Source organism: Rhinoderma darwinii, chromosome 10 (genome assembly GCF_050947455.1).
Source record: "Rhinoderma darwinii isolate aRhiDar2 chromosome 10, aRhiDar2.hap1, whole genome shotgun sequence".
Classification (NCBI taxonomy): Eukaryota; Metazoa; Chordata; class Amphibia; order Anura; family Rhinodermatidae; genus Rhinoderma; species Rhinoderma darwinii.
In genome coordinates this window covers 106,192,199-106,264,287 of record NC_134696.1, presented here as the reverse complement: position 1 = coordinate 106,264,287, position 72,089 = coordinate 106,192,199, and the positions used below count along the sequence as shown (strand labels likewise).

At 50.1% G+C, this 72,089-nt stretch overlaps 2 protein-coding genes across 2 annotated transcripts in view; one reads left to right on the top strand and one right to left on the bottom strand.

Moving 5' to 3' along the window:
• The window catches only part of HSPG2 (heparan sulfate proteoglycan 2), a 198,494-nt gene extending 159,208 nt beyond the window's left edge, over positions 1 to 39,286 (top strand). The window contains exons 52-91 of the mRNA XM_075840580.1: positions 1,650 to 1,779; positions 2,602 to 2,753; positions 2,867 to 2,999; positions 3,511 to 3,662; positions 3,746 to 3,884; positions 3,962 to 4,110; positions 4,469 to 4,598; positions 4,673 to 4,827; positions 4,959 to 5,088; positions 6,019 to 6,173; positions 9,650 to 9,788; positions 9,874 to 10,017; positions 10,098 to 10,232; positions 10,496 to 10,677; positions 10,801 to 10,996; positions 11,077 to 11,256; positions 12,208 to 12,468; positions 12,608 to 12,770; positions 13,099 to 13,196; positions 13,325 to 13,591; positions 13,671 to 13,783; positions 13,942 to 14,089; positions 14,285 to 14,401; positions 25,246 to 25,330; positions 25,621 to 25,765; positions 25,962 to 26,061; positions 26,147 to 26,256; positions 29,933 to 30,041; positions 30,125 to 30,223; positions 30,517 to 30,738; positions 31,111 to 31,355; positions 31,483 to 31,654; positions 33,090 to 33,212; positions 34,060 to 34,113; positions 34,471 to 34,546; positions 34,643 to 34,721; positions 36,810 to 36,880; positions 36,972 to 37,055; positions 37,847 to 37,950; positions 38,799 to 39,286. Of these exons, the coding sequence (XP_075696695.1) occupies positions 1,650 to 1,779; positions 2,602 to 2,753; positions 2,867 to 2,999; positions 3,511 to 3,662; positions 3,746 to 3,884; positions 3,962 to 4,110; positions 4,469 to 4,598; positions 4,673 to 4,827; positions 4,959 to 5,088; positions 6,019 to 6,173; positions 9,650 to 9,788; positions 9,874 to 10,017; positions 10,098 to 10,232; positions 10,496 to 10,677; positions 10,801 to 10,996; positions 11,077 to 11,256; positions 12,208 to 12,468; positions 12,608 to 12,770; positions 13,099 to 13,196; positions 13,325 to 13,591; positions 13,671 to 13,783; positions 13,942 to 14,089; positions 14,285 to 14,401; positions 25,246 to 25,330; positions 25,621 to 25,765; positions 25,962 to 26,061; positions 26,147 to 26,256; positions 29,933 to 30,041; positions 30,125 to 30,223; positions 30,517 to 30,738; positions 31,111 to 31,355; positions 31,483 to 31,654; positions 33,090 to 33,212; positions 34,060 to 34,113; positions 34,471 to 34,546; positions 34,643 to 34,721; positions 36,810 to 36,880; positions 36,972 to 37,055; positions 37,847 to 37,950; positions 38,799 to 38,971 (5,619 nt within the window). The 3' untranslated portion in view covers positions 38,972 to 39,286. The remainder of the gene's footprint in view (positions 1 to 1,649; positions 1,780 to 2,601; positions 2,754 to 2,866; positions 3,000 to 3,510; positions 3,663 to 3,745; positions 3,885 to 3,961; positions 4,111 to 4,468; positions 4,599 to 4,672; positions 4,828 to 4,958; positions 5,089 to 6,018; positions 6,174 to 9,649; positions 9,789 to 9,873; positions 10,018 to 10,097; positions 10,233 to 10,495; positions 10,678 to 10,800; positions 10,997 to 11,076; positions 11,257 to 12,207; positions 12,469 to 12,607; positions 12,771 to 13,098; positions 13,197 to 13,324; positions 13,592 to 13,670; positions 13,784 to 13,941; positions 14,090 to 14,284; positions 14,402 to 25,245; positions 25,331 to 25,620; positions 25,766 to 25,961; positions 26,062 to 26,146; positions 26,257 to 29,932; positions 30,042 to 30,124; positions 30,224 to 30,516; positions 30,739 to 31,110; positions 31,356 to 31,482; positions 31,655 to 33,089; positions 33,213 to 34,059; positions 34,114 to 34,470; positions 34,547 to 34,642; positions 34,722 to 36,809; positions 36,881 to 36,971; positions 37,056 to 37,846; positions 37,951 to 38,798) is intronic.
• Positions 39,287 to 41,392: 2,106 nt separating this feature from the next.
• On the bottom strand, positions 41,393 to 69,439 carry LOC142661671 (low-density lipoprotein receptor class A domain-containing protein 2-like). The gene is made up of 5 exons (XM_075839090.1): positions 69,168 to 69,439; positions 43,918 to 44,388; positions 43,622 to 43,798; positions 42,763 to 42,909; positions 41,393 to 41,866 (listed from the first exon to the last, which is right to left on the bottom strand). Exons 1-5 carry the CDS (start codon positions 69,244 to 69,246, stop codon positions 41,616 to 41,618), a joined length of 1,125 nt encoding a protein of 374 aa, XP_075695205.1. The 5' UTR covers positions 69,247 to 69,439; the 3' UTR covers positions 41,393 to 41,615.
• Positions 69,440 to 72,089: the final 2,650 nt, after the last annotated feature.

Here is a 72,089-nt window from a genome sequence, read left to right as displayed (position 1 = left end):
TCACAATGTCCTCAGGTTCTGGGGTCGTGTTCTTCCTGGGAGCAGAATCCAGTCTATAACCGCTGTCACATGACTCCCCGGTGTCCGTCGTCTGTATATACCACATGACTCCCCGGTGTCCGTCGTCTGTATATAACACATGACTCCCCGGTGTCCGTCGTCGGTATATAACACATGACTGCCCGGTGTCCGTCGTCGGTATATAACACATGACTGCCCGGTGTCCGTCGTCAGTATATACCACATGACTCCCCGGTGTCCGTCGTCTGTATATACCACATGACTCCCCGGTGTCCGTCGTCTGTATATAACACATGACTGCCCGGTGTCCGTCGTCGGTATATAACACATGACTGCCCGGTGTCCGTCGTCAGTATATACCACATGACTCCCCGGTGTCCGTCGTCTGTATATACCACATGACTCCCCGGTGTCCGTCGTCTGTATATAACACATGACTGCCCGGTGTCCGTCGTCGGTATATAACACATGACTGCCCGGTGTCCGTCGTCAGTATATACCACATGACTCCCCGGTGTCCGTCGTCTGTATATAACACATGACTCCCCGGTGTCCGTCGTCTGTATATAACACATGACTCCCCGGTGTCCGTCGTCTGTATATAACACATGACTGCCCGGTGTCCGTCGTCTGTATATAACACATGACTGCCCGGTATCCGTCGTCTGTATATACCACATGACTCCCCGGTGTCCGTCGTCTGTATATAACACGACTGCCCGGTGTCCGTCGTCTGTATATACCACATGACTCCCTGGTGTCCGTCGTCTGTATATACCACATGACTCCCCGGTGTCCGTCGTCTGTATATAACACATGACTCCCCGGTGTCCGTCGTCTGTATATAACACATGACTCCCCGGTGTCCGTCGTCTGTATATAACACATGACTGCCCGGTATCCGTCGTCTGTATATACCACATGACTCCCCGGTGTCCGTCGTCTGTATATACCACATGACTCCCCGGTGTCCGTCGTCTGTATATACCACATGACTCCCCGGTGTCCGTCGTCTGTATATAACACGACTGCCCGGTGTCCGTCGTCTGTATATACCACATGACTCCCTGGTGTCCGTCGTCTGTATATACCACATGACTCCCCGGTGTCCGTCGTCTGTATATAACACATGACTCCCCGGTGTCCGTCGTCTGTATATAACACATGACTCCCCGGTGTCCGTCGTCTGCATATAACACATGACTGCCCGGTATCCGTCGTCTGTATATACCACATGACTCCCCGGTGTTCGTCGTCTGTATATAACACATGACTCCCCGCTTTCCGTCGTCTGTATATACCACATGACTCCCCGCTTTCCGTCGTCTGTATAGAACATGGTCCACGGAGCAGGGTCATTATTGCGCTTTGTGTTCTTGCTCTGGGAGCTCCGCTGTGGTCTGCTCACCCGGTGGACTTCAGGTCAGGGCTCGACTTCACCTTCGTGTCTGCCAAGAAATGGACTGGACGTCAACATGGGGAAGAAAAAGCTTTGTTTCCCTACTTTCCTCTGCTGGGATTGGTTCCTGACCACAAACGTGGCCGTGTCACCCGGGGGACCCCTGCAGACGTGTATCTAGCTGTGCTTATGATGGAGGTTTATGATGAGGGTCCCTGTTCCTTTGTAGGTCTACGGCTCCCGGCTGCGCATTCTACAAGCCTCCTCATCCGACTCTGGGGAATATATCTGCCGGGTCAGTAACGGCGCTGGAGCACAACAAGCATCAATTATTATCACAATCAACCGCGTCCCCATCCGTAAGTTGTGCGCAGGACTCCTCCCTGGACACCCGCTTCTGGTCATTCATGTGATTAGTTTTTCTGGCCTCCCCTCTTGATCCTCGGTCAGGACGCTGCTTCTTTCTCTGTCCTCTATTCCAGGTTATTGTATGGAGGTCGCCCCCGTACGTTGTATTCAGATCTCCTCCTCCGTTATTGTCCTGTCCTTTCTCTGACCCATGACATAGCAAAGAAAAACAGAGCGTTACCCATAGCATTAAATTATTCACGACTGGCTGAGGGGAGTGGCTCCTTGCGGCCCCTGCGCCCTTGCTTTGGTATTGCCCCGTCTCCCCAGTGTCGTACGTGGTTTCCTGACCTCGCTCGTCTTCCTTCGCTTATTCTCGTGGCTCTTTGAGGCTCAGTCTTGCCTGAAGTCTCTGAACAGTCTGGTCCTCAGGAGTGATCAGGCTTCTTCTGGGGCTCAACCCAAACCCAGAGGTCCCTGGCGGCGGAGATCAGATTTCCACAGATAATTCTCAGGGTCTTGTTGCGGGGAACAGAGGGGCCACAGGGGCCTTACACCCACAAAGGCTTCTTCTTACAGACGGTCATGGAGACTTTATTCTTTTCCCCCGCTCCTATCTCTTCTTTGCAGTCTCGCTCCTCCATAGTTATTTTTGTCCTGCTCCTTTATGTCTGTGCTTCTTCTCCGCGGGTCACTCCTCTGCCCTCTTCATTCTTGGCATCTGTGCCGCTGTACTTTCTGCCGCGCCTTCTCCTCCTGGCGCCGCTTCTCTCTGCCACACTGTCTGCATCTCGCTGTAAGGACGATTGTCGGCAATGTGTCTTCTCTCCCAGCTTCAGAAAACATTCCTGTGCTTAGGATTGAGTCGTCCTCAGGCTCGTTAGTTGAGGGGCAGACTCTGGAGCTGGACTGCCAAGTGGCCGGTTATCCTGGCGCAGAGGTCACTTGGCACAGGCCGGGAATACCTCTCTCACCAAATCACCAGGTAACCAGAGAGCAGATCAATGGTTCAATATGGAATTTCAAAGTGTTTATGACGTTTATTGGTACCAGTCGCTGCTATGAACCCTGCCAGTTACATGACATATCTGTTTGTAGGTGTCTGGTTCACGTCTGAGGATCCTCCAGGCCTCCGGCGGCGACTCTGGCGAGTACATCTGTCGTGTGAGCTCCGGCGCGGGCACACAGCAGGCATCAACCTTCATCACTGTAACCCGCATTTCTAGTGACCGTGAGTACCGGGCGCAGCGGGGAACATTGTGGAGCGTGCGGGGCTGAGCACCAAACACACTAATTCTAGAGGGGGCAACGTACACCCCTGCGTGGACGGCTTTAGATTTGAGCTGGACCTTGACTGTTTTGTAGTGAGTGATTTCATCGCTGTCCATTGAACACATTGAGTGCTCCAGACAGGACGTTCACTAACGATTTATTTTGCCAACTTCCCACTTGTCAGGCGCCATTTTCGAGCTATTTATTGCCGTCCTACGGCCCGCGATCCTTTGTAGTGAGATAAATAGCCCCGGTGGGATGCGTTCCTATAGACAGCAATTAAATCCATCCCTACAAGAAGCCGTCCGTCCCGCCCCGGCCTCATCAGCGTCACTGCGCATTTCTCATTTTCTTTCCATCTCGTCCTGGGTTTAGTGAAGACTTCTCTGTATTTCTCTCCAGCGTCTTCGTCTCACTATAATCTACGTGTAAGTTCAGTCTGAATTCTCTGCTTTCATTTCTTCCTGCAGCCTCCGGCTCGGTCCCGACTCTTAAGATTGAATCCTCCTCCAACTCTGTGGCTGAAGGACAAACCCTCGAACTGAACTGTGTGGTCTCTGGGTCCCAAATTGCTGCGGTCACCTGGCAGAGGAAGGGTCAGCCCCTCTCCCCCAATCACCAGGTGAAGAAACGGGCAGCCTATGGCATGGCTCCCCGGTGTGCACCCAATTACTGTGGCGTCATTAACCCCTCGTTTGTGCTTAGGTGCTGGGCTCTCGTCTGCGGATTGTCCAGGCATCTGTGGCGGACTCTGGGGAATACATCTGTCGAGTCAGCTCCGGAGCAGTCACCCGTCAGGCGACCATCACGGTCACTATTACTCATGGCATGGGCCCAGTTCACAGTAAGTTGGATAAAGATATTTCTGTAGAATAAGGTCAACTTTTCATCATCAAAACTGAAGTGTCATTGTCTTCTCAGCCGGTATCACCCCGACCATCCGCATCGAGTCCCCACATAATGCTGTTTCTGAAGGACAGACTGTTGTCCTGAACTGTGTGGTGGAAGGACAGACACATCGGGAGGTGTCCTGGTACCGACAGGGGCAGCCGCTCTCCGACAATCACCAGGTATCGTAAGACTGACACTATTCCCTCGTCGTCACTAAATTATCCTGATCAGGGGATCCAGACTACTGCTCAGAGGAGAGATGTTTAGAGGAGCCGAGTCTATAGTCAGGAGAGGGCATCTTGCGAACCTCCCTTCTATGAGTGTAGAGCCATTACAGTAGGCGCTCCTCCATTACATGGACAGTTCAATGGGCAAAATAAACACTGACCGCCACAAATGTTCCAGCAAAGACCTCAGAGGGTCAACTTATCATTGGGAGACCTTCCTGACCAAATGAGACAGCCCCTCGGGGGACCTCCATGTCAGGCATCCATGGTCCATCAGAGAGTAACGGAACTTTCTTCTGGTCGCTCGCAGGTTTCAGGCTCTCGGCTGCGCATCCTTAACGCCTCGCCTCAGGACTCGGGTGAATATATCTGCCAGGTGAGCGGCGTCTCCGGGGTCCAGGCGGCCTCAATCACCGTCTCCATTGAAGGTTCCAGACACAGTAAGTATATAGGGCTGTATATCTGTGATTGATCTTGAGGGCTGGAGTCCGCATCACCTGATGATTTATTTCAGACTCCGGAGTCTCAGGTTCTATTAGGATTGAACCTTCTTCACAGACTGTAGAAGACGGGCAGAATCTGGAGCTCCGCTGCTTGGTTGAGGGAGTCTCCGGCCATTCGGTGACCTGGCATCGGTCTCACGGGCGTCCACTAAGTTCTAATCACCAGGTACCGGGAGTGCTGGTCCTCTGTATGTCATGATTATGGCTTCTCCTTCACTACGTTACATACAGGGGTTCCCTCTACTGCCGGGTATAGGACGCTCGTCACTCTCTAATACGCTGGTTATTGTTTGTCAGGTTGCAGGACCACGAATGCAAATCATCAAAGCCACTGCTGCTGATTCTGGTGACTATGTCTGTCGTGTGAACACTGGCCTGGGTGTTCAGGAAGCCGTCATCTCTGTTACCGTACAGCGCTCGTCACAAGGTATATCATACAGAAGCTTTTATACCGACTCTAAGACCCGTCCATTCAATCCTCACTGGAGATCAGCATCGTTCATGGCACTTCACTGACACACTGTAACACAAGTCCTTGCACTAGTGACCAGAGTCCCTACACCGGTCGTTAACTCCGAGAAGTTCAGTGTGAGGACGGAAAAGTATTCCAGCGCTATGTCCAGGCTGCCGTTGGTGGACTGCGCTCCCTGCCCCCACGCTGTGCTTCTCTCAGCAGCTGTAAAGGCGTCAGATCCTCCTCCTCCTGCTGCTGCTGACTGGTGAACCCCGGACAGGCTGCAGGGAAGGCGAGGGCCATAGTACAGGCTGCAGGGAAGGCGAGGGCCATAGTACAGGCTGCAGGGAAGGCGAGGGCCATAGTACAGGCTGCAGGGAAGGCGAGGGCCATAGTACAGGCTGCAGGGAAGGCGAGGGCCATAGTACAGGCTGCAGGGAAGGCGAGGGCCATAGTACAGGCTGCTGCTTTATAGATTCTTTTCACGGAGTCTCTGACCTGTTTGGGGGATATATAAATGGTCAGTCAAGGCGTCACTGCCGCTGTTTGTATCATTAGAGTGTCAGCAGCTTCTCCGGGATAATGATACAATGTGTCCGGAATATGTGTCCAGTGTCTCTCACTTTGCATTTATTTTGTGTCAATGCAAAGTGAGAGACACTGGACTCATATTCCGGACACATTGTATCATTATCCTGGAGAAGCTGCTGACACTCTAATGATACAAACAGCGGCAGTGACGCCTTGACTGACCATTTATATATCCCCCAAACAGGTCAGAGACTCCGTGAAAAGAACCACAACTACACATGGGGAAAACGAACGAGAATTACTGACAGGGACTTAATGCTTTATCTATTCTGCACCTATAACCCCCATCCATCATTTATCTCTGCCCCTCAGTGCCTGCAAATGTCCCCCCACCAATCCTCATCGAGAAGTCTCCGGGCCCAGTATCCGAGGGTCAGACCGTGGATCTAAACTGCGTGGTCATTGGAAATCCAGATGCTGCCGTTACCTGGACGCGCCCGGGGGCAAGATTCTCCCCAAATCACCAGGTAGAAAGACGTCTCTGATTCATGCTGCAATCAGGAACTGACACGTAATATACAATCACCGAGTACAGATAATGTAGTAATGTTTCCTGCAGTCCTATGTAACACCACAGATAACACAGTGATAACTCTCTGAGTACAGATAATGTAGTAATGTTTCCTGCAGTCCTATGTAACACCACAGATAACACAGTGATAACTCTCTGAGTACAGATAATGTAGTAGATGTCACCTGCAGTCCTATGTAACACCACAGATAACACAGTGATATCTCTCTGATTACAGATAATGTAGCAGTGTTACCTGCAGTCCTATGTAACACCACAGATAACACAGTGATAACTCTCTGATTACAGATAATGTAGTAGATGTTACCTGCAGTCCTATGTAACACCACAGATAACACAGTGATAACTCTCTGAGTACAGATAATGTAGTAGATGTTACCTGCAGTCCTATGTAACACCACAGATAACACAGTGATAACTCTCTGAGTACAGATAATGTAGTAGGGTTACCTGCAGTCCTATGTAACACCACAGATAACACAGTGATAGCTCTCTGATTACAGATAATGTAGTAGATGTCACCTGCAGTCCTATGTAACACCACAGATAACACAGTGATAACTCTCTGATTACAGATAATGTAGCAGTGTTTCCTGCAGTCCTATGTAACACCACAGATAACACAGTGATATCGCTCTGAGTACAGATAATGTAGTAGGGTTACCTGCAGTCCTATGTAACACCACAGATCACACAGTGATAGCTCTCTGATTACAGATAATGTAGTAGTGTTACCTGCAGTCCTATGTAACACCACAGATAACACAGTGATAGCTCTCTGAGTACAGATAATGTAGTAATGTTACCTGCAGTCCTATGTAACACCACAGATAACACAGTGATAACTCTCTGAGTACAGATAATGTAGTAATGTTTCCTGCAGTCCTATGTAACACCACAGATAACACAGTGATAACTCTCTGAGTACAGATAATGTAGTAGTGTTACCTGCAGTCCTATGTAACACCACAGATAACACAGTGATAACTCTCTGAGTACAGATAATGTAGTAGATGTTACCTGCAGTCCTATGTAACACTACAGATAACACAGTGATACCTCTCTGATTACAGATAATGTAGTAGATGTTACCTGCAGTCCTATGTAACACCACAGATAACACAGTAATAACTCTCTGATTACAGATAATGTAGTAGTGTTACCTGCAGTCCTATGTAACACCACAGATAACACAGTGATAACTCTCTGAGTACAGATAATGTAGTAATGTTTCCTGCAGTCCTATGTAACACCACAGATAACACAGTGATAACTCTCTGAGTACAGATAATGTAGTAGATGTTACCTGCAGTCCTATGTAACAGCACAGATAACACAGTGATAACTCTCTGATTACAGATAATGTAGTAGATGTTACCTGCAGTCCTATGTAACACCACAGATAACACAGTGATAGCTCTCTGAGTATAGATAATGTAGTAGATGTCACCTGCAGTCCTATGTAACACCACAGATAACAATGTGATAACTCTCTGATTACAGATAATGTAGTAGTGTAGCCTGCAGTCCTATGTAACACACAGATAACACAGTGATAACTCTCTGAGTACAGATAATGTAGTAGATGTTACCTGCAGTCCTATGTAACACCACAGATAACACAGTGATAAATCTCTGATTACAGATAATGTAGTAGATGTTACCTGCAGTCCTATGTAACACCACAGATAACACAGTGATAGCTCTCTGAGTATAGATAATGTAGTAGATGTCGCCTGCAGTCCTATGTAACACCACAGATAACACAGTGATAACTCTCTGATTACAGATAATGTAGTAGTGTTACCTGCAGTCCTATGTAACACCACAGATAACACAGTGATAACTCTCTGATTACAGATAATGAAGTAGTGTTACCTGCAGTCCTATGTAACACCACAGATAACACAGTGATAACTCTCTGATTACAGATAATGTAGTAGTGTTACCTGCAGTCCTATGTAACACCACAGATAACACAGTGATAACTCTCTGGGTACAGATAATGTAGTAGTGTCACCTGCAGTCCTATGTAACACCACAGATCACACAGTGATAGCTCTCTGATTACAGATAATGTAGTAATGTTTCCTGCAGTCCTATGTAACACCACAGATCACACAGTGATAGCTCTCTGATTACAGATAATGTAGTAGTGTTACCTGCAGTCCTATGTAACACCACAGATAACACAGTGATAGCTCTCTGAGTACAGATAATGTAGTAATGTTACCTGCAGTCCTATGTAACACCACAGATAACACAGTGATAACTCTCTGAGTACAGATAATGTAGTAGATGTTTCCTGCAGTCCTATGTAACACCACAGATAACACAGTGATAACTCTCTGAGTACAGATAATGTAGTAGATGTTACCTGCAGTCCTATGTAACACCACAGATAACACAGTGATAGCTCTCTGAGTATAGATAAAGTAGTAGATGTCACATGCAGTCCTATGTAACACCACAGATAACAATGTGATAACTCTCTGATTACAGATAATGTAGTAGTGTTACCTGCAGTCCTATGTAACACCACAGATAACACGGTGATAACTCTCTGAGCACAGATAATGTAGTAGATGTTACCTGCAGTCCTATGTAACACCACAGATAACACAGTGATAACTCTCTGATTACAGATAATGTAGTAGTGTAGCCTGCAGTCCTATGTAACACACAGATAACACAGTGATAACTCTCTGAGTACAGATAATGTAGTAGATGTTACCTGCAGTCCTATGTAACAGCACAGATAACACAGTGATAACTCTCTGATTACAGATAATGTAGTAGATGTTACCTGCAGTCCTATGTAACACCACAGATAACACAGTGATAGCTCTCTGAGTATAGATAAAGTAGTAGATGTCACATGCAGTCCTATGTAACACCACAGATAACAATGTGATAACTCTCTGATTACAGATAATGTAGTAGTGTTACCTGCAGTCCTATGTAACACCACAGATAACACGGTGATAACTCTCTGAGCACAGATAATGTAGTAGATGTTACCTGCAGTCCTATGTAACACCACAGATAGCACAGTGATAACTCTCTGATTACAGATAATGTAGTAGATGTTACCTGCAGTCCTATGTAACACCACAGATAACACAGTGATATCTCTCTGAGTACAGATAATGTAGTAGTGTTACCTGCAGTCCTATGTAACACCACAGATAACACAGTGATAACTCTCTGAGTACAGATAATGTAGTAGATGTTACCTGCAGTCCTATGTAACACCACAGATAACACAGTGATAACTCTCTGAGTACAGATAATGTAGTAGTGTTACCTGCAGTCCTATGTAACACCTACTTTCCTGCCGTTGTTACCATCTCCCTACCATTCAGTTCACTGTCTCCTGGTTCCAGTCTGATCTTGTGATTTGTGTCTTAGATTTCTGGCTCCCGTCTCCGCGTCGTACACGCATCTAGTGCAGACTCTGGGGAGTACGTGTGTCGCTACAACACTCCGTCCGGCATACTGAAGGCCTCAATCATCATCAGCGTTGGCTCCGGAGCCCAGAATGTGTACCGTAAGTCACAATCTTACTGCTGCTTAGAGGCAGCAGGAGTCCTTGTTCTGTAGGGTTTATTTCAATACATGACTCTGCTTTATAGGTCTCGAGACCCCGGTCATCTCCATCAATCCACCCAGTGCCACTGTTCACCAGGGGGAAAATGCCACCTTTAAATGCCACGTTCACCAGGGAGCTCAGCCTGTACGCGTAACATGGAAAATGGGGCAAAATCAGCCTCTACAAGGTAATGGTGACATTGCGAGGACCTGCGGCTTCCGGACTGTTCATATCATCGTCATCTCTTCATTTTCTTTGTCTTTGCAGATAACGTCCACATCAGCTCCAATGGCTCCATTATTACCATAGTGGGGGCTCATCACAAGAACCAAGGCTCGTACCGCTGCATGGCCTCCAACGCCTACGGGGCAGTGGACAGTGCTGTAACCCTGGTGGTGGAAGGTGAGGAATCCAGCCGATCACAGGACAATATCAAATCTGGAGACTTCTGATCAACATAAATGGGATAGTTACGCCCGACTATAACGGGTGGCAGGGACTATCCATTAGTGGTCACAGGACTAAGATCTAAACTTACTGGATACGTGTGTGCGGTGCCCTGCTGAAACCGGAGCAGCCAGATGTTGTGTGGTCGCCCCCTACTGGTAGGGAAATACAGAAAACCATTTGGCCTCATTCACGTATTTCCATTTTCTGTATTGCAGGACGCCCCACAGTTTCTGTGATTCCTCAAGGACCAGTCAAGGTGAAAGTGGGAGAAACAATTTACCTGGAATGTTCAGGAATGGGGGACCCCCGGCCTGTAGTCAGCTGGCATCGTACTGGATCTAGACAGACTATTCGCCAGCAGAACCATGTTCCCCTGGACAGCCACGCAGTGCTACAGGTCAGTGCCTTATACTCAAACCATGAGCGGCCTTACAGTATCAGTCTGATTACACGCGCCGCTGTATTACGTAAGACCGCACGCGAGTCGTCCATTCAGAGGCCTCGGGACTTTGTGTTGTAGATTCCATCAGCCAAGCCGGATGATTCGGGATCTTACACCTGCGTTGGCCACAACCCGGCCGGTTCCACCCAGGTCCATGTGAACGTTCTTGTGGAAGAGCGAGTGCTGAGACCGAGCGCTCCCACAGCCACCGTAGAGCAGTCTGTGCACGTGGTTCTGGCCGGAGAGGCGGCTACACTGAGATGTTCTGCCACAGGTGACGCTCCTTCTTTATGCCTCCTCTCTCTGTATAACTAGGGAAATCCCTAAATCCCTGTATCTCCCCCTGTTCTGCAGGTAACCCAACTCCAGCCATCACATGGTCCAAGCTGCGAGCCCCATTACCATGGCAGCACCAGATCGTGAACAGTAGTCTGATCATCCCAAGAGTAGCCCAGCAGGACTCTGGACAATACATCTGCAACGCCTCCAACTCCGATGGACATTCTGAGGTCTTCATTACCCTGGATGTGGAAAGTAAGAAATAAGCGGCAGCGATGTCCTACTTGGTGCTGCTGCTTATCCGTGCTGCTGGGGGAGGGGCTCTGGGCTGAATCTGTCTCTTTCCTTCTTTGGCAGCTGACAATATATTCCCTTCTAACTTTACAATCTTCTCCTCCGCTATACGGCCATGATCCTGCAGAGGCTGCGCTACTTCCCTGACAAGCTGAAAGCTATTTCTATTGGCTGTGAACAGAGGCTCAGTGTGCAGAGTCCTGGCTGTGGGGAGAGGGACTGAGCATGCTCCACCACCAGCACTCCGCCCAGTAGGAGGATGTGTACATTGGTATCAAATTTGAACACTAGGTGGCGCCATACTAAGTAAATGTATTAACTCTACTGAGTTTAAATACAAAATTGTTCAAAATTTGGTGCTTTATTGAAATAATATTCTGTGTGGGGTAACCCCATTAATAGTGCGAGAAGAGGTTTCTGCTCCTCATGTCGCCTGCCTTGAGTTACGTCATTGAGGGCAGGGTTGCTAATGCCTCTACCCACATTGTATGAGGAGCTTCCGCATGAGCGCACCAGACTGCTAAGACTGTAGTGACATTTAGAAACGCGTCAGCAGATGATCGCAGAGAAGCCGGAGATCTGCTCCGTGCCCGACTATTGTCCCTGGGAGCCATGATGGACGTTTCATTAGAGATGAGACTTCTGAAAAGATAAACCGTCTAGTTCTCTAAATGTTTGACAGATTCGGGGCCCGGCCTGATCCACCTTCTTGGAGATCGCCGCTTAGATGTCCTGATCCTATGACTATTGATGACCTCTAACCCTCACATTTAGCAGCTGCATTGTGTGACTATTGCCGGTGGGTCGTTGTAGTAAATCCGGGGGTACGATGTTGATGTCGCAGCTCTCTCCCGGACTCCGTATAGACATTGTTGATTCAATGTTACAGGACACTTTTCTGTTTAACCTCAGATCCGCCGTACGCTACCACCCTCCCTGATGAACTGTCTGTCGGTGTCGGGGAAGCCATTCGTTTGCAGTGCTTGGCCCACGGTACTCCGCCACTGAAATTCCATTGGACTAAAGTTAACGGCTCTCTAGCAAATTCAGCCGAGGTGCGTGACGGCACCTTACACATCAATCAGGCCGCGACCACAGACGCCGGAACCTACCGATGTGCGGTCAGCAACAAAGTTGGAGAAAGTGTGGCCCTAACCCAGATCAGTGTTTTAGGTGGGTCCCTGCAGATTCAGAGGGGCCTGGACTGGTCTCTCTCTGTGAAGTTGATAACGTGGCTCGCTGCATTTATAAAATCCTTCACACCCCGGTCCAGTTATTAATTGTTGATTCTTATTGTTTTCCGGCTCTTCAGCTCCGTTTTCTGTTCGAGTCTCACCTCAAAAAGACACGAAGGCAGTCAGTGATACAGCAGAATTCACCTGCACGGTCCTCGGAGATCCCAGGGCAAGGATCCAGTGGATTAAGGAAGGAGGAGATCTCCCAACCAATCACAAAGTAGACGGGACGACGCTCCGGTAAGAAGGAATCCTGCTCCGATGTTTGTCCCGCTCTCATTTTCTTCCTCGCAGGCAGATCTAATATTTGTATGATGACGATGTGCGCTCCACGTATCCAGTCCCATAAATAGGGACCATGGTGGGGACGGCTGCCACCAGAGTCATGACTGCAGTTGTTATGGAGCCGCCATCATACCAGGGAGTTGGCAGTGCAGAATTTTATATAGTGGAAATGTTAGACCCCATATACAGGATTTATAGAGCGGCGCGCCCGTGCTTTCTGGGTGTGGGGAATGTAGCATTGGAAACGTGTGACCTGAGCTCTGACCCAATGTGTTTACAATAGGATTGCAAATTTGGAGCGCGGGAATGAAGGCGTCTACACGTGCAGGGCGCTCAGCAGGTTCGGTCAAGCCCAAGGTAGTGGAAAGCTGGTCGTACAAGGTTGGTATCTCGTGATCTGCAGCCTAAACTGAGACGTACAATCAGCCCAACATGATGACATGGAGTCGGCTCGTGTGGACTGGGCTGGGCCGGTGTTCAGTGTGTTAGAACGTTTCTTCTCCCCTCAGTACTGCCGAAAGTCAGGATAAACATCCGCACCTCCGTGCAGACCGTTCTGGCGGGGAACTCTGTGGAGTTTGAATGTCTGGCCATTGGAGATCCTCAAGCCAAGGTCACTTGGAGCAAGGTGGGAAGTCGGTTACCGAATGATGTTCTTCTAAGCGGTGGAATGCTGAGGATTGAGCAGGTGAAGCAGTCGGACGCCGGGCAGTACCGCTGTACTGTCACCAATGATGTGGGGGAGGTGCAGTCCCACGTCATTCTCCACGTGCAGTGTGAGTAGTAGTTGTTGCTTTATCGCTTCTTTGTTCTTCCCCCTCATTGTCTTCTAACAAGTTCTCATCCCCGCCACAGCCGTGCCGCAGATCGCTGCACAGCCTGAGATGAAGGAGATCACCACCGGATCCACTGCTGTGTTCCCGTGTCTGGCGTCTGGATTTCCAGTGCCAGAAATCACATGGACCAAGGTAATTGCGTCTGTATCAAGCTACGAATTTCCTCGTCACGTGCGATCATTGTCGGTTTCCTCCAGTGGTCACCTCTCCGTGTGACCCCCTTTTCTGTAGGATACGGCATGTAACTGTTGTGTTCACCTGCCGCACTGACTAGTTTACATTGTCACCAGCTGGAAGGCGACCTCCCTGGTGATGCTCAGATCGAGAACAACGTCCTGACGCTAAATTCTGTGAGGCCTGAAGACGCGGGGACGTACGTGTGCACCGCCGCCAATCGCCAGGGCAGAGTCACTGCTTTCTCCATGCTAAAAGTGCGAGGTGAGATATGAAGCGGATCTGAGAATCATCAGTGTAATAGATAGTCAACTCCAGTGTCGTTCTGCGGACCATGTATATGATGGAGGGGCCTGTAGATGGTTAGAAAATGTTACCCGATGCGGTTGCCAGTAACGTCCGCCGGCAGCGCTGTCAATCCTTCATCTTTCATGTTTGTTTCACTTCATATATTTCCAGAGAGAGTTGTGCCCTTCTTCACCGGCCACTCACAGTCTTACCTCGCCCTCCCAAGTATGAAAGATGCCCACAAGAAATTTGAAATAAAGATTACCTTCCGACCGGACAATGCTAATGGTAAGAGTCTGGGACCTTGTGGTTGCGTGGAGTCTGGGACCTTGTGGTTGCGTGGAGTCTGGGACCTTGTGGTTGCGTGGAGTCTGGGACCTTGTGGTTGCGTGGAGTCTGGGACCTTGTGGTTGCGTGGAGTCTGGGACCTTGTGGTTGCGTGTCTCGGGACTCCTTTTCTATTTATAACCCCCACTCCAATAATTTGCACATTTTCTTCTGTAATTGCCCCGTACAAGTCGTGAACGTCGTCTTTTCTGCTCTTACTGTAAAGATCCGGTATTAATCCTCCCTCTGATTCCCCATGACTGCTGTTCTGGTCTCTTCTGATCCGGTATTAATCCTCCCTCTGATTCCCCATGACTGCTGTTCTTGTCTCTTCTGATCCGGTGTTAATCCTCCCTCTGATTCCCCATGACTGCTGTTCTGGTCTCTTCTGATCCGGTATTAATCCTCCCTTTGATTCCCCATGACTGCTGTTCTGGTCTCTTCTGATCCGGTATTAATCCTCCCTTTGATTCCCCATGACTGCTGTTCTGGTCTCTTCTGATCCGGTATTAATCCTCCCTCTGATTCCCCATGACTGCTGTTCTGGTCTCTTCTGATCCGGTATTAATCCTCCCTCTGATTCCCCATGACTGCTGTTCTAGTCTCTTCTGATCCGGTATTAATCCTCCCTCTGATTCCCCATGACTGCTGTTCTGGTCTCTTCTGATCCGGTATTAATCCTCCCTCTGATTCCCCATGACTGCTGTTCTGGTCTCTTCTGATCCGGTATTAATCCTCCCTCTGATTCCCCATGACTGCTGTTCTGGTCTCTTCTGATCCGGTATTAATCCTCCCTCTGATTCCCCATGACTGCTGTTCTTGTCTCTTCTGATCCGGTATTAATCCTCCCTCTGATTCCCCATGACTGCTGTTCTTGTCTCTTCTGATCCGGTATTAATCCTCCCTCTGATTCCCCATGACTGCTGTTCTGGTTTCTTCTGATCCGGTGTTAATCCTCCCTCTGATTCCCCATGACTGCTGTTCTGGTCTCTTCTGATCCGGTATTAATCCTCCCTCTGATTCCCCATGACTGCTGTTCTGGTCTCTTCTGATCCGGTATTAATCCTCCCTCTGATTCCCCATGACTGCTGTTCTGGTCTCTTCTGATCCGGTATTAATCCTCCCTCTGATTCCCCATGACTGCTGTTCTTGTCTCTTCTGATCCGGTATTAATCCTCCCTCTGATTCCCCATGACTGCTGTTCTGGTCTCTTCTGATCCGGTATTAATCCTCCCTCTGATTCCCCATGACTGCTGTTCTGGTCTCTTCTGATCCGGTATTAATCCTCCCTCTGATTCCCCATTACTTCGGTTCTTGTCTCTTCTGATCCGGTATTAATCCTCCCTCTGATTCCCCATGACAGCTGTTCTGGTCTCTTCTGATCCGGTATTAATCCTCCCTCTGATTCCCCATGACTGCTGTTCTGGTCTCTTCTGATCCGGTATTAATCCTCCCTCTGATTCCCCATTACTTCGGTTCTTGTCTCTTCTGATCCGGTATTAATCCTCCCTCTGATTCCCCATGACTGCTGTTCTTGTCTCTTCTGATCCGGTGTTAATCCTCCCTCTGATTCCACATTACTGCTGTTCTGGTCTCTTCTGATCCAGTATTAATCCTCCCTCTGATTCCCCATGACTGCTGTTCTGGTCTCTTCTGATCCGGTGTTAATCCTCCCTCTGATTCCCCATGACTGCTGTTCTGGTCTCTTCTGATCCGGTGTTAATCCTCCCTCTGATTCCCCATGACTGCTGTTCTTGTCTCTTCTGATCCGGTATTAATCCTCCCTCTGATTCCCCATGACTGCTGTTCTGGTCTCTTCTGATCCGGTATTAATCCTCCCTCTGATTCCCCATGACTGCTGTTCTTGTCTCTTCTGATCCGGTATTAATCCTCCCTCTGATTCCCCATGACAGCTGTTCTGGTCTCTTCTGATCCAGTATTAATCCTCCCTCTGATTCCCCATGACTGCTGTTCTGGTCTCTTCTGATCCAGTATTAATCCTCCCTCTGATTCCCCATGACTGCTGTTCTTGTCTCTTCTGATCCGGTGTTAATCCTCCCTCTGATTCCCCATGACTGCTGTTCTTGTTTCTTCTGATCCGGTGTTAATCCTCCCTCTGATTCCCCATGACTGCTGTTCTTGTCTCTTCTGATCCGGTATTAATCCTCCCTCTGATTCCCCATGACTGCTGTTCTGGTCTCTTCTGATCCGGTATTAATCCTCCCTCTGATTCCCCATGACTGCTGTTCTTGTCTCTTCTGATCCGGTATTAATCCTCCCTCTGATTCCCCATGACTGCTGTTCTGGTCTCTTCTGATCCGGTATTAATCCTCCCTCTGATTCCCCATGACTGCTGTTCTGGTCTCTTCTGATCCGGTATTAATCCTCCCTCTGATTCCCCATGACTGCTGTTCTGGTCTCTTCTGATCCGGTATTAATCCTCCCTCTGATTCCCCATGACTGCTGTTCTGGTCTCTTCTGATCCGGTATTAATCCTCCCTCTGATTCCCCATGACTGCTGTTCTGGTCTCTTCTGATCCGGTATTAATCCTCCCTCTGATTCCCCATGACTGCTGTTCTGGTCTCTTCTGATCCGGTGTTAATCCTCCCTCTGATTCCCCATGACTGCTGTTCTTGTTTCTTCTGATCCGGTATTAATCCTCCCTCTGATTCCCCATGACAGCTGTTCTGGTCTCTTCTGATCCGGTATTAATCCTCCCTCTGATTCCCCATGACTGCTGTTCTGGTCTCTTCTGATCCGGTATTAATCCTCCCTCTGATTCCCCATGACTGCTGTTCTTGTTTCTTCTGATCCGGTATTAATCCTCCCTCTGATTCCCCATGACTGCTGTTCTTGTCTCTTCTGATCCGGTATTAATCCTCCCTCTGATTCCCCATGACTGCTGTTCTGGTCTCTTCTGATCCGGTATTAATCCTCCCTCTGATTCCCCATGACTGCTGTTCTGGTCTCTTCTGATCCGGTATTAATCCTCCCTCTGATTCCCCATGACTGCTGTTCTGGTCTCTTCTGATCCGGTATTAATCCTCCGTCTGATTCCCCATGACTGCTGTTCTGGTCTCTTCTGATCCGGTATTAATCCTCCCTCTGATTCCCCATGACTGCTGTTCTGGTCTCTTCTGATCCGGTATTAATCCTCCCTCTGATTCCCCATGACTGCTGTTCTGGTCTCTTCTGATCCGGTATTAATCCTCCCTCTGATTCCCCATGACTGCTGTTCTGGTCTCTTCTGATCCGGTATTAATCCTCCCTCTGATTCCCCATGACTGCTGTTCTGGTCTCTTCTGATCCGGTATTAATCCTCCCTCTGATTCCCCATGACTGCTGTTCTGGTCTCTTCTGATCCGGTATTAATCCTCCCTCTGATTCCCCATGACTGCTGTTCTGGTCTCTTCTGATCCGGTGTTAATCCTCCCTCTGATTCCCCATGACTGCTGTTCTGGTCTCTTCTGATCCGGTATTAATCCTCCCTCTGATTCCCCATGACTGCTTTTCTGGTCTCTTCTGATCCGGTATTAATCCTCCCTCTCATTCCCCATGACTGCTGTTCTTGTCTCTTCTGATCTGGTATTAATCCTCCCTCTGATTCCCCATGACTGCTGTTCTGGTCTCTTCTGATCCGGTATTAATCCTCCCTCTGATTCCCCATGACAGCTGTTCTGGTCTCTTCTGATCCGGTATTAATCCTCCCTCTGATTCCCCATGACTGCTGTTCTGGTCTCTTCTGATCCGGTATTAATCCTCCCTCTGATTCCCCATGACTGCTGTTCTTGTTTCTTCTGATCCGGTATTAATCCTCCCTCTGATTCCCCATGACTGCTGTTCTTGTCTCTTCTGATCCGGTATTAATCCTCCCTCTGATTCCCCATGACTGCTGTTCTGGTCTCTTCTGATCCGGTATTAATCCTCCCTCTGATTCCCCATGACTGCTGTTCTGGTCTCTTCTGATCCGGTATTAATCCTCCCTCTGATTCCCCATGACTGCTGTTCTGGTCTCTTCTGATCCGGTATTAATCCTCCGTCTGATTCCCCATGACTGCTGTTCTGGTCTCTTCTGATCCGGTATTAATCCTCCCTCTGATTCCCCATGACTGCTGTTCTGGTCTCTTCTGATCCGGTATTAATCCTCCCTCTGATTCCCCATGACTGCTGTTCTGGTCTCTTCTGATCCGGTATTAATCCTCCCTCTGATTCCCCATGACTGCTGTTCTGGTCTCTTCTGATCCGGTATTAATCCTCCCTCTGATTCCCCATGACTGCTGTTCTGGTCTCTTCTGATCCGGTATTAATCCTCCCTCTGATTCCCCATGACTGCTGTTCTGGTCTCTTCTGATCCGGTATTAATCCTCCCTCTGATTCCCCATGACTGCTGTTCTGGTCTCTTCTGATCCGGTGTTAATCCTCCCTCTGATTCCCCATGACTGCTGTTCTGGTCTCTTCTGATCCGGTATTAATCCTCCCTCTGATTCCCCATGACTGCTTTTCTGGTCTCTTCTGATCCGGTATTAATCCTCCCTCTCATTCCCCATGACTGCTGTTCTTGTCTCTTCTGATCTGGTATTAATCCTCCCTCTGATTCCCCATGACTGCTGTTCTGGTCTCTTCTGATCCGGTATTAATCCTCCCTCTGATTCCCCATGACTGCTGTTCTTGTTTCTTCTGATCCGGTATTAATCCTCCCTCTGATTGCCCATGACTGCTGTTCTGGTCTCTTCTGATCCGGTATTAATCATCCCTCTGATTCCCCATGACTGCTGTTCTAGTCTCTTCTGATCCGGTATTAATCCTCCCTCTGATTCCCCATGACTGCTGTTCTGGTCTCTTCTGATCCGGTATTAATCCTCCCTCTGATTCCCCATGACTGCTGTTCTGGTCTCTTCTGATCCGGTATTAATCCTCCCTCTGATTCCCCATGACTGCTGTTCTGGTCTCTTCTGATCCGGTATTAATCCTCCCTCTGATTCCCCATGACTGCTGTTCTTGTCTCTTCTGATCCGGTATTAATCCTCCCTCTGATTCCCCATGACTGCTGTTCTTGTCTCTTCTGATCCGGTATTAATCCTCCCTCTGATTCCCCATGACTGCTGTTCTGGTTTCTTCTGATCCGGTGTTAATCCTCCCTCTGATTCCCCATGACTGCTGTTCTGGTCTCTTCTGATCCGGTATTAATCCTCCCTCTGATTCCCCATGACTGCTGTTCTGGTCTCTTCTGATCCGGTATTAATCCTCCCTCTGATTCCCCATGACTGCTGTTCTGGTCTCTTCTGATCCGGTATTAATCCTCCCTCTGATTCCCCATGACTGCTGTTCTTGTCTCTTCTGATCCGGTATTAATCCTCCCTCTGATTCCCCATGACTGCTGTTCTGGTCTCTTCTGATCCGGTATTAATCCTCCCTCTGATTCCCCATGACTGCTGTTCTGGTCTCTTCTGATCCGGTATTAATCCTCCCTCTGATTCCCCATGACTGCTGTTCTTGTCTCTTCTGATCCGGTATTAATCCTCCCTCTGATTCCCCATGACTGCTGTTCTTGTCTCTTCTGATCCGGTATTAATCCTCCCTCTGATTCCCCATGACTGCTGTTCTGGTCTCTTCTGATCCGGTGTTAATCCTCCCTCTGATTCCACATGACTGCTGTTCTGGTCTCTTCTGATCCGGTATTAATCCTCCCTCTGATTCCCCATGACTGCTGTTCTGGTCTCTTCTGATCCGGTGTTAATCCTCCCTCTGATTCCCCATGACTGCTGTTCTGGTCTCTTCTGATCCGGTATTAATCCTCCCTCTGATTCCCCATGACTGCTGTTCTTGTCTCTTCTGATCCGGTATTAATCCTCCCTCTGATTCCCCATGACTGCTGTTCTGGTCTCTTCTGATCCGGTATTAATCCTCCCTCTGATTCCCCATGACTGCTGTTCTTGTCTCTTCTGATCCGGTATTAATCCTCCCTCTGATTCCCCATGACAGCTGTTCTGGTCTCTTCTGATCCAGTATTAATCCTCCCTCTGATTCCCCATGACTGCTGTTCTGGTCTCTTCTGATCCAGTATTAATCCTCCCTCTGATTCCCCATGACTGCTGTTCTTGTCTCTTCTGATCCGGTGTTAATCCTCCCTCTGATTCCCCATGACTGCTGTTCTGGTCTCTTCTGATCCGGTATTAATCCTCCCTCTGATTCCCCATGACTGCTGTTCTTGTTTCTTCTGATCCGGTGTTAATCCTCCCTCTGATTCCCCATGACTGCTGTTCTTGTCTCTTCTGATCCGGTATTAATCCTCCCTCTGATTCCCCATGACTGCTGTTCTGGTCTCTTCTGATCCGGTATTAATCCTCCCTCTGATTCCCCATGACTGCTGTTCTTGTCTCTTCTGATCCGGTATTAATCCTCCCTCTGATTCCCCATGACTGCTGTTCTGGTCTCTTCTGATCCGGTATTAATCCTCCCTCTGATTCCCCATGACTGCTGTTCTGGTCTCTTCTGATCCGGTATTAATCCTCCCTCTGATTCCCCATGACTGCTGTTCTGGTCTCTTCTGATCCGGTATTAATCCTCCCTCTGATTCCCCATGACTGCTGTTCTTGTCTCTTCTGATCCGGTATTAATCCTCCCTCTGATTCCCCATGACTGCTGTTCTGGTCTCTTCTGATCCGGTATTAATCCTCCCTCTGATTCCCCATGACTGCTGTTCTGGTCTCTTCTGATCCGGTGTTAATCCTCCCTCTGATTCCCCATGACTGCTGTTCTTGTTTCTTCTGATCCGGTATTAATCCTCCCTCTGATTCCCCATGACAGCTGTTCTGGTCTCTTCTGATCCGGTATTAATCCTCCCTCTGATTCCCCATGACTGCTGTTCTGGTCTCTTCTGATCCGGTATTAATCCTCCCTCTGATTCCCCATGACTGCTGCTCTTGTTTCTTCTGATCCGGTATTAATCCTCCCTCTGATTCCCCATGACTGCTGTTCTTGTCTCTTCTGATCCGGTATTAATCCTCCCTCTGATTCCCCATGACTGCTGTTCTGGTCTCTTCTGATCCGGTATTAATCCTCCCTCTGATTCCCCATGACTGCTGTTCTTGTTTCTTCTGATCCGGTATTAATCCTCCCTCTGATTCCCCATGACTGCTGTTCTGGTCTCTTCTGATCCGGTATTAATCCTCCCTCTGATTCCCCATGACTGCTGTTCTGGTCTCTTCTGATCCGGTATTAATCCTCCCTCTGATTCCCCATGACTGCTGTTCTGGTCTCTTCTGATCCGGTATTAATCCTCCCTCTGATTCCCCATGACTGCTGTTCTGGTCTCTTCTGATCCGGTATTAATCCTCCCTCTGATTCCCCATGACTGCTGTTCTGGTCTCTTCTGATCCGGTATTAATCCTCCCTCTGATTCCCCATGACTGCTGTTCTGGTCTCTTCTGATCCGGTGTTAATCCTCCCTCTGATTCCCCATGACTGCTGTTCTGGTCTCTTCTGATCCGGTGTTAATCCTCCCTCTGATTCCCCATGACTGCTGTTCTGGTCTCTTCTGATCCGGTATTAATCCTCCCTCTGATTCCCCATGACTGCTTTTCTGGTCTCTTCTGATCCGGTATTAATCCTCCCTCTGATTCCCCATGACTGCTGTTCTTGTCTCTTCTGATCCGGTATTAATCCTCCCTCTGATTCCCCATGACTGCTGTTCTGGTCTCTTCTGATCCGGTATTAATCCTCCCTCTGATTCCCCATGACTGCTGTTCTTGTCTCTTCTGATCCGGTATTAATCCTCCCTCTGATTCCCCATGACTGCTGTTCTTGTCTCTTCTGATCCGGTATTAATCCTCCCTCTGATTCCCCATGACTGCTGTTCTGGTCTCTTCTGATCCGGTATTAATCCTCCCTCTGATTCCCCATGACTGCTGTTCTGGTCTCTTCTGATCCGGTATTAGTCCTCCCTCTGATTCCCCATGACTGCTTTTCTTGTTTCTTCTGATCCGGTATTAATCCTCCCTCTGATTCCCCATGACTGCTGTTCTGGTCTCTTCTGATCCGGTATTAGTACTCCCTCTGATTCCCCATGACTGCTGTTCTTGTCTCTTCTGATCCGGTATTAATCCTCCCTCTGATTCCCCATGTCTGCTGTTCTGGTCTCTTCTGATCCGGTATTAATCCTCCCTCTGATTCCCCATGACTGCTGTTCTGGTCTCTTCTGATCCGGTATTAGTCCTCCCTCTGATTCCCCATGACTGCTGTTCTTGTTTCTTCTGATCCGGTATTAATCCTCCCTCTGATTCCCCATGACAGCTGTTCTGGTCTCTTCTGATCCGGTATTAATCCTCCCTCTGATTCCCCATGACAGCTGTTCTGGTCTCTTCTGATCCGGTATTAATCCTCCCTCTGATTCCCCATGACTGCTGTTCTGGTCTCTTCTGATCCGGTATTAATCCTCCCTCTCATTCCCCATGACTGCTGTTCTTGTCTCTTCTGATCCGGTATTAATCCTCCCTCTGATTCCCCATGACTGCTGTTCTGGTCTCTTCTGATCCGGTGTTAATCCTCCCTCTGATTCCCCATGACTGCTGTTCTGGTCTCTTCTGATCCGGTATTAATCCTCCCTCTGATTCCCCATGACTGCTGTTCTGGTCTCTTCTGATCCGGTATTAATCCTCCCTCTGATTCCACATGACTGCTGTTCTTGTTTCTTCTGATCCGGTATTAATCCTCCCTCTGATTCCCCATGACTGCTGTTCTGGTCTCTTCTGATCCGGTATTAATCCTCCCTCTGATTCCCCATGACTGCTGTTCTGGTCTCTTCTGATCCGGTATTAATCCTCCCTCTGATTCCCCATGACTGCTGTTCTGGTCTCTTCTGATCCGGTATTAATCCTCCCTCTGATTCCCCATGACTGCTGTTCTTGTCTCTTCTGATCCGGTATTAATCCTCCCTCTGATTCCCCATGACTGCTGTTCTTGTCTCTTCTGATCCGGTATTAATCCTCCCTCTGATTCCCCATGACTGCTGTTCTTGCCTCTTCTGATCCGGTATTAATCCTCCCTCTGATTCCCCATGACTGCTGTTCTGGTCTCTTCTGATCCGGTATTAATCCTCCCTCTGATTCCCCATGACTGCTGTTCTTGTCTCTTCTGATCCGGTATTAATCCTCCCTCTGATTCCCCATGACTGCTGTTCTGGTCTCTTCTGATCCGGTATTAATCCTCCCTCTGATTCCCCATGACTGCTGTTCTGGTCTCTTCTGATCTGGTATTAATCCTCCCTCTGATTCCCCATGACTGCTGTTCTTGTCTCTTCTGATCCGGTATTAATCCTCCCTCTGATTCCCCATGACTGCTGTTCTTGTCTCTTCTGATCCGGTATTAATCCTCCCTCTGATTCCCCATGACTGCTGTTCTTGTCTCTTCTGATCCGGTGTTAATCCTCCCTCTGATTCCCCATGACTGCTGTTCTGGTCTCTTCTGATCCGGTGTTAATCCTCCCTCTGATTCCCCATGACTGCTGTTCTGGTCTCTTCTGATCCGGTATTAATCCTCCCTCTGATTCCCCATGACTGCTGTTCTGGTCTCTTCTGATCCGGTATTAATCCTCCCTCTGATTCCCCATGACTGCTGTTCTTGTTTCTTCTGATCCAGTATTAATCCTCCCTCTGATTCCCCATGACTGCTGTTCTGGTCTCTTCTGATCCGGTATTAATCCTCCCTCTGATTCCCCATGACTGCTGTTCTTGTTTCTTCTGATCCGGTATTAATCCTTCCTCTGATTCCCCATGACTGCTGTTCTGGTCTCTTCTGATCCGGTATTAATCCTCCCTCTGATTCCCCATGACTGCTGTTCTGGTCTCTTCTGATCCAGTATTAATCCTCCCTCTGATTCCCCATGACTGCTGTTCTTGTCTCTTCTGATCCAGTATTAATCCTCCCTCTGATTCCCCATGACTGCTGTTCTTGTTTCTTCTGATCCAGTATTAATCCTCCCTCTGATTCCCCATGACTGCTGTTCTGGTCTCTTCTGATCCGGTATTAATCCTCCCTCTGATTCCCCATGACTGCTGTTCTGGTCTCTTCTCTCTTCTGACTCTTTCCCTCTTCTCTTCAGCTCTCATTCTTTACTCTGGTAAGTGCCTCGCATGTCTGAGCTCAGAATATACAGATGCCTTGTGTAAATATCTGGAGCCTGAATCCGCAATATTTGTAGCGTTAATGATGGAAGGCTATTGTATGGCTGCATGATCCCCTGTAGGATAAAGCTGTGACCTGCTCCTCGAGTACTGTGCTCCGGCCAGGCGGGCTTCTCTGCAGTCAGAGCATGGTCTGGTTGTGATCAGTTCCTTTCCCTCCTGGCCGTCCGCTGCAGTAACAAAGCCCCTTGTATTTGCATGAAGCCTCCTTTACAGAGAATGGATTCTCATGACGCCTTGTAGTGTGCGGTGTCTACCGGTGTGATTATAACCCAAGTCTTGTGGCCTGTGCTCCACTATCGGCAGATTCTACCAGGGAGCTATAACACCCAGTGTAGACTACTACTCCCCCCAGTATCTTCCGGTGTAAGTAACCAGGGCCCGTGCTGTGCAGTGGTAATCCTCGTTTTCATTGATGGCGTCATCCTTTGTCACCCCCTTTTTGTAGAGAGATCCGGGATCGTTCCCATTACCCCACCCCCCCCCCCTCTCGTAAAGACGTGTGGAGTTCATTTGTTGTACATTTATTTTCCAGCATTTTGTTTCTTTCTCTGAGCGCTCTGCATGTTGTTCGTGACCTCGTGGCAGGATGTGGGGGTCCTCATTGTGTTGGATTTTTATAGGAATGCTGGTCTACAGCGGACAGAAGAAAAGCAAAGGTGCTGATTTCATGTCATTCGGCCTCGTAGGAGGACGCCCAGAGTTCAGGTGAGGCGCGCGGTTTCGTTTTTCGTGGTCAGACTGTCCCTCGCTTGGGTGGGATTTTTTCCTCTGTCCGTATCTTTACACCTGATAAGTTTACATATTGAGACAACGGTCAGATTCTAGGAACGACCACAGCGGAAATCTGAGCCGCCGCCGCTGCAGGACACGCTTCTTTTTCGAGAGGCTTCAGTGTTCGGTTTATGGATTTAGTCCATGATCCCATTGGCTGCTGTTCCCTTCTGTGTCATCTATGAAGCTTCAGACCCAGTGACGTCTCTCGTGTGTCATTACAGATTTGACGCAGGTTCGGGGATGGCGACAATCCGTTATCCAATACCCATAAGCCTGGGTGAGTTCCATACTGTGACGCTCTATAGAAATCTGAACCAAGGATCACTGATCGTGGACAACCAAACACCGGTGAATGGCACCTCCCAGGTACGTTCTGACGGCTTCATACCGGACATTACTGCCGCTCAATGTCACTGTGTATAGACGTCTTCTAGCTGCGTAGAGTAATCTAGTGCACACAATGCACCCACTATATATATATACCTACATATATATATATATACACACTGACAGAGGTGTACGCCGCTCACACACTCCGCATCCTTCTTCTTCCCACATGTAGGGTAAATTCCAAGGCCTGGACCTCAATGAAGAGCTGTATCTCGGAGGTTACCCAAACTTTGAGGTCGTATCAAAGACTGACCTGAAAAGAGGGTTTGTGGGTGAGTAGGAACTTGTCCGGTTTCTTCCTTATCCTTTAGACCTGATGATCTCACATGTCGCTGCTCTCCCCCCCCCCCCCCCCAGGCTGCGTCCGCCAGCTGCTTATCCAGGGTGAAGAGGTCATCTTCAAGGACTTGGATCTAACCGCAAATGGCATCTCCAACTGCCCCACCTGTAGAGACCGACCCTGCAAGGTAAACTATATGGCACCGACCCTGCAAGGTAAACTATATCACACCCGGGTGTTACCATGACTGCACACAGTACAGAGGTGGCACAGATAGGAGGTCACATGTCACACCCGGGTCTTACCATGACTGCACAGTACAGAGGTGGCACAGATAGGAGGTCACATGTCACACCCGGGTCTTACCATGACTGCACAGTACAGAGGGGGCACAGATAGGAGGTCACATGTCACACCCGGGTCTTACCATGACTGCACAGTACAGAGGGGGCACAGATAGGTGGTCACATGTCACACCCGGGTCTTACCATGACTGCACACAGTACAGAGGTGGCACAGATAGGAGGTCATATGTCACACCCGGGTCTTACCATGACTACACAGTACAGAGGGGGCACAGATAGGAGGTCACATGTCAGCCGGGTCTTACCATGACTGCACACAGTACAGAGGTGGCACAGATAGGAGGTCACATGTCAGCCGGGTCTTACCATGACTGCACAGTACAGAGGGGGCACAGATAGGTGGTCACATGTCACACCCGGGTCTTACCATGACTGCACACAGTACAGAGGTGGCACAGATAGGAGGTCATATGTCACACCCGGGTCTTACCATGACTACACAGTACAGAGGTGGCACAGATAGGAGGTCACATGTCACACCCGGGTCTTACCATGACTGCACACAGTACAGAGGTGGCACAGATAGGAGGTCACATGTCAGCCGGGTCTTACCATGACTGCACAGTACAGAGGGGGCACAGATAGGAGGTCACATGTCACACCCGGGTCTTACCATGACTGCACAGTACAGAGGGGGCACAGATAGGAGGTCACATGTCACACCCGGGTCTTACCATGACTGCACAGTACAGAGGGGGCACAGATAGGAGGTCACATGTCACACCCGGGTCTTACCATGACTGCACAGTACAGAGGTGGCACAGATAGGAGGTCACATGTCACACCCGGGTCTTACCATGACTACACAGTACAGAGGGGGCACAGATAGGTCACATGTCACACCCGTGTCTTACCATGACTGCACAGTACAGAGGGGGCACAGATAGGAGGTCACATGTCACACCCGGGTCTTACCATGACTGCACAGTACAGAGGGGGCACAGATAGGAGGTCACATGTCACACCCGGGTCTTACCATGACTACACAGTACAGAGGTGGCACAGATAGGAGGTCACATGTCACACCCGGGTCTTACCATGACTGCACAGTACAGAGGGGGCACAGATAGGAGGTCACATGTCACACCCGGGTCTTACCATGACTACACAGTACAGAGGGGGCACAGATAGGAGGTCACATGTCACACCCGGGTCTTACCATGACTGCACAGTACAGAGGTGGCACAGATAGGAGGTCACATGTCACACCCGGGTCTTACCATGACTGCACAGTACAGAGGGGGCACAGATAGGAGGTCACATGTCACACCCGGGTCTTACCATGACTACACAGTACAGAGGGGGCACAGATAGGAGGTCACATGTCACACCCGGGTCTTACCATGACTGCACAGTACAGAGGGGGCACAGATAGGAGGTCACATGTCACACTCGGGTCTTACCATGACTGCACAGTACAGAGGTGGCACAGATAGGAGGTCCCATGACACAGCCAGGTCTTACCATTACTGCACAGTACAGAGGGGGCACAGATAGGAGGTCACATGTCACACCCGGGTCTTACCATGACTGCACAGTACAGAGGGGGCACAGATAGGAGGTCACATCTCACACCCGGGTCTTACCATGACTGCACACAGTACAGAGGGGGCACAGATAGGAGGTCACATGTCACACCCGGGTCTTACCATGACTGCACACAGTACAGAGGGGGCACAGATAGGAGGTCACATGTCAGCCGGGTCTTACCATGACTGCACACAGTACAGAGGGGGCACAGATAGGTCACATGTCACACCCGGGTCTTACCATGACTGCACACAGTACAGAGGGGGCACAGATAGGAGGTCACATGTCACACCCGGGTCTTACCATGACTGCACAGTACAGAGGGGGCACAGATAGGAGGTCACATGTCACACCCGGGTCTTACCATGACTGCACACAGTACAGAGGGGGCACAGATAGGAGGTCACATGTCACACCCGGGTCTTACCATGACTACACAGTACAGAGGGGGCACAGATAGGAGGTCACATGTCACACCCGGGTCTTACCATGACTGCACAGTACAGAGGGGGCACAGATAGGAGGTCACATGTCACACCCGGGTCTTACCATGACTACACAGTACAGAGGGGGCACAGATAGGAGGTCACATGTCACACCCGGGTCTTACCATGACTGCACAGTACAGAGGTGGCACAGATAGGAGGTCACATGTCACACCCGGGTCTTACCATGACTGCACAGTACAGAGGGGGCACAGATAGGAGGTCACATGTCACACCCGGGTCTTACCATGACTACACAGTACAGAGGGGGCACAGATAGGAGGTCACATGTCACACCCGGGTCTTACCATGACTGCACAGTACAGAGGGGGCACAGATAGGAGGTCACATGTCACACTCGGGTCTTACCATGACTGCACAGTACAGAGGTGGCACAGATAGGAGGTCCCATGACACAGCCAGGTCTTACCATTACTGCACAGTACAGAGGGGGCACAGATAGGAGGTCACATGTCACACCCGGGTCTTACCATGACTGCACAGTACAGAGGGGGCACAGATAGGAGGTCACATGTCACACCCGGGTCTTACCATGACTGCACACAGTACAGAGGGGGCACAGATAGGAGGTCACATGTCACACCCGGGTCTTACCATGACTGCACAGTACAGAGGGGGCACAGATAGGAGGTCACATGTCAGCCGGGTCTTACCATGACTGCACACAGTACAGAGGGGGCACATATAGGAGGTCACATGTCACACCCGGGTCTTACCATGACTGCACACAGTACAGAGGGGGCACAGATAGGAGGTCACATGTCAGCCGGGTCTTACCATGACTGCACACAGTACAGAGGGGGCACAGATAGGTCACATGTCACACCCGGGTCTTACCATGACTGCACACAGTACAGAGGGGGCACAGATAGGAGGTCACATGTCAGCCGGGTCTTACCATGACTACACAGTACAGAGGGGGCACAGATAGGAGGTCACATGTCAGACCCGGGTCTTACCATGACTACACAGTACAGAGGTGGCACAGATAGGAGGTCACATGTCACACCCGGGTCTTACCATGACTGCACAGTACAGAGGGGGCACAGATAGGAGGTCACATGTCACACCCGGGTCTTACCATGACTGCACAGTACAGAGGGGGCACAGATAGGAGGTCACATGTCACACCCGGGTTTTACCATGACTGCACACAGTACAGAGGGGGCACAGATAGGAGGTCACATGTCACACCCGTGTCTTACCATGACTGCACACAGTACAGAGGGGGCACAGATAGGAGGTCACATGTCACACCCGGGTCTTACCATGACTGCACAGTACAGAGGGGGCACAGATAGGAGGTCACATGTCACACCCGGGTCTTACCATGACTGCACAGTACAGAGGGGGCACAGATAGGTCACATGTCACACCCGGGTCTTACCATCCACGCCGCCTCTTCTCTTGTCTATGAAACGTTCAGTTATTTCTAACCTGGAAATATTTTTGCTGCTTTCAGAACAGAGGAATATGTCGGGATTCAGAGAGCAGCAGTTACATCTGTGATTGTCCGCCCGGTTTCGCTGGCAGCAACTGCGAACATTCCCAGGCCGTGCACTGTCACCCAGGTATTGAGCGCTGGCATCAGATCCTAGGAGGGGCAGCGCGCACCCTGCCCTGCCCTCATCACCTCCATTACATTCTTTCTCAGATGCCTGTGGACCGGAAGCCACCTGCATCAACCGCGCGGACGCCACAGGATACACATGTCGATGCCACCTGGGAAAATCTGGAGAAAAATGCATGGACGGTATGACGTAGATTCAGAGACACAATCTTAGTAACTATCCCATCCCTGTTATTACCACATCAGTCCTTAATCTCCCTGAATCAGTCCCCATGTGTCCGTAGTATAAGGGCCCCCATGTGTCCGTAGTATAAGGGCCCCCATGTGTCCGTAGTATAAGGGCCCCCATGTGTCCGTAGTATAAGGGCCCCCATGTGTCCGTAGTATAAGGGCCCCCATGTGTCCGTAGTATAAGGGCCCCCATGTGTCCGTAGTATAAGGGCCCGTTATCCAGCCTTGTACGTTCTCCCCTGCAGGCGTCATGGTGAACACACCCTCGTTTAATGGAGAAACCTCTTACATCTCTTACCCATCTCTTACCAACATCCACAATGATCTGCGGGTGGACCTTGAATTCAAGCCCCTGTCTCCGAACGGACTAATATTCTTCAGTGGGGGGAAGGGCGCTCCCGTGGAAGACTTTGTGTCGCTCACCATAGCCGGCGGTCATGTGGAATTCCGCTATGAGCTGGGATCAGGTAAGGCGATCTCTCTGATCTCTCTGGTGCAGATTCTTCCTTACGTGATCTGGCGACATCTGCTTTTATAATGGACAACAGCGAATTGGTGAATGCCGAAAACATGAACGTCTCAACTTTTACCTTAAGATTATTCATAATTCCACCCCCTCCCTGTATCCAGCCTGTAGTAACTGGTAGCATGTGCTCATCATCATCATCTTCACGGCCCCTTATAGTTACACGATTATAAACCCACCGAGCAGAATATTTATCAGGCAGCTCCGATTCACGTAAATATAAACTGATGCAGAACAGTGCGGTTAATGGAGGGTTAACGGATGCAGAACGACCATCGGAAGTGGCGGAAATGACTTCAGTCTCCTCCTGCAGGGTTGGCAATCTTACGCAGCGCTGATCCGGTTATCCTGGGACAGTGGCACAAGGTGTCTGCGGAAAGAATCCATAAGGACGGAACGCTTCAGGTGGACCGGGCTCCGGCCGTTAAGAGGTCCTCTCCTGGGAAAAGCCTTGGCCTGAACTTGAAGACTCTGATGTACCTCGGGGGCGTGGACAGTTCTGTGGACCTCCCCTCCGCTGTCAACATCTCACAGCCGTATCAGGGCTGCATCGGAGAAGTGAGTATATAATGTACCCCGACCTCTGAGAGCAGCCGAAATAATCGCCAGCGGAGGGATGATCAGTGATCTCCGGGGGCGTCTGGGGGGCGCAGGTCTGGGTTATAGGTTTGTTTTATTTTTACAGGTGTCCATCAATGGAAAAGAAGTGGATATTTCATACAGTTTTGTAGAAAGCCACAGTATCAGTCAGTGCTATGACAGTTCTCCCTGTGATCGCATGCCCTGTCTGCACGGAGGCCGCTGCATGCCGACCGGAGAGTACGAGTACCAGTGTCTCTGCTACGACGGCTTCACAGGTGAGAGCACCGAGCCCATCACTTCTGGTTTTTTGTTTTACAGAGGAGTGAAATTCCCGTTATGTCCAGGTGTCTGACCACTAGATAATACGATCCAGTGAAGCTGAAACAAGCACAACATTTAACCAACTGCACAGCGCCTGGGAGGGGTCCGGACTTTAAAGCGGTTTCCTTAAAAAGAAATCGATTTTAAGGATCGTAAAGATTTTATGGGAGATTTCTATAAAATCTTTTTTGTGGTTTGTATTCATTGGGGGATACAGCATCATGGGTATAGGCCCCTGTAGAAAGAAGTTCTGGCTCTGCCCAGGCAGGTCATACCGAACGTGGCCTGTAGCCTAGTAAACTGCAGAGCAGGGAGCCAGCTCCCTGCTCTGCAATAGTGTTCAATTGTATCTGCATCCTAAGGGTGCAGATACAATTAAACGTGGGAGTCGCTCGGGGCGCCATGTTGCCGGGCCCATAAATGTGTCAGCCGGGTGGCACGGCCTCCCTAACAGTCGCTATGGCTGCTACAGCGGTTGCTACGCCACTGACGGCAGGGAATTTTCCCCCTTCAACCCTCAGACAGGTCATAGGAAACCTCAGGATCAGGCATTTTGGGGTGAGGAAAATTCTTTGGTGTTGTCAGGGTCACCTCTTCAGTGACCCCGCACTAATAGGGGGTCACTGGCATTCTGCCTGGAGAAAATCCGGTTGGGTGACCGGCGGGGAGGAAAATTCAGTTTAGAGAACGTCCTGGTGAACGCAGGGGCTGAAAACCACCTGCAGCAAAAAAATGCATCAGACCTGAGTGTCCCGCCACGTCTGCCTCCAACCACACTGGACTAAAAACGATTTATCCGGTGTCCGTGCGAGGGGCGTAGCATGCCTGGGCGGAGCCAACACTTGCTGCCTAGTGTCGCCTCCTAGTGGCACGGGCCTATACCCACGTTGCAGCCTCCCACAGGGAAATAAACAAGAAAAAGTAATTTTAGCAGCAGCTAATTTGATAAAATAAAAGATATATAGAAACTTCCCTCTTAAATCCCCGCCGGTCACGGATGAAGTGCCGCACTGACATGTGATCTCTGCAGCCAATCAGCAAAAAATTATTTCATGTCAAGTTCCTCCACGGACAGACTTGTAAATCCGCTCCCGGCGCCACTAGGGGTGCAATAGGAAGTATAAACTGATCGCCCCCTAGTGGTGGCCACCGGCATCTTAGGGGGGAGAGGAACGATGCTCAGTAAAGGCAGCAGTGAAGCCCGATCCAGTAGATGAGAATGCCACGAATCATTTCTGCTGCTGGTCTTGTAATGAGTATAACATGCCCGGCTGCCAGGTCAGTATCTGTAGGGTCTGGGGTGCAGGGCTGGGAGTCGCTCATGGTCACCCGGTAAGGCTGAGTGCGCTGGTTCCAGCCTGACGACCGCTATTTATCTTCATCTTCCAGGTGACCGCTGTGAAACACACGAGGATCGCTGCCAAATCACCAATCCCTGCGTCAACGGCGGCGTCTGCAAAGAAAACAGATGTCACTGCCCGGGCGGCTTCTCAGGAACGTACTGTGAGCGAGGTGAGGCGCCCACCAGTCACCGGCCACTCCGACACCAGGACACAAGACATGGGCTCCAGTATAAAAGACACTGCAGAGGTGTCGTCACATAGTGCCAGGAAGTGACGCTGTCCAGTAATAAGAGCTCCCACATGACCCCTCAAAACAGATGTAATAATACATAGAAGAGAACATAGAGTGTGCTGAGCAGAGGAAAGGTTTGGTAGATGTGACACAGTGTTTTACACACAGGCCCTCGCCCGTCATGGGGTATTTGCCCCTCTACACACAGGCCCTCGCCCGTCATGGGGTCTTTGCCCCTCTACACACACTACCTCGCCCGTCATGGTGTCTGTGCCCCTCTACAAACACTACCTCGCCCATCATGGTGTCTGTGCCCCTCTACACTCACTACCTCGCCCGTCATGGTGTCTTTGCCCCTCTACACACACTACCTCGCCCGTCATGGCGTCTTTGCCCCTCTACACTCACTACCTCGCCCGTCATTATGTCTTTGCCCCTCTACACTCACTACCTCGCCCGTCATGGTGTCTTTGCCCCTCTACACTCACTACCTCGCCCGTCATGGTGTCTTTGCCCCTCTACATACACTACCTCGCCCGTCGTTGCGTCTTTGCCCCTCTACACTCACTACCTCGCCCGTCGTTGCGTCTTTGCCCCTCTACACTCACTACCTCGCCCGTCATGGCGTCTTTGCCCCTCTACACTCGCTACCTCGCCCGTCATGGCGTCTTTGCCCCTCTACACTCACTACCTCGCCCGTCATGGTGTCCACAGCGTGTTGTGTAGTGAGCAGCTTGGCTCTGTCTGTGTTCTTGTGTTAATGAGCTTATTTGCACTTGTACAGGAGCGGCATCGACAAACCTGGATGACGGCGTGCACGAAGGGAGTGGGGGGAACGGTATTGTATCCCCAATTTATTTTTTTCTGATACCTTATTTATAATGTGATCTGGGACATTCGGGGCTTCGGCCTTTATGGCGCAGACTGTGATTGAGGACCAAAAATACCACCTGATGTGGCCAAAATGGTTCTGCTGGGGCTTGTAGTGCAGAGAGTCTACCTGGTGGCGGACAATGTGGAGATGACCAATGTCCCACATCACGTTCTTGGGCTCCAGACATAAATGTTCCTCCGCTTCTACCTGTCTCTGGTCTTGGGGTTTCCCGCTGATCGGCTCTGATCCTCGTCACGTGGACTTGGGGGAGATCAGAACGTTTCCCGTCCACCACGTCAATGAGATTTTGTGTTTCCCCAGACGCTCCGGGGGTTTACGGCTCGTCCTTCTCCGGTGACTCTTACATTGCTCTTCCGAGGCAGATGTTTCCCAGGAGGTGAGCGAGTCCAGACGGACATTTCTTGTGGGATGTTCGGGCATGTTTGGGCTGCAGGCCGGGTGACGGCTCTTACATCTCTCATGTTTCTTCCAGCCGACCAGACTCCCCAGAAACCATTGAGCTGGAGCTGCGGAGCACGTCCACGGAGGGCGTGATTCTGTGGCAGGGCCGGGTGAGTCTCGCCGCTCAGACGTTCGTGTAGTGAGTGACATCGGACGACGTTTTATTTCTCATTATTTCAGCAGCGCTGAACACAATTCTAAACATTATTCCCTGTCCGGTCCGCTGGTTTCACAGAACTTGGGCCTCGTTCACATTGGGATTATTCTTAGTAGCTTATAATGCAGTCAAAACGCCAAAAATCTAAGAAGAGCGACCGGGGGTTCAACTATCGGTGAAAATCCAAACATTTGTGGGTTACCCAACACTCAATCACGGAAACTGGCCAACGCTTAACCCCTTAGGCCTCCTCCATACGGTTTTTGGCTGGCGTTTAAAACTGCATGTAAAACCTCAGGCTTTTTTTTTGGCGCCATTTTTTATTTAGTATTTTGTACTTGTGTTTTTTAGCGTCGTATAGAGAAGCCTTTCAGTAAAATAGCAGAAAAATCGCCCCACACAGAACATGCTGCGTTTAAAAAAAAAAACGAAAAAAAAACACATCACAAACCAAAACATTGCGTATAACGCTTCAATAATTCGCTCTAGTAACACCGGGCGCAGGGTCTTTGATTTCCGATAGACGGGACGCAGCGATTTTGACCAAAAATAAAAAACCTAGTGAAAAAAGTGCAGCAAAACGCTGTAGTCGGGGATTTCACCCCCCATAGAGAATGAGTGACCGTGCGCACGCGTGTCCACCACCAAAACACGACCCCCGTGACTGTGGGGTCTCCAGCCGTCGGACCCGCAGCGATCAGCCTATAAATAGGTGATAAATGATTTTTGTGGGACAACCCCTTTAAAGACCGGGACAATTTTTCTTTTGTACTAGTCAGACAGCTAGAACTTTTACATTTTTATTTTTTTTAGCAGCCCCAGAGGAAAATAGCCCTGACAAATGAGAACCGTTAGGCCCAGCAGCACAGTCATGTGACCGGTCACCCGGCGATCACCTACCGTTTCAGCCTTGTCTTGCGGGTGCCTGGCTGTTTCTGACGGACTGATCCGCTGTAAAAACACGCCAAATTCCATAAAAGCAGATGAAGGCCCGCAAAGAGTAGAAGTAATTGGTAAAAGACACACGGCGTTAGTCCACGGAGCGCCACGCAGTCCGGGGCAGGCGCAGATTAGTCGCTCGTTTTGTTCACCTTCAGCTTTCGGACGTCGGTTCCCAATTCACTGCGTCGCCTCATCAGGTGCAATTATCAAACTCCTCCTGCTATTTCCCAGTATTAGGCTGGACTGACAACCCAACCACTTCCCATGGAGTAACGCCGTTTATTGCCAACGCTGCGCGTCCACGTGTGACACGGAGACAAACATGGCGAGGTCGTCATGTGATACGCGGCGTGTTTACCTGGACTGTGAGGACTGACAGGCTGAGCGTTTATCCATTTATTTGAATCCTTGTGGCTTTTACCAATTACTTTTTAACTCCGCAGCCCCGGCCTATAGACTGCGGCGGTGTTCCTCTGGGAGGCCGTTATTACAGTATTTGTTCGTTTCCGTTCCGTGATTCAGCGCCGGGTAATCAATATTATATACTACATTGTGATCGGTGTCCGAGGTCTGGTCTCTGTATTCGGTGCTCTCATCTAGACTGCACAGGAGGCTATACAAGGGTCTGCGATCACAGCGATCACGGCGATCCCATCAATGAAGCTTCTAAATCCAGGTCCCATTAGGGAAGGTTATGACTCGAGCACCAAACTAATAAGTTATTCCAATGATACGAGACAAAGATTTACTAACAAGTCTGATGTTAGTCCTGTATGCAGAGCAGGAGCAGTGATACTATAAGGTGATGTGGCCCCCGTGTGATGTGGCCCCTCGTGTGATGTGGCCCCCCCGTGTGATGTGGCCCCCCCGTGTGATTTGGCCCCCCGTGTGATGTGGCCCCCCCGTGTGATGTGGCCCCCCCCGTGTGATGTGGCCCCCCCGTGTGATGTGGCCCCCCCGTGTGATGTGGCCCCCCCATGTGATGTGGCCCCCCCGTGTGATGTGGCCCCCCCGTGTGATGTGGCCCCCTCGTGTGATGTGGCCCCCTCGTGTGATGTCGGCTGCAGATCATTTCTTCATGGGCTTTTTCCTTTGACAGGAGGAGAAGGGACAAGGTAGAGAGAGGGACTTTATCAGCCTGGGGCTGCGGGACGGACGTCTCCTCTTCAGGTGAGTGAGGTTGAGGATTCGGACAGGACGGCGCCTGAACCATCTCACGGGTCTTTACACGTCTCCAACCTTCTATTCCCACCCATGACAGTTACCAGCTGGGCAGCGGCGAGGCCAACATCATGACGGAGGATCCCATCAATGACGGAGAGTGGCACAAGATCACCGCCATCAGGTGAGAGGAACCAAGATCTGCTCAGTCTCAGGACTATTAGGCCCTGTTCACACAGAGTTTTTTTACTAGTTTTTTGACGCGGAAACTGCACCGCAAAGCTCGTAAAAAAAGAGCCCGAAAATGCCTCCCATAGTTTTCAATGGGAGGCGGAGGCGTCTTTTTCCCACGAGCAGTAAAACCGTCTCACAGGAGTAAGAAGCGACATGCCCAATCTTCGGGCGTTTACGCCTCTGACCTCCCATTGACTTCAACGGGAGGCAGAGAAAGCGTATTTCGCTGCGTTTTATGCCCGCGGCGCTCAATGGCCGCGGGCGAAACATTTTTGCGCCATGCAGGGAGAGGAAAATCTGCTTCAAACTTCCAAAGGGAATTTTGAGGCAGAAATTCCGCCTGCAAAAAACTCAGTGTGAACCCGGCCTTATTCTGCTCCGTGTTCCTTGTCTGGAGGAAGACGACCCTGAGAAGATGGCGTGGACCTCCCAACCTGGCGCAACCTCTTCACACGGACCGTCCGCCATCTTTGGCCGCCATGTCCACAGTGACTCGGGATTCACATGTAGCGTTTTTGTTTCACCAAATTTTACGGTTTTTACAAAATCAAAACAAAAATGGCGGCTGTGAACGCTTCTCGCTGCGGATCCAGAGGAACAAGCGCAGACGCTGCCAGAAACTTTGTCACGACAGACATTTCCGAGGCTGCAGCAATTTCCACATATCGAGGGGGGGGGGTTTACATTGGGGGACACTGCGGAGGGATCGCACTAATAATAATAACGCCCTTTTCTTGCCAGGGAGGGGAAGTCCGGCTCAGTTCACATTGACGGAGAAGAAGTCATCTCTGGAAGCTCGCCGGGCAAAAATATCATGGTGGACACCAAGGCCAAGGTTTATCTGGGTGAGTAAATTGGTCACAGATCCCTGCGAGGTATAACAGGGGGAGGTGATGGGGCGGCAGGTGCGGCTGTACAGCGGGGTCCTATATTATTCCATACCAGGAAAAGTTGAGTCGCGCGGCGAGCGGCTGCTCCGGTGACGTGTCCTGCATTATTTACCCATAAGGAACAATAGAAATCTCACTGCAGCCACGAAATGCAGGAACGAGATCTGCCATCTGATTGGTTGCTCTGGGGGACGGGGTAGATTTACTCATTGCCGGTTCAGTCTACGATCTGATGCTGAGGAGAACGGCGCGGCTCTCACGCTTTTTAAAAAATGGCCAAAAATAAAAAAATCTCAATATAAAATACTGGCCCACGTTTAATAGTAACGGCGGATTTTGCACCAATGAAATGAGAGGGATCAGTGGTCGAGAATGGCGCGCGCTCTTAAGTCTGGTGAATCGGATCGGTTGAATTTCATTTTTACGACTACAACCCTTGATAATGAGGCGAACGCTGTAACGTACTATGGCGGGAAAACCTCTATGTGAAACTGGGGGGGGGGGGCGCGCGCGCACGCTAGCGGGACCTCTGTCTATGGAGGAACAACCCTCATTGGAGGGAAGCTGGAGGACCACGGGGGAGAGTTGGGAGGTTCCCGCTAATGTGAACCTCTGACCAGCTGAATAACGTGTGAGGTGGATGAGATAACGCAGCACTACAGCACAACCACCTGCGCACTGCAGACTTCGGTGTGGCTGGGAGACGTTCTCTAAGATTTAGTGACGTTTCTTACTTGTCCCTGCACCGGCCGCCCGCACGTCTGTCACATGACTCACAAATCCTGACCTCTTCCTCATTCCAGGCGGAGCCCCCGATGTGCAGCGGACGACAGGAGGGAAGTTCTCCGCTGGTATTACCGGATGCATCAAAAACCTGGTGCTTGTAAACGGCCGACCATCTGATCAGCCGCGCCAGCCCATAGACCTGAAGCACCGCGCGGAGGCAGCGCACGACACCAGAGAGTGCCCGTCCTAGGGGGGGGCAGCGCTCCCCAACAGCCAAAACTGGGGCGAGCAAAGAGACTATCGAAAAAAACTAAGGAAAGACAGAGTCAGGTGGAGTCTCAGTATACAAGGTGCTTCTGCTGCTACCAAACCCGCCAGGTGGTGCTACCAAAGTACGTGGAGAGCGCGTCGCTGCGTCACTTCACAGAATCTCTTCTTTTTAATTATTTTTTTAATGTCTTCAGATTTCCATGTGTTTTACTGCTGGATGAAGGAAATTTGTATGTATTGAACCAGATGTATGTTTTTTAAAAAGAAACCCTAACCTAAAAAACAACTAACAAAACCAGAAGTGTGACGTCCCCTCTCTGACCGCGCCACTCCATGTCCGTCATCTCCCCCCAGCGATCGCTCACAGGATGAGGGGTGACCACATGAAGTGTGACGTCACCTCTCTGACCGCGCCGCTCTGTGTCCATCACCCCCCCCCCAAGCGATCGCTCCCAGGATGAGGGGTGACCACATGAGGTGTGACGTCCCCTCTCTGACCGCTCCGTGTCCATCACCCCCCCCCCCAAGCGATCGCTCGCAGGATGAGGGGTGACCTCATGAGGTGTGGGGTCACCTCTCTGACCGCGCCGCTCCGTCACACCCCCCCCCAGCAATCGTTCGCAGGATGAGGGGTGACCTCATGAAGTGTGACGTCACCTCTCTGACCGCGCCGCTCTGTGTCCGTCATCTCCTCACCCCCCCCAGCGATCGCTCGCAGGATGAGGGGTGACCTCATGAGGTGTGGGGTCCAGGTCACTTATTGATCAGGTTTCCCATGTCCAGGAGCAATGGATCACGTTGTGGACAGAGGGAGCGCTGCCGGGAAGCTTCATGTTCAGTGACCACGTTGCGGAGTCCACTGAATCTATACGGCTAGGAGGATATATGTATTTGTGGCTGGAGGTTCTGTGGCTGTGCTCATTATATATTATTCATGTCACTTGTATATTAGGTGCAGGACACGGAGGGCCACGTTTCCCAGTTAAATCCTCATCATTCCTCTCCGGTTGCCATTTTCTGTGGTTTCTCTATAGATCTGCCCTGAGTACTGTGGACCGGGCTCTAGATACAGAATATATATCCCGTCCTCACGTTACCAAGACCCATGTCCCATTGGGAGTTTCCCACCGTCAGACCTCTTTCCTCCCCTCCGCCATGTATAGCCCCTTGCGCCGGGCGTGGTTTTGCTCTCCGGGACGTGGCAGGCGCCGGTCCTGTGCGAGCCGTGGCAGCTTTGTGCTACATACAATGTTACGTGGAGCTCCGCTTACTGAATGGACTATTTCAGGACCAGAGGAAATAAAAACCACCGGAGGCTCCAGCGTGCGCGGAGATTGTGTAAATGATGATACGCACGGGGAGACTCTGCAGCGGGGGAAGGGGGAGGTTATTATAAGACCACAGATCGGTATTCAGTCACAGCTGCTATTACTGGAGTAACCACGGTTTATACAGTCGTCCCCCTCCTCTAGGTGGCAGCATCAGCGCTGGTAACAAAAACCAACCAGTACCCCTCCCCCAGCCCCAGAGTGCGGCTCCTGCCCCGCTGAGTCCAGGGGCCACATAATACAGATAAGCGCCGGTCCCGATGTGCTGGTTTACACGGGCGCCGATCGGCTGGTCAGGCTGAGAATCCACCGGGCGTTTTGATTGCGTTTTTGGATTGATTTTCATCTGCTTCTTAATTTCCGTGATAAACGCGTGGTGAAAACTCCATGCGTTTTACCGGCGATCGCTGTGGTTTTTGACTGTGCGGCCATTGCAGGTCAAGCACACGGTTTCAATGTGATTCACATGTAATAGCGACGCAGCCAAACACCGTGGTGATTTGTGGTAAAACGCGTGGAGATTTTAATAGCAATTTAGAAACTACACCTGAAACTCCAAAACTGCCGTAAAAACGCGATCAAAATGTCCTGCGGAATCCGGGACGCTGACCGCCGCTCGTTAACGGCCCGCTGCTCTCTGTATGGGGGGGGGTCAGTTCACCCGTTGACATCACTTCCGGCGGCACGTCCTCGCTTTACACAGGGAGATGTGCTGTGATTTTACAGGCTGCACAAACCATGTGATCGGCCGACGGACGAGCGTTTGTAAGATTATTGGCGAGATGTAAATATAAGAACAAGCAGCGGAACAGACGAGGAGTCACCGACTGGAGCCGCAGCAGAGTCCAGAACACCAAATCATAGGGAATACCGGCTCCCCCCACGATCTGCACCGCCCGCAGTCCCGGTGCGATCAGAGGGTCCTCACAGCTCAGGGGCCACAACCGGTCACGTCGTCCCGTCACATCAGTGCCTCGGATTTCACAACTAACCAATAAACCACATTTTGGAGCCTGGACCGAGTCATCGTCTCTCAGTTCTACAACATTTTACAAATAATAGAAACAGGTGTCAAGATTTGCATTTTTTTTATCCGAAAAATTGTTAACCAGAATTTACAGGGTGCTAATAAATATGAGACGCAGCGGGGGGGGGGGGGGGCACGCGGGACACGGACGGTTAATATATCCGCACTTATTACACCCGGAACGAGGTCATTGTCCGTCTGTCTGACCCATAAAGGGTTCACACGACAATCCGTAAAGCCCGCCACGTCCCCAGACACGGAGGCGAGGATCACACCGGCACCGTCGGAGCTGCGTTCTGAGGGGTCACTTTATGGGGTCGTATTTTGTCCTTTAAGAAGCAGCTGCGAGTGCAGAGATGACAAGAGGCGCAGAAGGAGTTGCAGCAGGGGATGAATCTACAGATGCCGACTCTCCAGATAAACCAGCCCGGTGACCAGCAACACCAGAACAAGAGGGCAACGCCAACCACCAGACCCAGGATAACGTACAGGTAAAGGAAGGAGGGATAGGGTCTCCGCTCTGAAAGACAGAAGTGCGCACATCACTCAAGGATAGAGACATGAGAGCTGCTGACCGCGGCCTGCTACACCGGACTCAGAATGCGTCTACCAGGATCAGCCACGTGTGGCTACTGCAGAGGGATAAAGCCGTGGCAGACCCCTCTCTACCTGCTGGGCAAGGCTGGCAGCACCAAGTACCCCCGGGGAGGAACAAAAAGGTCAGACATGGAACAAGCCCGGTCCTTGTTCCTTCCGACAGCAGAAGTTGGGGACTGTCAGCCTCCCGACATATAGGAACGACTGTCATGGGATCTGGCAACATTCACGTGAAGGTCGGCTTAACGCCACTTTCATGGAGTATTTTGGTCGGTATTTGGAAGCCAAAACTAGGAGTGGAACCTGCGCAGAAATAACGTGTAGTGGAAAGATTTGCTCCTCGTCAATGCATTGTACCCACTCCAAATACCGACCAAAATACTGCCGTGTGAAATCCACATTTATCACCTATCCAGTGTCTGATCGCTGGGGTTAAGCCCCCCATTCCTTCTCGCTGCATGACCACGGTGAGGAAGACTTTGAATGGAGCAGTGGATGAGCATGCGCGGTTCTGTCAGACCCATTAAATGGAGCGTCAGGGCGTATGCTTCACAGCCACTCCAAGTGGGGACTCCGGACCCCCAGCGATCAGACACATATCACCTATACTGTGGATAGCTGAGGATTGTCGATTTCAGGGAATAAAGGTGCCCAAACATATTAGACGAAGCTTAGCGGGTTGGCTGTAGGTCTAATATGTGTGGGGGCCTCCTGATTCTCCGTGACGGGGAAAGAAGGATCAGACATGTTGGACCCTCGGTTTCTACTACACATGCATCGTAACATCACAGGATAAGAAGATCAGTAAATGTGCGGTACCGAATCTCGACCCGTGAGGTGAGACAATGTCTGAGACCAGCGGTTTTCGGTTCCCTTCGTTCCCACAGCTTAGATTTACCGCCGGCGCCGGCAGAGGTGTGGAGCCGGGACTTACGACTTCAGCAGGTGTCACGGTCCCAATAATCCCTGTTAGACATAATCATAGAGAGCACGGTGAAGGGAGGCTCCCTGAGAACATCCCGATACATGACGTCACTGATAGTAGTACTATATATATACACAGGAGTCTGTGGCCCAAAACAGAGCGCCCATGACGGAGCTCCACCGATCAGCCAGGGCCTCTGTATTTTGGGACTCACCGTTTCGGGACAATTTCACAAGATAGATTAGGTGCAGTTCCCTTTTATTGGGGTATTCCCATCTTAGAACGTTATTGCTAGGACATGCCATCCCGTTAGGATGAGACCCCTGCCAATACTGAGAACGAGGGGACGAAGATCCCTCTGTCCAGGAGAACAGCCAAGAGGATGTCGGCCCCTTTACTTTTAGATTGGCAGGGGTCTCAGAAGACTCCCACCCATCAGTAAGCGATATACTAGAGATTTGCCACCACTTACTAGAATGCCTCATGCACACGACCGTTGTGCCACTCAGTCCGGTTTTGACGGCATCCGAGTGGCACCCGATAGTCTTCACGGACCCATTCACTTTAGCGGGTGAATCGGGTCCGAGTCTCCGATCCGAGGACAGATGGAACGTGTCTTATCTTTCCTCGGATCACTGGCGGGACTCGGACGGCGCCCGCGGTCGTGTGCATGAGGCGTAAACCCCTTTAAGTCATACAGTAAATATCTCCTTCCGGTAATGATCTCATTCGGCCTATAGTCAGGGTGTTCACCTCGGCTGCCGCCTCTTCGGTCCTCGCTGGCGCAGTTGGCTGGAGGAGCGGTGGCCTGATCGCTGCCATCTCCGCAGTTATCGATGTTCTGCGGGTCACACACCAGGCTGGACGGGATACATTTCCCATTGTGGCAGGGGAAGTACGGCTCGGACCTGCACTCTGACGTATTGAAGCCTGAAAAGATCCAGTACAAGTTATGTTTAGTGTCTACAGGAAGCATAAAAATATTCTGCGCCTCACATCAATCCAATGACATGCCCTCCGACCTCCGCCAGGGATAGACCGGCACTTACCTATACGAAACGAGGTGAAATCTCCAACAAAGTCCACTCTGGGCTGCTGCCCTCGGGTGACCAGACGCAGGGTTAGATCGTTTCCCGTGGACAGGACGGGTCGGGGGACTGTTTTGCCACAAAGTGGAGAACCCAGTGGTTCTGAATACAGGTCTTTCCCATCGTAGAACTGGACATATGAGCCGGCATTGCAGGGGTCTCTGGGGGCTCCTGTGGTGTCCTGGGTTGCTGACGCTTGTGCGCTGCCATTCACCGCCAGTACAGGGGTCTGAACATTGGCCATCCGCAGGAGGCTGTACACCAGGAAAAAGCGGAACTGGAACTGGACCTTGTCCTTCACGGCTGCGGCTCGCACGGTTAAACGGCAGTCGGTGTCCATAGACACAAAGTAATATTTCCTGGAGTCTCCGTGTGAATTGATTATCATCCCATCTCCTTTGATGGTCTGGCCACAGAAATCCACCAAACTGACTGCAAAGACCAGAGGGAACACGGCGGTTAGTCAAGAATCAGAACCGGTCACCAACATTCACCCCAAAACCCAGAATATGACCCTCAATCCCGAATCACGTGTAACGGAGCCGTGTACCAGGACCGGAATCAACCGCACGATTCATTCATCATGTCATCCTATTACAAGGAATAAACATTTAGACCACACCCCATTTGCAAGCCATGCGATTTAAATATAGATTCCCTAAGCTTCCTGTATACTACTGTACATAAAATACCCCGACACTGCCCCACACAGTATAATGTCCCCATAGCTGCCTCCACACAGTATAATGTCCCCATAGCTGCCTCCACACAGTATAATGCCCCATAGCTGCCTCCACACAGTATAATGCCCCCATAGCTGCCCCCACAGTATAATGCCCCCATAGCTGCCTCCACACAGTATAATGTCCCCATAGCTGCCCCCACACAGTATAATGTCCCCATAGCTGCCACCACACAGTATAATGCCCCATAGCTGCCTCCACACAGTATAATGTCCCCATAGCTGCCTCCACACAGTATAATGTCCCCATAGCTGCCACCACACAGTATAATGCCCCATAGCTGCCTCCACACAGTATAATGTCCCCATAGCTGCCTCCACACAGTATAATGTCCCCATAGCTGCCACCACACAGTATAATGCTCCATAGCTGCCTCCACACAGTATAATGTCCCCATAGCTGCCTCCACACAGTATAATGTCCCCATAGCTGCCTCCACACAGTATAATGTCCCATAGCTGCCTCCACACAGTATAATGTCCCCATAGCTGCCTCCACACAGTATAATGTCCCCATAGCTGCCTCCACACAGTATAATGTCCCCATAGCTGCCTCCACACAGTATAATGCCCCCATAGCTGCCTCCACACAGTATAATGTCCCATAGCTGCCCCCACACAGTATAATGTCCCCATAGATGCCTCCACAGTATAATGCCCCCATAGCTGCCTCCACACAGTATAATGTCCCATAGCCGCCTCCACACAGTATAATGTCCCCATAGCTGCCTCCACACAGTATAATGTCCCCATAGCTGCCCCCACACAGTATAATGTCCCCATAGCCGCCTCCACACAGTATAATGTCCCCATAGCTGCCTCCACACAGTATAATGTCCCCATAGCTGCCTCCACACAGTATAATGTCCCCATAGCTGCCTCCACACAGTATAATGCCCCCATAGCTGCCTCCACACAGTATAATGTCCCATAGCTGCCCCCACACAGTATAATGTCCCCATAGATGCCTCCACAGTATAATGCCCCCATAGCTGCCTCCACACAGTATAATGTCCCATAGCCGCCTCCACACAGTATAATGTCCCCATAGCTGCCTCCACACAGTATAATGCCCCCATAGCTGCCTCCACACAGTATAATGTCCCATAGCTGCCCCCACACAGTATAATGTCCCCATAGATGCCTCCACAGTATAATGCCCCCATAGCTGCCTCCACACAGTATAATGTCCCATAGCCGCCTCCACACAGTATAATGTCCCCATAGCTGCCTCCACACAGTATAATGTCCCCATAGCTGCCACCACACAGTATAATGCCCCATAGCTGCCTCCACACAGTATAATGTCCCCATAGCTGCCTCCACACAGTATAATGTCCCCATAGCTGCCACCACACAGTATAATGCTCCATAGCTGCCTCCACACAGTATAATGTCCCCATAGCTGCCTCCACACAGTATAATGTCCCCATAGCTGCCTCCACACAGTATAATGCTCCATAGCTGCCTCCACACAGTATAATGTCCCCATAGCTGCCTCCACACAGTATAATGTCCCCATAGCTGCCTCCACACAGTATAATGTCCCCATAGCTGCCTCCACACAGTATAATGTCCCCATAGCTGCCTCCACACAGTATAATGCCCCCATAGCTGCCTCCACACAGTATAATGTCCCCATAGCTGCCTCCACAGTATAATGCCCCCATAGCTGCCTCCACACAGTATAATGTCCCCATAGCTGCCTCCACAGTATAATGTCCCCATAGCTGCCTCCACACAGTATAATGTCCCCATAGCTGCCTCCACAGTATAATGCCCCCATAGCTGCCTCCACACAGTATAATGTCCCATAGCTGCCTCCACACAGTATAATGTCCCCATAGCTGCCTCCACACAGTATAATGTCCCCATAGCTGCCTCCACACAGTATAATGTCCCCATAGCTGCCTCCACACAGTATAATGCCCCCATAGCTGCCTCCACACAGTATAATGTCCCATAGCTGCCCCCACACAGTATAATGTCCCCATAGATGCCTCCACAGTATAATGCCCCCATAGCTGCCTCCACACAGTATAATGTCCCCATAGCTGCCTCCACACAGTATAATGTCCCCATAGCTGCCCCCACACAGTATAATGTCCCCATAGCCGCCTCCACACAGTATAATGTCCCCATAGCTGCCTCCACACAGTATAATGTCCCCATAGCTGCCTCCACACAGTATAATGTCCCCATAGCTGCCTCCACACAGTATAATGCCCCCATAGCTGCCTCCACACAGTATAATGTCCCATAGCTGCCCCCACACAGTATAATGTCCCCATAGATGCCTCCACAGTATAATGCCCCCATAGCTGCCTCCACACAGTATAATGTCCCATAGCCGCCTCCACACAGTATAATGTCCCCATAGCTGCCTCCACACAGTATAATGCCCCCATAGCTGCCTCCACACAGTATAATGTCCCATAGCTGCCCCCACACAGTATAATGTCCCCATAGATGCCTCCACAGTATAATGCCCCCATAGCTGCCTCCACACAGTATAATGTCCCATAGCCGCCTCCACACAGTATAATGTCCCCATAGCTGCCTCCACACAGTATAATGTCCCCATAGCTGCCCCCACACAGTATAATGTCCCCATAGCTGCCTCCACACAGTATAATGTCCCCATAGCTGCCTCCACACAGTATAATGTCCCCATAGCTGCCTCCACACAGTATAATGTCCCCATAGCTGCCTCCACAGTATAATGCCCCCATAGCTGCCTCCACACAGTATAATGTCCCATAGTTGCCTCCACACAGTATAATGTCCCCATAGCTGCCTCCACACAGTATAATGTCCCCATAGCTGCCTCCACACAGTATAATGTCCCCATAGCTGCCTCCACACAGTATAATGTCCCCATAGCTGCCCCCACAGTATAATGTCCCCATAGCTGCCTCCACACAGTATAATGTCCCCATAGCTGCCTCCACACAGTATAATGTCCCCATAGCTGCCTCCACACAGTATAATGCCCCCATAGCTGCCTCCACACAGTATAATGTCCCCATAGCTGCCCCCACACAGTATAATGCCCCCATAGCTGCCTCCACACAGTATAATGTCCCCATAGCTGCCCCCACAGTATAATGCCCCCATAGCTGCCCCCACACAGTATAATGTCCCCATAGCTGCCTCCACACAGTATAATGTCCCCATAGCTGCCTCCACACAGTATAATGTCCCCATAGCTGCCTCCACATAGTATAATGTCCCCATAGCTGCCTCCACACAGTATAATGTCCCCATAGCTGCCCCCACACAGTATAATGTCCCCATAGCTGCCTCCACACAGTATAATGCCCCCATAGCTGCCCCCACACAGTATAATGTCCCCATAGCTGCCTCCACACAGTATAATGTCCCCATAGCTGCCCCCACACAGTATAATGTCCCCATAGCTGCCCCCACACAGTATAATGTCCCCATAGCTGCCCCCACAGTATAATGTCCCCATAGCTGCCTCCACACAGTATAATGTCCCCATAACTGCCCTCCACACAGTATAATGTCCCCATAGCTGCCTCCACACAGTATAATGTCCCCATAGCTACATCCACACAGTATAATGTCCCCATAGCTGCCTCCACACAGTATGATGCCCCCATAGCTGCCTCCACACAGTATAATGTCCCCATAGCGGCCTCCACACAGTATAATGTCCCCATAGCGGCCTCCACAGTATAATGCCCCCATAGCTGCCCCCACACAGTATAATGTCCCCATAGCTGCCCCCACAGTATAATGCCCCCATAGCTGCCCCCACACAGTATAATGTCCCCATAGCTGCCCCACACAGTATAATGTCCCCATAGCTGCCTCCACACAGTATAATGTCCCCATAGCTGCCTCCACACAGTATAATGTCCCCATAGCTGCCTCCACACAGTATAATGTCCCCATAGCTGCCCCCACACAGTATAATGTCCCCATAGCTGCCTCCACACAGTATAATGCCCCCATAGCTGCCCCCACAGTATAATGTCCCCATAGCTGCCTCCACACAGTATAATGTCCCCATAACTGCCTCCACACAGTATAATGCCCCCATAGCTGCCTCCACAGTATAATGCCCCCATAGCTGCCTCCACACAGTATAATGTCCCCATAGCTGCCTCCACACAGTATAATGTCCCCATAGCTGCCCCCACACAGTATAATGCCCCCATAGCTGCCTCCACACAGTATAATGTCTCCATAGCTGCCACCACACAGTATAATGTCCCCATAGCTGCCTCCACACAGTATAATGTCCCCATAACTGCCTCCACACAGTATAATGCCCCATAGCTGCCTCCACACAGTATAATGCCCCATAGCTGCCTCCACACGGTATAATGCCCCATAGCTGCCCCCACACAGTATAATGTCCCCATAGCTGCCCCCACACAGTATAATGCCCCCATAGCTGCCTCCACAGTATAATGCCCCCATAGCTGCCTCCACACAGTATAATGTCCCCATAGCTGCCTCCACACAGTATAATGCCCCCATAGCTGCCTCCACACAGTATAATGTCCCCATAGCTGCCTCCACACAGTATAATGCCCCCATAGCTGCCTCCACACAGTATAATGCCCCCATAGCTGCCCCCACACAGTATAATGCCCCCATAGCTGCCTCCACACAGTATAATGTCCCCATAGCTGCCTCCACACAGTATAATGTCCCCATAGCTGCCCCCACACAGTATAATGCCCCCATAGCTGCCCCCACACAGTATAATGTCCCCATAGCTGCCTCCACACAGTATAATGTCCCCATAGCTGCCTCCACACAGTATAATGTCCCCATAGCTGCCTCCACACAGTATAATGTCCCCATAGCTGCCCCCACACAGTATAATGTCCCCATAGCTGCCCCCACACAGTATAATGTCCCCATAGCTGCCTCCACACAGTATAATGTCCCCATAGCTGCCCCCACACAGTATAATGTCCCCATAGCTGCCTCCACACAGTATAATGCCCCCATAGCTGCCCCCACACAGTATAATGTCCCCATAGCTGCCTCCACACAGTATAATGCCCCGATAGCTGCCTCCACACAGTATAATGTCCCCATAGCTGCCTCCACACAGTATAATGTCCCCATAGCTGCCTCCACACAGTATAATGTCCCCATAGCTGCCTCCACACAGTATAATGCCCCCATAGCTGCCCCCACACAGTATAATGCCCCCATAACTGCCCCCACACAGTATAATGTCCCCATAGCTGCCTCCACACAGTATAATGTCCCCATAGCGGCCTCCACACAGTATAATGTCCCCATAGCTGCCTCCACACAGTATAATGTCCCCATAGCTGCCTCCACACAGTATAATGTCCCCATAGCTGCCCCCACACAGTATAATGTCCCCATAGCTGCCCCCACACAGTATAATGTCCCCATAGCTGCCCCCACAGTATAATGTCCCCATAGCTGCCTCCACACAGTATAATGTCCCCATAACTGCCCTCCACACAGTATAATGTCCCCATAGCTGCCTCCACACAGTATAATGTCCCCATAGCTACATCCACACAGTATAATGTCCCCATAGCTGCCTCCACACAGTATGATGCCCCCATAGCTGCCTCCACACAGTATAATGTCCCCATAGCGGCCTCCACACAGTATAATGTCCCCATAGCGGCCTCCACAGTATAATGCCCCCATAGCTGCCCCCACACAGTATAATGTCCCCATAGCTGCCCCCACAGTATAATGCCCCCATAGCTGCCCCCACACAGTATAATGTCCCCATAGCTGCCCCACACAGTATAATGTCCCCATAGCTGCCTCCACACAGTATAATGTCCCCATAGCTGCCTCCACACAGTATAATGTCCCCATAGCTGCCTCCACACAGTATAATGTCCCCATAGCTGCCCCCACACAGTATAATGTCCCCATAGCTGCCTCCACACAGTATAATGCCCCCATAGCTGCCCCCACAGTATAATGTCCCCATAGCTGCCTCCACACAGTATAATGTCCCCATAACTGCCTCCACACAGTATAATGCCCCCATAGCTGCCTCCACAGTATAATGCCCCCATAGCTGCCTCCACACAGTATAATGTCCCCATAGCTGCCTCCACACAGTATAATGTCCCCATAGCTGCCCCCACACAGTATAATGCCCCCATAGCTGCCTCCACACAGTATAATGTCTCCATAGCTGCCACCACACAGTATAATGTCCCCATAGCTGCCTCCACACAGTATAATGTCCCCATAACTGCCTCCACACAGTATAATGCCCCATAGCTGCCTCCACACAGTATAATGCCCCATAGCTGCCTCCACACGGTATAATGCCCCATAGCTGCCCCCACACAGTATAATGTCCCCATAGCTGCCCCCACACAGTATAATGCCCCCATAGCTGCCTCCACAGTATAATGCCCCCATAGCTGCCTCCACACAGTATAATGTCCCCATAGCTGCCTCCACACAGTATAATGCCCCCATAGCTGCCTCCACACAGTATAATGTCCCCATAGCTGCCTCCACACAGTATAATGCCCCCATAGCTGCCTCCACACAGTATAATGCCCCCATAGCTGCCCCCACACAGTATAATGCCCCCATAGCTGCCTCCACACAGTATAATGTCCCCATAGCTGCCTCCACACAGTATAATGTCCCCATAGCTGCCCCCACACAGTATAATGTCCCCATAGCTGCCTCCACACAGTATAATGTCCCCATAGCTGCCCCCACACAGTATAATGTCCCCATAGCTGCCTCCACACAGTATAATGCCCCCATAGCTGCCCCCACACAGTATAATGTCCCCATAGCTGCCTCCACACAGTATAATGCCCCCATAATATAATAATAATAATAATCTTTATTTATATAGCGCCAACATATTCCGCAGCACTTTACAATTTAGAGGGAACATGAAACAAACAATATCAGACATTACATAGTGACAAAGTTCATTTACAATTCAAACCTGGGGAGTGAGGACCCTGCTCGCAAGAGCTTACAATCTATGAGGACATAAGGGAGACACAAAGTGTAACAGTGTTTGTTCTGTACAATGGTCCGGCCATTTTTATACACATGCGGTGGTGACATAAAGCTGCATGAGCCGGTCACCAGCCGGTATCCGTGTATGACGGACATGAAGAGAAGGAGTGTGAGGGAATCTTATTCTGATGACTAATCTAAATGGAGGGCCATGGAAAGGAGTCAGATTAGGGAATGTTATAGGCCTGTCTAAATAGATGTGTTTTCAGGGCACGTTTAAAACTGTGGATATTGGGAATTAATCTGATTGTCTGGGGTAGCGCATTCCAGAGGACGGGGCAGCACGAGAGAAATCCTGGAGACGGGAGTGGGAGGTTCGGATTATGGAGGATTTTAATCTAAGGTCGTTGGCAGAACGTAGAGCCCGAGTAGGGTGGTAGACAGAGATGAGGGAGGAGATGTAAGGAGGTGCAGCACTGTGGAGAGCTTTGTGGGTGAGAGTAATAAGTTTGAATTTTATTCGGAAGGGGATGGGCAACCAGTGCAGTGACTGGCACAGATTAGAGGCGTTGGTGTAGCGGTTGGTCATAAAGATGAGCCTGGCTGCTGCATTGAGGATAGATTGGAGAGGGGAGAGTTTAGTGAGGGGAAGACCGACTAGTAATGAGTTACAGTAGTCAAGACGAGAGTGAATCAGAGCAACAATGAGAGTTTTGGCAGTTTCCTCCGTAAGAAAAGAGCGGATTCTGGAGATGTTTTTGAGGTGAAAATGACAGGAGCGTGAAAGTGATTGTATGTGAGGAGTAAAGGAAAGATCTGAGTCAAAAATAACCCCGAGACAGCGGGCGTGCTGCTTAGAAGTTATGATAGAGACAGCGGGCGTGCTGCTTAGGAGTTATGATAGAGACAGCGGGCGTGCTGCTTAGGAGTTATGATAGTGCCACACACAGAGATGGAGACATCAGGTTTAGGGAGGTTAGTAGATGGTGGGAACACAAGGAGCTCAGTTTTAGAAAGATTCAGTTTCAGTTAGAGAGAGGACATGATGTTAGAGACAGCGGACAGACAATCACTGGTGTTCTGTATTAGAGCAGGGGTGATGTCACGGGAAGAGGTATATAATTGGGTGTCATCAGCGTAGAGATGGTACTGGAAGCCAAATCTGCTGATGGTTTGTCCAATAGGAGCTGTGTAGAGAGAAAAGAGGAGCGGACCTAGGACTGATCCCTGAGGAACCCCGATATCAAGGGGAAGAGGAGAAGAAGTGGAACAAGCAAATGACACACTGAACGAGCGGTCAGAGAGATAGGAGGAAAACCAAGAGAGAGCCGCGTCCTTGAGGCCAATAGAGTGGAGCATGTTAAGTAGGAGTTTGCGGTCTACAGTGTCAAAGGCTGCAGAGAGATCCAAAAGAATCAGGAGAGAGGATTTACCGTCCGATTTAGCCGCCAAGAGATCATTTGAGACTTTAGTAAGGGCAGTTTCTGTGGAGTGTAGAGTGCGGAAACCAGATTGTAAGGGGTCAAGAATGGAGTTAGCAGAGAGATAGCGGATAAGGCGAGAGTAGACCAAGCGTTCCAGGAGTTTGGAGATGAAGGGCAGATTAGAGACTGGTCGGTAGTTGGCAGCGCTGGATGGGTCAAGTGTTGGTTTTTTCAATAATGGGTTTATAATGGCATGTTTAAAAGCGGAGGGAAAGATACCAGAGGAAAGAGAGAGGTTAAATATTTTAGTGAGGTGACTAGTGACAGCTGGGGAGAGGGACTGGAGGAGGTGTGAGGGGACAGGATCACTAGGGCAGGTAGTAGGACGAGAAGAAGAGGAGCCTCGAGACGTCTTCTTCAGTTATTGGGTCAAATGCTGAGAGTGAAGAAGAGGGAGTGCGGGGGGGAAGGGGATCGATGTTACTAGGGGACCGGGAGATAATATCATGCCGGATGTTGTCAATTTTAACTTTAAAATAATTGGCCAGGTCTTCAGCACTGAGATCTGTGATTGGCGTCTGCACTTTAGGACTAAGGAGGGAGTGAAAAGTATCAAAGAGGCGTTTTGGATTATTAGATAGTGTGGAGATGAGAGAAGTGAAGTAGACTTGTTTGGCGCGGTGAAGGGCAGAGTTGTAAGTTTTGAGCATAAATTTGTAATGGAGGAAATCTGCATCCAAATGCGATTTTCTCCACAGTCGTTCGGCACATCTCAAGCACCGCTGAAGAAAGCGGGATTGAGGCGTGGGCCAGGGTTGTCGTCGTCTTTGTCGGGTGGTTCGGAGTGTAGGGGGGGCTGCTTCATCCACTGCATTTTTGAGAGTGTTGTTATAAAGTTTGGCAGCCAGATTGGGACAGGAGAGGGAGGAGATAGTGGACAATGAGGACTGTAGACTGTCTATGAGTTTCACAGTGTTAATGGCATGTCGATTTCTGTATGTCTGATACGTAGGGATGACCTGAGGAGGCAGAGAATATTTGATAGTAAAGGAGAGAAGATTGTGGTCAGAAAGCGGGAGAGGAGAGTTAATAAAGTCAGAAACTGAGCAGAGCCGGAAGAAGACCAGGTCAAGTGAATGCCCGTCTTCATGTGTAGGAGAGTTAGTAAGTTGTGACAGACCGAGGGACGAGGTTAAAGATAGAAACTGGGAGGCAGATGAGGAGTATAATGTCCCCATAGCTGCCTCCACACAGTATAATGTCCCCATAGCTGCCTCCACACAGTATAATGCCCCATAGCTACCCCCACACAGTATAATGTCCCCATAGCTGCCTCCACACAGTATAATGCCCCCATAGCTGCCTCCACACAGTATAATGTCCCCATAGCTGCCTCCACACAGTATAATGCCCCCATAGTGCCCCCACACAGTATAATGTCCCCATAGCTGCCTCCACACAGTATAATGTCCCCATAACTGCCCCCACACAGTATAATGCCCCCATAGCTGCCCCCACACTGTATAATGTCCCCATAGCTGCCTCCACACAGTATAATGCCCCCATAGCTGCCCCCACACAGTATAATGTCCCCATAGCTGCCTCCACACAGTATAATGCCCCCATAGCTGCCCCCACACAGTATAATGCCCCCATAGCTGCCTCCACACAGTATAATGTCCCCATATCTGCCTCCACACAGTATAATGTCCCCATAGCTGCCCCCACACAGTATAATGTCCCCATAGCTGCCCCCACACAGTATAATGCCCCCATAGCTGCCTCCACACAGTATAATCTCCCCATAGCTGCCTCCACACAGTATGATGCCCCCATAGCTGCCCCCACAGTATAATGCCCCCATAGCTGCCTCCACACAGTATGATGCCCCCATAGCTGCCTCCACACAGTATAATGTCCCCATAGCGGCCTCCACACAGTATAATGCCCCCATAGCTGCCCCCACACAGTATAATGTCCCCATAGCTGCCCCCACAGTATAATGCCCCCATAGCTGCCCCCACAGTATAATGCCCCCATAGCTGCCTCCACAGTATAATGTCCCCATAGCTGCCTCCACACAGTATAATGTCCCCATAGCTGCCTCCACACAGTATAATGTCCCCATAGCTGCCTCCACACAGTATAATGTCCCCATAGCTGCCTCCACACAGTATAATGTCCCCATAACTGCCTCCACACAGTATAATGCCCCCATAGCTGCCTCCACAGTATAATGCCCCCATAGCTGCCTCCACACAGTATAATGCCCCCATAGCTGCCTCCACACAGTATAATGTCCCCATAGCTGCCTCCACACAGTATAATGCCCCCATAGCTGCCTCCACACAGTATAATGTCCCCATAGCTGCCCCCACACAGTATAATGTCCCCATAGCTGCCCCCACAGTATAATGCCCCCATAGCTGCCTCCACAGTATAATGTCCCCATAGCTGCCTCCACACAGTATAATGTCCCCATAGCTGCCCCCACACAGTATAATGCCCCCATAGCTGCCTCCACACAGTATAATGTCCCCATAGCTGCCCTCCACACAGTATAATGTCCCCATAGCTGCCCTCCACACAGTATAATGTCCCCATAGCTGCCCCCACACAGTATAATGCCCCCATAGCTGCCTCCACACAGTATAATGTCCCCATAGCTGCCTCCACACAGTATAATGCCCCCATAGCTGCCTCCACACAGTATAATGCCCCCATAGCTGCCCCCACACAGTATAATGCCCCCATAACTGCCCCCACACAGTATAATGTCCCCATAGCTGCCCCCACACAGTATAATGTCCCCATAGCTGCCCCCACACAGTATAATGTCCCCATAGCTGCCTCCACACAGTATAATGTCCCCATAGCTGCCCCCACACAGTATAATGTCCCCATAGCTGCCTTCACACAGTATAATGTCCCCATAGCTGCCCCCACACAGTATAATGTCCCCATAGATGCCCCCACAGAGTATAATGTCCCCATAGCTGCCCCCACACAGTATAATGTCCCCATAGCTGCCCCCACACAGTATAATGCCCCCCATAACTGCCCCCACACAGTATAATGCCCCCCATAACTGCCCCCACACAGTATAATGTCCCCATAGCTGCCCCCACACAGTATAATGTCCCCATAGCTGCCCCCACACAGTATAATGTCCCCATAGCTGCCTCCACACAGTATAATGTCCCCATAGCTGCCTCCACACAGTATAATGTCCCCATAGCTGCCTCCACACAGTATAATGTCCCCATAGATGCCCCACAGAGTATAATGTCCCCATAGCTGCCCCACACAGTATAATGTCCCCATAGCTGCCTCCACACAGTATAATGTCCCCATAGCTGCCCCCACACAGTATAATGCCCCCCATAACTGCCCCCACACAGTATAATGCCCCCATAGCAGCCTCCACAGTATAATGTCCCCATAGATGCCCCCACACAGTATAATGTCCCCATAGCTGCCCCCACACAGTATAATGTCCACATAGCTGCCCCCACACAGTATAATGTCCCCATAGCTGCCTCCACACAGTATAATGCCCCCATAGCTGCCTCCACACAGTATAATGCCCCCATAGCTGCCTCCACACAGTATAATGTCCCCATAGCCGCCTCCACACAGTATAATGTCCCCATAGCTGCCTCCACACTGTATAATGTCCTCATAGCTGCCTCCACACAGTATAATGTCCCCATAGCTGCCCCCACACAGTATAATGTCCCCATAGCTGCCTCCACACAGTATAATGTCCTCATAGCTGCCTCTACACAGTGTAATGCCCCCATAGCTGCCCCCACACAGTATAATGCCCCCATAGCTGCCTCCACACAGTATAATGTCCCATAGCTGCCCCCACAGTATAATGCCCCCATAGCTGCCTCCACACAGTATAATGTCCCCATAGCTGCCCCCACAGTATAATTCCCCCATAGCTGCCTCCACACAGTATAATGCCCCATAGCTGCCTCCACACAGTATAATGTCCCCATAGCTGCCTCCACACAGTATAATGTCCTCATAGCTGCCTCCACACAGTATAATGTCCCCATAGCTGCCTCCACACAGTATAATGTCCCATAGCTGCCACCACACAGTATAATGCCCCCATAGCTGCCCCCACACAGTATAATGTCCCCATAGCTGCCCCCACACAGTATAATGTCCCCATAGCTGCCCCCACACAGTATAATGCCCCCCATAGCTGCCCCCACACAGTATAATGCCCCCCATAGCTGCCCCCACACAGTATAATGCCCCCCATAGCTGCCCCCACACAGTATAATGCCCCCATAGCTGCCTCCACAGTATAATGTTCCCATAGCTGCCTCCACAGTATAATGCCCCCATAGCTGCCTCCACAGTATAATGTCCCCATAGCTGCCTCCACACAGTATAATGTCCCCATAGCTGCCTCCACACAGTATAATGTCCCCATAGCTGCCTCCACACAGTATAATGTCCCCATAGCTGCCTCCACACAGTATAATGTCCCCATAGCTGCCTCCACACAGTATAATGTCCCCATAGCTGCCTCCACACAGTATAATGTCCCCATAGCTGCCTCCACACAGTATAATGTCCCCATAGCTGCCTCCACACAGTATAATGCCCCCATAGCTGCCTCCACACAGTATAATGTCCCCATAGCTGCCTCCACACAGTATAATCCCCCCCATAGCTACCTCCACACATTATAATCCCCCCCATAGCTACCTCCACACAATATAATGCCCCCATAGCTGCCTCCACACAGTATAATGTCCCCATAGCTGCCTCCACACAGTATAATGCCCATAGCTGCCTCCACACAGTATAATGCCCCCATAGCTGCCTCCACACAGTATAATGCCCCATAGCTGCCTCCACAGTATAATGTCCCCATAGCTGCCTCCACACAGTATAATGTCCCCATAGCTGCCTCCACACAGTATAATGTCCCCATAGCTGCCCCCACAGTATAATGTCCCCATAGCTGCCTCCACACAGTATAATGTCCCCATAGCTACCTCCACACAGTATAATCCCCCCCATAGCTACCTCCACACAATATAATGCCCCCATAGCTGCCTCCACACAGTATAATGTCCCCATAGCTGCCTCCACACAGTATAATGCCCCATAGCTGCCTCCACACAGTATAATGCCCCATAGCTGCCTCCACAGTATAATGTCCCCATAGCTGCCTCCACACAGTATAATGTCCCCATAGCTGCCTCCACACAGTATAATGTACCCATAGCTGCCCCCACACAGTATAATGTCCCCATAGCTGCCCCCACACAGTATAATGTCCCCATAGCTGCCACCACACAGTATAATTCCCCCATAGCTGCCTCACACAGTATAATGCCCCCATAGCTGCCTCCACACAGTATAATGCCCCCATAGCTGCCTCCACACAGTATAATGCCCCCATAGCTGCCTCCACACAGTATAATGTCCCCATAGCTGCCTCCACACAGTATAATGTCCCCATAGCTGCCTCCACACAGTATAATGTCCCCATAGCTGCCTCCACACAGTATAATGTCCCCATAGCTGCCTCCACACAGTATAATGTCCCCATAGCTGCCCCCACAGTATAATGCCCCCATAGCTGCCCCCACACAGTATAATGTCCCCATAGCTGCCTCCACACAGTATAATGTCCCCATAGCTGCCCCCACACAGTATAATGTCCCCATAGCTGCCTCCACACAGTATAATGTCCCCATAGCTGCCCCCACACAGTATAATGTCCCCATAGCTGCCTCCACACAGTATAATGTCCCCATAGCTGCCTCCACACAGTATAATGTCCCCATAGCTGCCTCCACACAGTATAATGTCCCATAGCTGCCCCCACAGTATAATGCCCCCATAGCTGCCCCCACACAGTATAATGTCCCCATAGCTGCCCCCACACAGTATAATGTCCCCATAGCTGCCTCCACAGTATAATGTCCCCATAGCTGCCTCCACACAGTATAATGTCCCCATAGCTGCCCCCACACAGTATAATGCCCCCATAGCTGCCCCCACGCAGTATAATGTCCCCATAGCTGCCTCCACACAGTATAATGTCCCCATAGCTGCCTCCACACAGTATAATGTCCCCATAGCTGCCTCCACACAGTATAATGCCCCCATAGCTGCCTCCACACAGTATAATGCCCCCATAGCTGCCACCACACAGTATAATGCCCCCATAGCTGCCCCCACACAGTATAATGTCCCCATAGCTGCCCCCACAGAGTATAATGTCCCCATAGCTGCCCCCACACAGTATAATGTCCCCATAGCTGCCCCCACACAGTATAATGCCCCCCATAACTGTCCCCACACAGTATAATGCCCCCCATAGCTGCCCCCACACAGTATAATGTCCCCATAGCTGCCCCCACACAGTATAATGTCCCCATAGCTGCCCCCACACAGTATAATGTCCCCATAGCTGCCTCCACACAGTATAATGTCCCCATAGCTGCCTCCACACAGTATAATGTCCCCATAGCTGCCTCCACACAGTATAATGTCCCCATAGCTGCCCCCACAGTATAATGCCCCCATAGCTGCCCCCACACAGTATAATGTCCCCATAGCTGCCCCCATAGTATAATGCCCCCATAGCTGCCTCCACAGTATAATGTCCCCATAGCTGCCTCCACACAGTATAATGTCCCCATAGCTGCCCCCACACAGTATAATGCCCCCATAGCTGCCTCCACACAGTATAATGTCCCCATAGCTGCCCTCCACACAGTATAATGTCCCCATAGCTGCCCCCACACAGTATAATGTCCCCATAGCTGCCTCCACACAGTATAATGTCCCCATAGCTGCCCCCACACAGTATAATGTCCCCATAGCTGCCTCCACACAGTATAATGTCCCCATAGCTGCCTCCACACAGTATAATGTCCCCACAGCTGCCTCCACACAGTATAATGCCCCCACAGCTGCCTCCACACAGTATAATGTCCCCATAGCTGCCTCCACACAGTATAATGTCCCCATAGCTTCCCCCACATAGTATAATGTCCCCATAGCTGCCTCCACACAGTATAATGTCCCCATAGCTGCCTCCACACAGTATAATGTCCTCATAGCTGCCCCCACACAGTATAATGCCCCCATAGCTGCCTCCACAGTATAATGTCCCCATAGCTGCCTCCACACAGTATAATGTCCTCATAGCTGCCCCCACACAGTATAATGCTCCCATAGCTGCCTCCACACAGTATAATGCCCCCATAGCTGCCTCCACGCAGTATAATGTCCCCATAGCTGCCTCCACGCAGTATAATGTCCCCATAGCTGCCCCCACGCAGTATAATGTCCCCATAGCTGCCTCCACGCAGTATAATGTCCCCATAGATGCCCCCACGCAGTATAATGTCCCCATAGCTGCCTCCACGCAGTATAATGTCCCCATAGCTGCCTCCACACAGTATAATGTCCCCCATAGCTGCCCCCACACAATATAATGCCCCCATAACTGCCTCCACACAGTATAATGCCCCCATAGCTGCCTCCACACAGTATAATGCCCCCATAGCTGCCTCCACACAGTATAATGCCCCCATAGCTGCCTCCACACAGTATAATGCCCCCATAGCTGCCTCCACACAGTATAATGTCCCCATAGCTGCCTCCACACAGTATAATGTCCCCATAGCTGCCTCCACACAGTATAATGTCCCCATAGCCGCCTCCACACAGTATAATGCCCTCATAGCTGCCTCCACACAGTATAATGCCCCCATAGTGCCCCCACACAGTATAATGCCCCCATAGCTGCCTCCACACAGTATAATGTCCCATAGCTGCCCCCACACAGTATAATGTCCCCATAGCCGCCTCCACACAGTATAATGTCCCCATAGCCGCCTCCACACAGTATAATGTCCCCATAGCTGCCCCCACACACAGTATAATGTCCCCATAGCTGCCTCCACACAGTATAATGTCCCCATAGCTGCCTCCACACAGTATAATGTCCCCATAGCCGCCTCCACACAGTATAATGTCCCCATAGCTGCCCCCACACAGTATAATGCCCCCATAGCTGCCTCCACACAGTATAATGTCCCCATAGCTGCCTCCACACAGTATAATGCCCCCATAGCTGCCTCCACACAGTATAATGCCCCATAGCTGCCTCCACACAGTATAATGCCCCCATAGCTGCCTCCACACAGTATAATGTCCCCATAGCTGCCTCCACACAGTATAATGCCCCCATAGCTGCCTCCACACAGTATAATGTCCCCATAGCTGCCTCCACACAGTATAATGTCCCCATAGCTGCCTCCACAGTATAATGTCCCCATAGCTGCCCCCACACAGTATAATGTCCCCATAGCTGCCTCCACACAGTATAATGTCCCCATAGCTGCCCCCACACAGTATAATGCCCCCATAGCTGCCTCCACACAGTATAATGCCCCCATAGCTGCCTCCACACAGTATAATGCCCCCATAGCTGCCTCCACACAGTATAATGCCCCCATAGCTGCCTCCACACAGTATAATGCCCCCATAGCTGCCTCCACACAGTATAATGCCCCCATAGCTGCCTCCGCACAGTATAATGCCCCCATAGCTGCCCCCACACAGTATAATGTCCCCATAGCTGCCTCCACACAGTATAATGTCCCCATAGCTGCCCCCACACAGTATAATGCCCCCATAGCTGCCTCCACACAGTATAATGCCCCCATAGCTGCCTCCACACAGTATAATGCCCCCATAGCTGCCTCCACACAGTATAATGCCCCCATAGCTGCCTCCGCACAGTATAATGCCCCCATAGCTGCCCCCACACAGTATAATGTCCCCATAGCTGCCCCACACAGTATAATGTCCCCATAGCTGCCTCCACACAGTATAATGTCCCCATAGCTGCCTCCACACAGTATAATGTCCCCATAGCTGCCCCCACACAGTATAATGTCCCCATAGCTGCCACCACACAGTATAATGTCCCCATAGCTGCCTCCACACAGTATAATGTCCCCATAGCTGCCTCCACACAGTATAATGTCCCCATAGCTGCCTCCACACAGTATAATGCCCCCATAGCTGCCCCCACACAGTATAATGTCCCCATAGCTGCCTCCACACAGTATAATGCCCCCATAGCTGCCCCCACACAGTATAATGTCCCCATAGCTGCCCCCACACAGTATAATGTCCCCATAGCTGCCCACACACAGTATAATGTCCCCATAGCTGCCTCCACACAGTATAATGTCCCCATAGCTGCCTCCACACAGTATAATGTCCCCATAGCTGCCCCCACACAGTATAATGTCCCCATAGCTGCCTCCACACAGTATAATGTCCCCATAGCTGCCTCCACACAGTATAATGTCCCCATAGCTGCCTCCACATTAGAGATAATTTCAGCGTTCTCCTGATGTTGTAGTTGACCGCACTTATTTTCGCTTGATTGACAGCCCTCCCTCATGCGTATGCACCAATGGCGGATCACCATAGGGCGTTTTGGGCGGCCGCCCAAAGTGGAATGTAAATTTATCAAATTTTTTCCGCAAATCGAAACTGTGTGGTTATAGCGTATATGTGGGGCGCGGTTATGGTGTATATGTGGGGCGCGGTTATGGCGTATATGTGGGGCGCGGTTATGGCGTATATGTGGGGCGCGGTTATGGCGTATATGTGGGGCGCGGTTATGGCGTATATGTGGGGCGCGGTTATGGCGTATATGTGGGGCGCGGTTATGGCGTATATGTGGGGCGCGGTTATGGCGTATATGTGGGGCGCGGTTCTAGCGTATTTGTAGGGCGTGGTTATGGCGTATATGTGGGGCGCGGTTATGGCGTATATGTGGGGCGCGGTTATGGCGTATATGTGGGGCGCGGTTATGACGTATATGTGGGGCGCGGTTATGGCGTATATGTGGGGCGCGGTTATGGTGTATATGTGGGGCGCGGTTATGGCGTATATGTGGGGCGCGGTTATGGCGTATATGTAGGGCGCGGTTATGGCGTATATGTGGGGCGCGGTTCTGGCGTATTTGTAGGGCGCGGTTATGGCGTATATGTGGGGCGCGGTTATGGCGTATATGTGGGGCGCGGTTATGGCGTATATGTGGGGCGCGGTTATGGCGTATATGTGGGGCGCGGTTCTGGCGTATTTGTAGGGCGCGGTTATGGCGTATATGTGGGGCGCGGTTATGGCGTATATGTGGGGCGTGGTTATGGCGTATATGTGGGGCGCGGTTATGGCGTATATGTGGGGCGCGGTTATGGCGTATATGTGGGGCGCGGTTCTGGCGTATTTGTAGGGCGCGGTTATGGCGTATATGTGGGGCGCGGTTATGGCGTATATGTGGGGCGTGGTTATGGCGTATATGTGGGGCGCGGTTATGGCGTATATGTGGGGCGCGGTTCTGGCGTATTTGTAGGGCGCGGTTATGGTGTATATGTGGGGCGCGGTTATGGCGTATATGTGGGGCCCGGTTATGGCGTATATGTGGGGCGCGGTTATGGCGTATATGTGGGGCGCGGTTATGGCGTATATGTAGGGCGCGGTTATGGCGTATATGTGGGGCGCGGTTATGGCGTATATGTGGGGCGCGGTTCTGGCGTATTTGTAGGGCGCGGTTATGGTGTATATGTGGGGCGCGGTTATGGCGTATATGTGGGGCGCGGTTATGGCGTATATGTGGGGCGCGGTTCTGGCGTATTTGTAGGGCGCGGTTATGGCGTATATGTGGGGCGCGGTTCTGGCGTATTTGTAGGGCGCGGTTATGGCGTATATGTGGGGCGCGGTTATGGCGTATATGTAGGGCGCGGTTATGGCGTATATGTGGGGCCCGGTTATGGCGTATATGTGGGGCGCGGTTATGGCGTATATGTGGGGCGCGGTTATGGTGTATATGTGGGGCGCGGTTATGGTGTATATGTGGGGCGCGGTTATGGCGTATATGTGGGGCGCGGTTATGGTGTATATGTGGGGCGCGGTTATGGCGTATATGTGGGGCGCGGTTATGGCGTATATGTGGGGTGCGGTTATGGCGTATATGTGGGGTGCGGTTATGGCGTATATGTGGGGCGCGGTTCTGGCGTATTTGTAGGGCGCGGTTATGGCGTATATGTGGGGCGCGGTTCTGGCGTATTTGTAGGGCGCGGTTATGGCGTATATGTGGGGCGCGGTTCTGGCGTATATGTGGGGTGCGGTTATGGCGTATATGTGGGGCGCGGTTCTGGCGTATTTGTAGGGCGCGGTTCTGGCGTATATGTGGGGCGCGGTTCTGGCGTATTTGTGGGGCGTGGTTATGGCGTATATGTGGGGCGCGGTTATGGCGTATATGTGGGGCGCGGTTATGGCGTATATGTGGGGCGCGGTTATAGCGTATATGTGGGGCGCGGTTCTGGCGTATTTGTAGGGCGCGGTTATGGCGTATATGTGGGGCGCGGTTATGGCGTATATGTGGGGCGCGGTTATGGCGTATATGTGGGGCGCGGTTATGGCGTATATGTGGGGTGCGGTTATGGCGTATATGTGGGGCGCGGTTATAGCGTATATGTGGGGCGCGGTTCTGGCGTATATGTGGGGCGCGGTTCTGGCGTATATGTGGGGCGCGGTTATGGCGTATATGTGGGGCGCGGTTATGGCGTATATGTGGGGCGCGGTTATGGCGTATATGTGGGGCGCGGTTCTGGCGTATTTGTAGGGCGCGGTTATGGCGTATATGTGGGGCGCGGTTCTGGCGTATATGTAGGGCGCGGTTATGGCGTATATGTGGGGCATGGTTATAGCGTATATGTGGGGCATGGTTATAGCGTATATGTGGGGCGCGGTTATAGCGTATATGTGGGGCGCGGTTCTGGCGTATATGTGGGGCGCGGTTATGGCGTATATGTGGGGCGCGGTTATGGCGTATATGTGGGGCGTGGTTATGGCGTATATGTGGGGCGCGGTTATGGTGTATATGTGGGGCGCGGTTATGGCGTATATGTAGAGCGCGGTTATGGCGTATATGTGGGGCGCGGTTATGGCGTATATGTGGGGCGCGGTTATGGCGTATATGTGGGGCGCGGTTATGGCGTATATGTGGGGCGCGGTTATGGCGTATATGTGGGGCGCGGTTATGGCGTATATGTGGGGCATGGTTATAGCTTACATGTACGTCAGCAATCAGGTGGAGTAACCAAGTGTCTAACAATTTGCCCAAATAGATCACGCCCGTTGCCATTTTATTACGGTTGGCGCACTTTGTGCCATGTTCTCCTCAGTGTACCCCTCTATCACTGCTTCTAGTAATGTCGCCTGCAGGCAGCCATCTTTCTCTCCGGTCACCGGTGGTCGCAGTTTGTGGCCCGCGGTGATGAGTCTTTTATTGCCTCGGTCTCCAGGCAGCTGCACCTCCTGGAATCTCTCCCCGCGCCGCGGTCATGGCTGGAGTCCGACAATCATGAGATCTCACTTCTGACTTGTACAATGAAAACGAAAACAGGTGAAGGGAGAAGAAAATACTGGGAGGAAAATAACAGAGAACATCATGGCAGCAGCAGAATGCCAGAGGGGGTGAGAAATCATCACCGGCCCTAAACAGAGCCAACAGGGGGCGTCAATGGTCACATTTAAAGGGGAAGACGTCCGACTTCATAAAGAGACGACGCTCAGCCTCCAGTCTATGATGATGATAACCTCTATGTAGGTGGCCGTCTCACCTGACATCTCCAGCACATAGGACGGCACCGCAGCGCTCTGCTAACCCTATATCCATCCTATAGGTGGACACTGACCGGCGTCCCACACGTAACACAAAGCTCGGCCTTTCAACCACAATCTCCTCATCCAGGTTTGATAATCCGGCGCTTGTTATAACAGAAGAGCAGAGAGAACTTCATGAGCGGGTTTATGAGGTACACGCGGGAGACGTGCGCTCGCTACCGATATCTGGAACTCATACAATACGGCTGAAGAGCGCGTCCTCCCGGCGTCAAGCTCCACCAGCACTTCTGGAAGGTCGTCTTCACACGTTCAGGATTTCACTGGCATTTGGGTATCGATTCTGCGCCTAAATCCTCATCAAATCCACCCACGTCCCGCATTTAATGCAGCGGAAAAAATCTGCGTGGAATAACGACCTCGCTGCAAAGTTTTATCTCTGCCGCATGCTCAATATTCCACAAGGAAGAGCCGCAGTGAATTAATAAACCACGTGCGGATCTGCTGGCACAGCCACGGCACAAAGTCATGGTCAGCCGGCGGATGTTTTTAAAAATGCCTGTCAGCAAATCCTGAATGTGTGAACATAGCCGACGGCTTCCGCTACACGGCTTATATTACTACATGATCCGCCATCATCTGTTTACTCATGTGTGCCGCGTTTCTGCGTTTTCATTGGATAGAATAGAGCAGCGTCACGCTATAATTACCGCCACAAACCAACAGACCCCTGAGGGAAAGAGCTGACAAAAGGTGAGAACAGACACGGACAGACTGCGGGGAGATTCGTGATTACGGGCACAACCGGCCGGAGACAGCCATCTGCATTTGCGGTCCGTGCTCCCATTATAAAGTATGGGACGGTCCCTAAAATCAAAAAATATTTTTTACAGAAGTTTTTTACAGCACGGACTTGTAAATATACGGGAAGGTGTCAGTCAGCCAAAGAAATAAGGGTCTGTTCACATCACCGTTCGCTTTTCGTTCCGGGGTTCCGTCGGCGGTTTCCGTCGGGTGAATCCTGCAACGGAAAGTCAAAGTGAAACCACAATGGTGACGGAAACATTGCTAATGGTTTCCGTTCGTCACCATTCCGGCAGGTTTCCGTTTTTCCGACGGAATCAACAGCGCAGTCAACTCCGCTATTGATTCCGTCATTAAAACGGAAACCTGCCGGAATGGAAGCTGTTGTTTCAGTTTGACTTTCTAGGGGATCCGTGTGAGGTTTCTGTCGGGTGAACCCCGGAACGGAAAGCGAACGGTGATGTGAACAGGTCCTAACGGAAAGCACAGATGGAACACCAGAACGGAGCCTTACACTGCCTGTCACAGCAGCATGGACCGGCCGCGGTCTGTAATGGAGGCTGCAGATAAATCAGCTGTATGAGGGCGTCCTGCTCGGTCTCCTGTGCTCTCATCTGCTGTGAGGAGCCGCCCTGTATCAGTGCATCAGTGTATCAGTGCGGGCTTCTCTACTGCCGAGCACAGGAGACCGAGTAGAAGTCTCATACCGCTGATTATCTACAGCTTACACCACGGACCCCTCAGTGCTGCCTTGTATTTAGCAGGAACAGGGACACTGAAAATCCCAACACTTGTAATATTACTGTGTGACAGCGCCAGGAGCGTGCACCAGCATCAAGCCGCGACGTCAGACGAGCGCATTCTACCGCCCACTAATGTGTCTGAGCCGGCGGCATCAAACACGCAACAGTTTCAAACACGCCCTGAAAACACATCTATTTAGACCGGCCGATAACATTCCCTGATCGGACTCCTTTCCTGGCCCCCTTTACATTAGTAGTGAGGCCCCCCATTCAGCAGCATCCCCCCCACACTCCCTGCACCCCAATAGATTTCATGTCCATCATACACGGATACCGGCTGGTGACGGATCATGCAGCTTCATGTTACCACCCCGTGTGTATAAAAGATGGAGGAGCGATGGACTGACCAAACACTGTTACATTGTGTGTCTCCCTTAGGCCGGGTCACACCAGCGTGTTCAGTCCGTAAAGGACGGAACGTATTAAGTCCGCAAGTCCCGGACCGAGCCCACTGCAGGGAGCCGGGCTCCTATCATCATAGTTATGTACGACGGAGTCCCGGCCTCGCTGCAGGACAACTGTCCCGTGCTGTAATCATGTTTTCAGAGAGAAAAAACCTGCCGCTTTGTGTTTCTGCGAGTGGTGAAAAGCTGGCCGGGAAAAACAACAGCTCTGACTCGCACGGACATCAATGGCGGGTGGTGAGGGCTGCTGCTTTTTTAGCGCTGATTCCGAAGCGGTTTCGGAGTCAAAATCAGCTCCAAAAAAACTCTGTGTGAACTGACCCCAATAAATCCAATACATGACAACGCCAAGATCCCAGCGCCAGCACAAAGCACCAGACTTTCAGAGTTAGGCCTCATGCACACGACCGTGTTTTTGCGGCCGCAATTCCCCCGAAAATCCACGGGAGAATTGCGGCCCCATTCTTTTCTATGGGGCCGTGCACACGACCGTAGTTTTTGCGGTCCGTGCACGGCCCGGGAGCCCGGACCGCAGAAAGAAAGGGCATGTCTTATTACGGCCGTGTTCTGCGGTCCGGGCTCATTGAAAACAATGGTGGCGGCCATGTGCATGTCCCGCGATTTGCGGGCGGCCTGCGGCTGACAGTCCGCTGACGGCCGACCCGAAAATCACGGCCGTGCACACGGCTACGGTCGTGTGCATGATGCCTTACTTTGTGGGTCATAAATATGAAGAACTCCGAGACGTGTAATCCAAAAGATACGACCGGATCAACAAGCCGATCCCTCCGGCAACGTATCACGCGGCACAGAACAGAAAAACGTCCGGAAGCTGCGCCAGATCTAGTTATAGGACAACAATGCCAGTTTATAGGACGTCTTCTCAAGTTCCAATGCAGAACTTGTGGTTTACGGAAAGGGGTTGCGGTCAGACGGACGCACGGGACGTATTTACAATCGTATAATCACAGGCAGAAAGTTACAACACAATCAGAAAAGGAGACGTCACATGTGGAATCACTTGCTGTAACGAGCTTGTATTCAAGAAGGCGATTACGGAAGACCGCGGCGGTTTTGCACGTGGACACCACCGTTGTGTATTTAATCCACAGTTTTGTACAAAACCCACGACAGCCGTAAACGGAAGAACGTAATGAATTCTCCAACACTAACTGTATCCGGACGGAACTTGTAATCACGAACAGCATCAGCCCAGCACAACGAACCCCACAATCACCAAACACACAAAACACAGGCCTGAGTCACTGACGATCCCCCCAAACCCTGTTCATTTATGGTCAAAAATAATGACACTAAAGCCGGCGACGAGACGCAGAGCGCTGCCAGTTACCGGTTTCTATGGAGTAGACTGGTGGCGTCATCATCATCAGCAGCACAAATAATGGCGGCACGGGCTGTAGCGTCTTCATCCTGACATCCCGCCCCGACCTGCTGCTTCTCCTGTAACAGCTGCAATCTCCTCACAGATCAGGACGGACACAAAGTACTTTTTTTTCTGCTTTAGCTACAACGACCCCTCAAAGTTGCTTTTGTCTAAACCTCTTTGTTATTCGTTTTTGTTTCTCTTCGTATCCATGACACCTAGGGGGAAATGATTGAGAAGGGGGTGAGAGAGGTGGGATGGTGAGCGCCTACCACTATAATACTGCCCCCTATATACAAGAATATAACTACTATAATACTGCCCCTATATACAAGAATATAACTACTATAATACTGCCCCCTATATACAAGAATATAACTACTATAATACTGCCCCCTATATACAAGAATATAACTACTATAATACTGCTCCCTATATACAAGAATATAACTACTATAATACTGCCCCCTATATACAAGAATATAACTACTATAATACTGCTCCTATATACAAGAATATAACTACTATAATACTGCTCCTATATACAAGAATATAACTACTATAATACTGCCCCTATATACAAGAATATAACTACTATAATACTGCCCCTATATACAAGAATATAACTACTATAATACTGCCCCCTATGTACAAGAATATAACTACTACAATACTGCTCCTATATACAAGAATATAACTACTACAATACTGCCCCTATATACAAGAATATAACTACTATAAAACTGCCTCCTATATACAAGAATATAACTACTATAATACTGCCCCTATATACAAGAATATAACTACTATAATACTGCCCCCTATGTACAAGAATATAACTACTACAATACTGCTCCTATATACAAGAATATAACTACTACAATACTGCCCCTATATACAAGAATATAACTACTCTAATACTGCCCCTATATACAGGAATATAACTACTATAATACTGCCCCCTATGTACAAGAATATAACTACTACAATACTGCTCCTATATACAAGAATATAACTACTACAATACTGCTCCTATATACAAGAATATAACTACTATAATACTGCCTCCTATATACAAGAATATAACTACTATAATACTGCCCCTATATACAAGAATATAACTACTATAATACTGCCCCTATATACAAGAATATAACCACTATAATACTGCCCCCTATATACAAGAATATAACTACTATAATACTGCCCCTATATACAAGAATATAACTACTATAATACTGCCCCTATATACAAGAATATAACTACTATAATACTGCCCCCTATATACAAGAATATAACTACTATAATACTGCTCCTATATACAAGAATATAACTACTATAATACTGCTCCTATATACAAGAATATAACTACTATAATACTGCCCCTATATACAAGAATATAACCACTATAATACTGCTCCATATATACAAGAATATAACTACTATAATACTGCCCCCTATATACAAGAATATAACTACTATAATACTGCCTCCTATATACAAGAATATAACTACTATAATACTGCCCCCTATATACAAGAATATAACTACTATAATACTGCCTCCTATATACAAGAATATAACTACTATAATACTGCTCCCTATATACAAGAATATAACTACTATAATACTGCCTCCTATATACAAGAATATAACTACTATAATACTGCTCCCTATATACAAGAATATAACTACTATAATACTGCTCCCTGTATACAAGAATATAACTACTATAATACTGCCCCTATATACAAGAATATAACTACTATAATACTGCCCCTATATACAAGAATATAACTACTATAATACTGCCCCAATATACAAGAATATAACTACTATAATACTGCTCCCTATATACAAGAATATAACTACTCTTATACTGCCCCCTATATACAAGAATATATCTACTATAATACTGCCCCTATATACAAGAATATAACTACTATAATACTGCTCCCTATATACAAGAATATAACTACTCTTATACTGCCCCCTATATACAAGAATATATCTACTATAATACTGCCCCTATATACAAGAATATAACTACTATAATACTGCTCCCTATATACAAGAATATAACTACTCTTATACTGCCCCCTATATACAAGAATATATCTACTATAATACTGCCCCTATATACATGAATATAACTACTATAATACTGCCCCTATATACAAGAATATAACTGCTATAATACTGCCCCTATATACAAGAATATAACTACTATAATACTGCCCCTATATACAAGAATATAACTACTATAATACTGCCCCTATATACAAGAATATAACTACAATAATACTGCCACCTATATACAAGAATATAACTACTATAATACTGCCCCTATATACAAGAATATAACTACTATAATACTGCTCCTATATACAAGAATATAACTACTATAATACTGCTCCTATATACAAGAATATAACTACTATAATACTGCCCCTATATACAAGAATATAACTACTATAATACTGCTCCTATATACAAGCATATAACTACTATAATACTGCCCCCTATATACAAGAATATAACTACTATAATACTGCTCCTATATACAAGAATATAACTACTATAATACTGCTCCCTATATACAAGAATATAACTACTATAATACTGCTCCTATATACAAGAATATAACTACTATAATACTGCTCCCTATATACAAGAATATAACTACTATAATACTGCTCCTATATACAAGAATATAACTACTATAATACTGCTCCTATATACAAGAATATAACTACTATAATACTGCCCCTATATACAAGAATATAACTACTATAATACTGCTCCTATATACAAGCATATAACTACTATAAGGGTATGTGCACACACACTATTTACGTCCGTAATTGACGGACGTATTTCGGCCGCAAG

Bases quoted from the DNA above. Each gene is read 5' to 3' on its own strand.
- LOC142661671 (XM_075839090.1), bottom strand. From the start codon at position 69,246: ATGAAGACGCTACAGCCCGTGCCGCCATTATTTGTGCTGCTGATGATG. The intron at 44,389-69,167 runs GTAACTGGCAGC...TGGTCTTTGCAG, and splicing joins AGTCTACTCCATAGAAACCG to TCAGTTTGGTGGATTTCTGT. The intron at 41,867-42,762 runs GTACCGCACATT...TCTGTCTTTCAG, and splicing joins ACCTCACGGGTCGAGATTCG to AGCGGAGACCCTATCCCTCC.